This window comes from Arachis ipaensis, chromosome B4 (assembly GCF_059453495.1).
Source record: "Arachis ipaensis isolate K30076 ecotype BB chromosome B4, ASM5945349v1, whole genome shotgun sequence".
Classification (NCBI taxonomy): Eukaryota; Viridiplantae; Streptophyta; class Magnoliopsida; order Fabales; family Fabaceae; genus Arachis; species Arachis ipaensis.
The window spans coordinates 33630304-33702392 of record NC_142439.1 but is presented as its reverse complement, the minus strand read 5'-3'; the positions used below and the strand labels follow the sequence as shown (position 1 = coordinate 33702392).

The 72089-nt window shown below is 38.9% G+C and overlaps 1 protein-coding gene and 2 non-coding genes across 3 annotated transcripts; all 3 read left to right on the top strand.

Moving 5' to 3' along the window:
* Positions 1-23375: 23375 nt before the first annotated feature.
* On the top strand, positions 23376-23483 carry LOC148567130 (small nucleolar RNA R71). The gene has a single exon (XR_015882692.1). It is a non-coding gene; the product is annotated as a small nucleolar RNA R71 (small nucleolar RNA).
* A 4395-nt stretch (positions 23484-27878) lies between these two features.
* Positions 27879-27985, top strand: LOC148567129 (small nucleolar RNA R71). Its single transcript, XR_015882526.1, has one exon. It is a non-coding gene; the product is annotated as a small nucleolar RNA R71 (small nucleolar RNA).
* A 35454-nt stretch (positions 27986-63439) lies between these two features.
* Positions 63440-64155, top strand: LOC107639249 (small ribosomal subunit protein eS17z). The gene has a single exon (XM_016342728.3). The coding sequence runs from the start codon at positions 63535-63537 to the stop codon at positions 63967-63969; it is 435 nt and encodes a 144-aa protein (XP_016198214.1). The 5' UTR covers positions 63440-63534; the 3' UTR covers positions 63970-64155.
* Positions 64156-72089: the final 7934 nt, after the last annotated feature.

Sequence of the window (72089 nt, the reverse complement as noted above, 5' to 3'; positions counted from 1 at the left end):
GTCCGCCCGACCTGATCTGAAGGAAAGAAGAGGTTCAGGCCGTCGCTGCTACTTGCGTTGTGAGCTGCTGCACCAGCCACCGCTGTAGGAGTCGCTGTTGGAGAAGGGAGCTGCACCTCTGTGTTTCTGGCCGCCGAAAAACCTCGCCGCTGTCGACGGAAAATCCTGCCGGTAAGGGTTGAAGTTGGTCTTCGTTTTCTTTGAGTTTTCGGAAGCTTCATTGTCATTGAATGTTAGTTTCAGTTATCGTTGCCGGAGATCTGGTCGCTGCCGCCACTCGAGGTGGTTACCGGGGCTGCCGCTAAGCCGGTTCAATGAACGCTGTTGTTTCGTTTTCTTAGTTCGGTAGGTAGTTGTGTTTTAGAAAACCCTGCATTAGTATCCTGTTATGTTTGGTTATAAACTCTGAGGTCTTGGTAACGTAGGTTCGAGTTCCGTATGTAGCGTGTCGCTTTTAAGTTGCTGTGAGTGCTGCGAAAGTAATCAGGGACCAAGTTGTGATTGCTGTTGATTTCGGGTTGAGCTAAAAGGTTTCGTTAACGAGTTTGGGTTGTGATTTCAACGTATCGAGGTAGGGGCCTTTTTATACAAACTAACTTTATTTAAATTGGAAATTTTTATAAACAGATATGTTGTGCGAAATGTATTTCTGGTGGTTATGTGAGTCTTATGAATTGTCTAATTTTATCTTGAATGAATGTGGTTGCCTGTTCGATTGAAACAACGTCTGATTTTTATGAATTGGAGATTTTTGGATTGGTTGATTTGAAATTATTTTTGATAATCTGAAAGTTGAGTTTTGTTTTATTGGAAACTGATTTGGTCTTGTGCCTATTGGAAAGAGTTGAGGATTGGTTTGGTTGGGACCCGAAAAGGGTGGCAAAGTCCAAGTTTTAGGGGAGATGCTGCCAAAATTTCTATAAAATCTAAGATTTTGATTGGAACGTTATTTTGAAAATAATGAATTATATTTTGAATTAAATGTTTGATAACTAAATTCTGTTTGAACTTGACTTATTAAGAGAATTTTATATTTTGGGTGTAATTATTAAGAAAGGAATTATGCCTTAAAAATCAATTTAAATATGTGAATTTTTATGTTTTGGAATTTGATTTAAGTAAACAGATTTAGAGGGGTTTTAATGGATTTAAAAGGAAACCCGGTTTTCAATTAATCTACTTCACTTTACGACATTTTGGGAAAAGTTTGAAATATTTTAGGAAACTTTGACTTAGTAAAACTGATACAATTCTCGAGCTTTTGGAAACAAAATTAAGAAAGAAACTAAAATTAGTTTTCGGTTTAAATGATTTGGTTTCAGTTTGAGTAAGTTGGTTTTGAAATTGGTTCGAAATATTTGGATACATGATTTGGTTTTGGTTTAAATTCTATTTTATTTATTCACATCAAGAAGTTAAGGTTTCAGAGGTTTTCAATGAGTTTAAGAAATGAGTTAGGTTATTCTCCCCTGAAGTCTTAAGACTCTGCTGAGGAATTTTATGACCAAATCCTGATTTAGAAATGAATAATTTTGAGTCTTTCAAAAGAGATTTTGAGTATGGCATGGTTTTGAGATTTTTGGAAGTGTTGGAAAGATGTGGAAAGTGGCTCCGTTTTGAAAAGTGATTCTTGGCAAGATGTGATTTGACTACGTTTGTTATTTAAAAGTAAATGGGCCAAGAATGAATTTTGAAAATAAGATATTGAGCCTGATTGATTGTGGATATCATCAAGATTGATGAGGTATTATTTGGTAGGCATAAGGGCCGGGTTCGTCCCGCTTATGCTGAGATGAGATTGTTGATGAGACGCTATGCGTCCGGCAGGGGCTGAGGTTGGATTCCGCCTGTGCGAGGTAGCGACGGTGGCGTAAGGGCGGTGGTTCGTCCCGCTTGCGCTTAGATATGAGGTCGGTGACAATAGATCCTGCTCGCATCCCTTCGGATCATCAGAGCGTGCAGGCACAAAATCCTGGACAGTGATCCGAGCACTATATCTCGGGGGTTCCCACACCATGAATCCGAAGGCCAACATCTCCATGGAGATGTGTCGGGTTGGTAGTTGAATCGACAATGTGATATCACAGCCAGTAGGGCAGACATTCATCATGTGCATTTATGTGACATTGTTTGGGTGTGCATATTGTAATTGGTTTGCCTATGTGAATACTTATGCTAATTACTAACTGCTATAATTGTTGTAACTGCTATTGATTGTGTTTGAACTACATTACTTGTGATTGTGTTTGATTGGTTGGTTTGTGATGTTTTGGTTGATGATTGAGTTGTTTGGGCCCGGGGCCGTGTTGGATTGGATGGGCTTGAGGCCGTGATTGGTATATTGAGTTCTAGTTTTGTATAAAGTATTTGACCAGTTCAGCATAGACTTAATGAACCTATGCTTGGAACGGAATGGTCATTTATACCGCGTAGGTAACTGCTTTCATAGTTATGGTCTAGAAAAGTATGAAAGATCAAACTCTTACAGTATAAACTTAATTGGATCTATGCTTGGGGCATGTTGGTTATTCATACTGTCTAGGAAAAACTTTACAAATTTTACAAGAAAGGAAAAAGGTTTTGTTTCAAATTATTTGAGAAATTTACCAAGTCTTCAAAAAGGGATTTTCTGGATTTCTAATGTGTACCCAAGGTTTTTGGAAGGACTCATAAGACGAGCAATGATCACTGTACTCTAAGAATAACTTTTATTTTACGTATCTTGCTATAGCAATTTTCTGTAACCCTATAGTGAGAACAAGCAAGGACGACGTTCTCACTCCCCTACAGGTTATTCCCTTTTAGGATATGCACGACAGAGCTTCAGAAGAGTTATGTTCATTTTTGTTTATTCGGTATTATTGTATTATCTTAGCTAATATTTTCCCTCAACCTTTATCTTTATTGAGTTTGTAAGAGGGATGGGAAATTATGATATGTATGTTTGTAAGCTAGTGTTATATATATATATATATATAAAGGGATTATATCTGATTTGTATGTACATGTATGTTTATGTTTTCACAAAAAAGTGTTATTGAAAGGTTATGGGGTTTTAAGTTTTAAACAAGCTCATATTTTAGTATTAAATATTAGAAGAGTTATCGTAATACTCGAGCTATCAGAGTGGTACAGCCGAAAGCGTGCATTCAGATAGCGAGGGTGTTACAATAATCATGGAGGTAGAGGCCGAATCTGAGAAGATTGGGAAGGCATTGAACACTAGTGAAGAAGGTTTCATTGGGCATTAAATGCCCATAATGGCAGCAAGCCTGGCACATAACGTTAGTGAAGAACCCCTCATTGGGCATTCAACGCCCATCTTGGCAGCAGAGCTGGCGTTGAATGCCAACCAGGGAGCACTGGCTGGGCATTCAACGCCCAAACTCACAGGCTTTCTGGCGCTGAAGGCCATAGAGGAACCCCTCACTGGGTGTTCAACGCCCAACCAGGCAGGCTTTCTGGCACTAAATGCCAGTGAGAAACCCCTCACTGGGCGTCCAATACCCAAATATGCAGCCATTCTGGCATTGAACGCCAGTGAGGAAGTCCTCATTAGGCGTTCAACGCTCATACACCCAGGGAAGCTGGCATTGAACACCAGCAAGGATAACCCTGCTGGGCGTTCAATGCCCAAAATACTAGAGGAACTAGAGTTTAACGCCAGTAAGAGTGGACAGCAAGGGCATTCAACACTCAAAGAGCTATCAGTGCTGGCGTTGAACGCCAGCAAAAGCACACCCTTTGAGTGCTTAAATCCCACTCAAGAACTCTCTATCCCAAAACCAAAGGAAGCCCATGCTCATGTAAAAACCATTGAGGTTCCTTTGAATGCACTTCTGTAGTGTATAAGTTCTGATGACTACTCATCCTCTGATGAGGATGAGGATGAGGACATTTGGGAAGAGCAAGTTGCTCGGTACCTAGGAGCGCTTATGAAGCTGAATGCCAAGTTGTTTGGTACAGGGCCTCTGGAGGAAGAACATCCACTGCTTTCCAAAGAACTCCATGCTTTGGTTCAGCAGAGGCTACCACAGAAGCTTCCAGATCCTGGAAGCTTTCTGATTCCTTGCACCATAGGTACCATGACCTTTGACAAGGCTCAGTGTGACCTAGGTTCAAGCATCAACCTCATGCTACTCTCTGTAATAGAGAAGCTGGGAATCCTTGAGGTACAAGCTGTAAACATCTCATTAGAGATAGAAGATAAGACAATGAAAAAGCCATATGGCTTAGTAGTGGATGCCTTGGTAATTGATGAAAACCACTACATCCCTGCAAACTTCATAATCTTGGACATAGGAGAGGATAAGGATGACTCTGTCGTCCTTGGAAGATCTTTCCTAGCCATTGCCAATGCTATCATTGATGTGGCTAAGGGAGAACTGATCCTACAACTAGGGAAGGACCACATCTTATTCAAGATGCCTCATCTCAATTCTCCCTCAAATAAAAGAGAGAAAATTATGCAACACCTAGTGTTCCAACCCTCTCTTTCTGTGCAGAACTTTACAGAGCCCCCAAATATCAATTCTATGTTTGGTGTTGGGCAGCCATCAACAAGCTCTAAGCACAAAGGTACTCGGAAAAAAGTACCTAAAGGCTAGAAGGACAAGAAAGTCCCAACTGAAGGCCTCTCACCTAGCATGAGAGTTGTCTTTACTAAGAAGCCAGTCCTACTACATACAGTGAATCGTATCCTGTCTTTAGAGCATGTGGAGCTCCTTCATGCGAAGACAGGAAGAAAGTTCACTGTAAGGGGCGAAAATCTGAGCCCATACTCACCTACGTAAGGAGCTAATCGTCAAGCTAGTGACGTTAAAGGAGCGCTTGTTGGGAGGTAACCCAACCTTAATTAATTATATTTATTTTCTTCATTTTATTTTTCTTTCAATTATTTTTAGAGTCATCATCATATGCAACAGTCAGAACAGAGACAGAATTTCACAGTAGTGAAAACTGAACACTTTGAATGAAGTGTTATTAAAAGTTGAATGCCAGCCAGGGAGCAGCCCCTAGGCGTTCAAACGCTAGTGCAGAGAGTAGGGAATCTGGATTTCCTAGCCTCTCAGAACCAGTGGATCCCACAGCATCTTCACCTACCCCACTTACTTTCACACTTCCCCACTTACTTTCACACTTCTCCACACACACTTTCCTATAAACCCTAGCCTAATCACATCCATACCACTTCCCTAAAACCCATCATAACTCTCACCAACCCCCACCCACTTCAAAATCAAATTTTCCACCCAAAACCCCACCCATGGCCAAACCTACACCTCCACCACTCATATAAATACCCATCTTCATAACCCTTCATACACACACCTCTCATACACAACATAAACCCACAAGGCCGAGCCCTCTCTCTCCCTCTATATCCTTCTATTTTCTTCTTCTTCTACTTCATTCTTCTCTTTTCTTTATTTTTGCTCAAGGATGAGCAAAGTTTTAAGTTTGGTGTTGGGAAAGCATAGCTTTTTTCTTTCCATTATCATTCATGGCACCCAAGGTTAGAGAACCCTCTAGAAAGAGGAAAGGAAAGACAGTAGCCACCTCCTCTAAATCTTGGGAGATGGAGAGATTCATCACCAAAGCCCACCAAGTCCACTTCTATAAAGTAGTAGCAGAGAAGAAAGTGATCCCTGAGGTCCTTTTCAAGCTCAAGAAGAATGAGTACCTGAAAATCAAAGAGAGATCCGGAGAAGAGGTTGGGAAGTCCTAACCAATCCCATTCAAGATGTTGGGATTCTAATGGTGCAAGAGTTCTATGCTAATGCATGGGTTACTAAAAACCATGACACTAGTTTGAACCCAAATCTAAGGAATTGGATCACCATGGTCCGAGGAAGAATATTAGATTTCAGCCTGAAAAGTGTTAGATTGGCGTTCAACTTGCCTCTAATGCAAGGAGACCCACATCCTTACACTAGGAGAGTCAACTTTGATCAGAGATTGGATCAAGTGCTCTCAGATATCTGTGTGGAAGGAGCACAGTGGGAAAGGGATTCCCAAGGCAAGCCTATCCAACTAAGAAGGCTTGACCTAAAGCTCATAGCTAGAGGATGGTTGGAATTCATCCAACGTTCCATCATCCCCACTAGCAACCGGTCATAAATGACTGTTGACAGAGCCATCATGATCCATTACATCATTATTGGAAGTGAGGTAGAAGTACATGAGGTGATTCCTCAAGAACTGTAAAAGATAGATGAGAAGCCTTCCACCAATACAAGGTTGGCATTTCCACACCTCATTTGTCATCTATGCAATTTAGCTGGAATTGTCATAGAAGGAGATATCTCCATTGGGGAGGATAAGCCCATCACTAAGAAGAAGATAGAGCAGACTAGAGAGCATGCACAAGAGCCTGTGCAACTGCCTCAACATGAGATCTCTGAGATGCCTCAAGGGATATATTTTCCTTCTCAAAGCTATTGGGATCAATGGCAGACTTCTCTTGGAGAACTGAGCACTAACATAAAGCAATTGAGGGTGGAGTATCAAGAGCACTCCATCACCCTCAATGAAATAAGAGAAGATCAAAGATCCATAAGGGAAGATCAAAGGGCTATGAGGGAAGAGCAACAAATTCAAAGGAATGACATTGAAGAGATCAAGCATCACATTGGATCCTCAAGGAGGAGCACTAGCTGCCACCATTAAAGGTGGACTCGTTCGCTTTTACTTCCTTTCCTTTTATTATTTTTCTATTTTCTGTTGTGTTTTGTTTGTTCTCTTGTTCTAGTTACATGATCATTTGCATTGATGTCTTAAAGTTGTAAAGTATTCTATATATCTCTCACCTCGCTTAAAAAAATTTAATTGAAAAGAATTGAGAGATGCATGAATTTCAAGTTTAAAATAAGAGTAGTTCAATTTTCTTGATGTGGTGGCATTGCTTTTTGTTTTCTAAATGTATGATTAAACAGTGTATATTTAAAGTTAAAATTTTAGAATGTTAGCTCTTGAAAGAATAAGGAAAAAGGAAAATTATTATTGATAATCTGAAAAATAAAAAAAATTGATTCCTGAAGCAAGAAAAAGCAGCAAAAAGAAAAAGGAAAAGCTTGCATTTGAAAAAAAATGGCGAAAAAATAAATTAAAAAAAGAGAGAAAAAGCAAGCAGAAAAAGCCAATAGCTATTTAAACTAAAAAGCAAGAGCAAAAAGCCAATAACCCTTTAAACCAAAAGGCAAGGATAAAAAGGATCCAAGGCTTTGAGCATTAATGGATACGAGGGCCTAAAGGAATAAAATCTTGGCCTAAGCGGCTTAAACAAGCTATCCCTAACCATGTGCTTGTGGCGTGAAGGTGTCAAGTGAAAAGCTTGAGACTGAGCGGTTAAAGACATGGTCCAAAGCAAAAAGAGTGTGCTTAAGAACTCTGGACACCTCTATCTGGGGACTTTAGCAAATCTGAGTCACAATCTGAAAAGGTTCACCCAGTTAAAGTGTCTGTGGCATTATTATATCCGGTGGTAATACTGGAAAACAAGGTGCTTAGGGTCACGGCCAAGACTCTGAAAGTTGTGTTCAGAATAAAAAAGAACTGAACTAGGAGAATCGATAATATCATCTGGATTCTAAGTTCATAAAGATGCCAACCATTCTGAGTTTCAATGGATAGTGAGATGCCAAAACTATTCAGAAGCAAAAAGCTACTAAGTTTCGCTCATCTAATTGTAACTAAGCTTCATTAGAAACGTAAAGATTCATTGTATCTTAATTTTCTTTTTATCCTACTGTATTTTTAGTTGCTTGGGGACAAGCAACAGTTTAAGTTTGGTGTTGTGATGAGAGGATATTTTATACGCTTTTTGGCATCATTTTTATATAGTTTTTAGTATGTTTTGTTTAGTTTTTATTAAGTTTTTATAAATTTTAGTATTAAATTCACATTTCTGGATTCTACTATGATTTTTTGTGTTTTTGGACAATTTCAGGTAATTTCTGGCTGAAATTGAGGAGCTGGAGCAAAAGTCTGATTCAGAGATAGAGAAAGCACTACAGATTCTGTCCGGATCTGACCACCTTACACTCGGAAGAGCTTTTCTGGAGCTAAAGAAGTCCAAATGAAGCGTTCTCAATGGTTATGGAAAGCTGACTTTCAAAGCTTTCCAGCAATGTATAATAGTCCATTCTTTGCTTCAGATTAGAAGGCCCAAAACAGGCATTCAACGCCAGCTTCTTGCCCCCCTTCCAGGCGTCTAGTGCCCAAAGAGCAGAGCCCAGCATTCAACACCCTAGGAACCTCCTAGCACGTGGATCTCATCAAAGCTCAGCCCAAACACTCACTAAGTGGGCCCCAAAAGTGAATTTTAGCACTAGATAGAATGTTTTACCCTTACTAGTCATCTGTTTAGTATTTAAGACTTATTTTACATCTTTCTAAGAGAGACGCCTATCATTTACCATTATTTTCGAGTTTTACATTATATTTTCCTTTGATTATGAGTTTCTAAACCTCCTAGGTTGTAAGGAAGAGCCCTGCTGAGTCCTATGAATTAATAAAAGTATTAATGTTCTTCTTTGATCCGTGTTTGATTAATTCTAAGATGTATATTCGTTCTTCATCAATATGAATACATTGAACTGGCATAAGGTTATCACATTCTACATGGGTTTAGAGTGCGTCTTTCATCGGACAATGATGAACCACCAGCTTGACTATACATCTCTCAGATGGCGAATCTACGACTTCGTTGGGGACTTCTCAAGACATCAGTTCAGTCGATTTACGGGGAGATTGAGGTCTCTGTGGTAGAGGCTACAACCAAAGGCGCAGAATTCCTCCGATCTGGAAGATTTGACCTTGTTTGTAGCGCTTTAAGTAGGATCATTAAGGAGAATGGACTGTACGAGCTTCACCCTTAAGCAGACTAGATCCGCACTAACCCTGGGATTCAAATCCGAAAGAGTATTGGCGGCTGTTCAAACCAGCGTCAATCACATACAGCCTGCCTGTTCATACCATAGGTTGAGCTAGGCGAGCTGGGTTGGATGAAGACAAAAACAACCGACCTCTTATAAAGGTTGGTCGACACCGACCTCTTCCCAAAGAGCTTGGCCAAATTGCTATAAGGGCCCAAGAAGGCCCAAAGCAGAAGATCACAGCCCACCTAAAGGCGGCTGGCCAAAGATAAGGGGACTCACCCACAAAAGATAAGATAAGATAACTAACTTATCTTAAGGGAGGTCACCCCACACTACTATAAATACCCTGGAGCACCCAGGTATAACTCATACTCTGATTCTACACATAAAAACCTGCTCAAATCCCATGCTAACTTAAGCATCGGAGTCTCTTGCAGGCACCACCACCCTCCGATGATCAAGAAACAAGCAGCATCACTGATCCAGTAAGTCAAACACGACAGCTCCGGCCACAGCAGCAAATCTCATCCGAGATCGACCTTCAGTTTTAGGTAACCCTCGGAACATTGGCGCCATTTCCGGGGAACCTGGAAGTCATCCCATCATCATGGAGGACAACCTGGACAACGATCATGATTCTGGCTTGGAGGACAGAACGCCACACAAGAACACGGATACCATACCAAAAGCTATACCTCAAACTAAGGGAGATAAACAACCCCCAAACATCGAAATCTTGGAAGTAATCCATGAGCAATAGCATCGACTTAAACAGCTTGAACAAGAAGCCAACTGGCAGCGGGAGGCTGAGCGAGACCTTCAGAGAGAAACCAGACGGTGTCGAGAGCTGGAGGACAAGCTCCTAAAGCTCGAAGCTGATCTCAAAATCAAGACCACTCGAACCAGCCATGAAGATAGCCCCCACAAGGACCAAGACCCGTTCACAAAGGAGATCATGAAAGCTAAAGTTCCAAAGCACTTCAAAGCCCCTGACATGACTCCCTACGATGGTACGTCCGATCCAAGTCATCATCTCAGCAATTTCAGAAGTCGGATGTATCTTACGGATGCCTCAGACACAATCCGTTGTAAAGCCTTTCGGACTACCATGACCAAAACAGCAATAAAGTGGTTCGACAGTTTAGCGCCAAGGTAAATAGAAAGCTTTGATGATCTTGCCAAAAAGTTTCTAGCTAGATTATCTATCCAGAAAGACAAAGCCAAGCATGCCCCAAGCCTGTTAGGGATTAAGCAAGGAGATCGGGAAAGCCTGATGCACGAAAAACTTGTCTCATAACAAATTTCCTTCGGCAAGTGTACCGAATTTGTTGTCAAGTAAAAACTCACAATAGAGTGAGGTCGAATCCCACAGGGATTGATTGATCAAGAAACTTTAATTAGAGGAATGTTCTAGTTGAGCGAATCAGAATTTGGGTTGAGAATTGCAGAAAATTAATGGCGGGAAAGTAAATAACAGAAAAGTAAATGCTAGAAATAAAGAGCTGAATGTAGATGACGGAAAGTAAATTGCAGAATCTTAAATGGGAATGGGGTAATTGCTCATAAAAGTAAATGACAGAAATTAAAGAGAATGGGTAAGATCAGAAATGGGGAGTTCATTGGGATCAGGAGATGTTGCATTCTCCGGATCAATTTCATTTTCATCTCTTCCTCAATCAATGCACTCATTGATCTCCTTGGCAATCTTAAGTGATCGAATTACAATTTCTTGTAATTCAATCTCTCAAATCTTGATCAATAGCCAATTCCTTGGTCAATTGCTCATGAGAAGATATGAAGTATGGTCATTGATTATACCACATGCATTTTCCAAATCAAGTGTTGAGAAGATTATAGTCATATATCCATCCAAACCCAATTTGGTCCAGCATGAGAAAGCATTTCTAGCATGATCTCTTCATTCCTCTTTCAAGGTTCAGAAGAGATCCAAGTTTGAATAGCTTCTTTTCCAAGATAACTACCCAATTAGATGAAGATCGAAAGCTTTCAAGTAAAATCAAGAGAAAAGATAGAAGAAGAATAATGAAAACTAGTATTGATCCATCAAATTACAACAGAGCTCCCTAACCCAATGAAAGGGGTTTAGTTGTTTATAGCTCTGGAAAATGAAAACAAAGATGGAGAATACATGATGAAACTAGAAGTGCAGAGAAAGTAAAATACAGAGAGTAGTTCTATGCCAAGAGGCTCCCTATATTTTCCAACTCCCAAAATAATTCAAAGCTACTCCTATATATACTACTCTTCTGATCTTCTAGTTGCATCTTCAAGTCTTAGGTATGGGCCTTTGGATCTTGAGTTTGAAGTAGTTATCTTCTTCATTGGGCTTGGCTTTACTTGCAGAGAGAAAGTGTGAAGTGGGCAGAGACTTTAGCTCAGGACGTTAGTGGTGTTAACGTTCAGTGAAAATATGGGTTCGAGAACATTAGTGACAATCACCTTTTTCACTAACGTTCCTCACCCAAGTAAGAGCCACGTTAACCTCAACGTTAGTGGCACAAACGTTGCTACTAACGTTGCCTCTTTGTCCTTCGCACACGTTATTGGGACTTACCTTTCCCAATAACGTTGAGAAGCCTCCTCCTTCCCTACGTTAGAGTCCACGTTAACTTAGTTAACGTGGCTCCTTAACGTAGGCTTGCCAACCTTCGAGAATGTTAGTGACACTTACCTTTGTCACTAACGTTCCAATGTGCCCCTAGCTCCCACGTTAGAGTCTACGTTAACTAGGTTAACGTGGCCTTTAACGTGGCTGTGCTAGCCATCTCCAACGTTAGTGACAAAGGTGAATGTCACTAACGTTGGCTCATCATCTCTCCTCCTCACGTTAGCTTCCACGTTAACTAAGTTAACGTGGGAGTTAACGTGGCTCATTGTGGCTTGTGTGGGCTCCTTCCAACATTAGTGACAATGTTAGGTGTCACTAATGTTGGCGATCACCTTCCTTCTTCACGTTGGCTTCCACGTTAACTAGGTTAACGTGGGAGTTAACGTGGCTTATTGGGGCTTGTGTGGGTTAATCCCAACGTTAGTGGCAATGTTTGGTGTCACTAACATTGTCGATCACCTACTTTCTTCACGTTAGCTTCCACGTTAACTAGGTTAACGTGGAAGTTAACGTGGCTTATTGTGACTTGGCCAACGTTAGTGACAATGTTGAATGTCACTAACATTGGCTTCCCCTTTACTTCTTAACGTTAGAGGCCACGTTAACTAAGTTAACATGGCTCTTAACGTTTCCACTTATGAGCTTGGTCCAACGTTAGTGACAAAGGTAAGTGTCACTAACGTTGGCTCCATTTCCTTTCCTCCACGTTAGAGTTCACGTTAACTTAGTTAACGTGACTCTTAATGTGGGCAATGATGGCTTCGAGAGCGTTATTGGCGATTACTTCTCTCATTAACTTTGCAAGTTACTCCCATTCCACGTTAGGAGTTGCGTTAATTAGATTAACGTGGCTGCTAACGTGATTCTTCCTTGCTTCCTTTGTCCTGAAATCAAGCAATAGAGTGCATCAAAGTTCTAGTCCAAGTCATGGGAAATACAACATTCAATTTGTCATTAAATTCATGCAAAATCCTCATGAAATCATGTCAAGTGCACAATGTATGCTTGAATCAAGATGTAAGTGAATATCTACCCAAAACTAGCTTATTTTCTAAGGAAATGCATGAAACTACCCTAAAAACAGTAAAGAAAAGGTTAGTGAAACTGGCCAAAATGCCATGAGACTTTTATTCATTGATCCTTTTATTGTTATTTCAGAGCTTATTTGTGTTCTTAGGCTAAGTGCTCTGTAAGGGGGCGACTCTTTAAGATAAGCTTTCAGCCAACACTCCCGAACCAGTTGGTTCAAGGTGCTAGGTGTTAAGACACCCCTACAGACTTACTCCCTCAAGTCTCTTTCCCCCATACATACACACCACAGGCATATAGTTTATTTATTTTCTTTTCTTGAGACCTTGGTGTCCAGCACCTCTTTGGGTTACTAAATGCTCTGTAGTGAAGGTTACTTTTGATAGTGGACTTTCAGCTGATAATCCCGAGTTAGTTAACCCAAGTTACCAAGTGATAAAGCACCCCTAAGAGCTTATTCATCCAAGTAGATCCCTCACACAGGAGCACCACAGACACATGCCTCAAGATTAAAACCATTGGTGCCTAGCCTTATTGCTTACTCTTTTTTCTTTTATTTTTCAACCTTTATTTATTCTTTCCCTTTTTCTTATTAGGATCTTCTTATTTAGCTAGTCTCATGGGGTGTGTCTCAAGCATAGTATTCATGACAGATAGTTGTCCTCCCACCTGGTGGTTGAACCAACTTAGCTAACTTATGACTATACCATAAACTCATGAACTTACTCCATAGTATGAACTCCTCTCTGGTCTTTTGAAACACTCATTCTTTTTTTCATTTGATTCAAAGGGACAAGCATACAAGTTAGTAAGAAGATGATGCAGTAACATAAAGACTAGCAAACATAGACCTAAAAAAAAACTTAAAAGACAGAATTTAAAAAGGTTCAAACTACTATGGAAGCATGTTCTATTTCATACAAGATATTCCTTATTTAAAGCATAGAGAAAGATGGACCAAAGAAGGAACTCCACCACCTTTTACTCGTGTGGTTGCCCATGCTCTCTTCCTTGTTTGTCCTCTTTGTGTCCTCTTGTATTTCCTCGCATCCGTGCCAATCTTGCTTGCTTCCAATTCTCAAGTGCCTTCCTTACTGATTCATGACTCTCTTCCACCTTTTGTCTTTCTTCTCGTGCTAATTCAACCCTTATTTCTTCGTACCTTATAATTCCTGGATGCAATATAGGCAGCTGTCCTACTAAGTAACCGAGCCTGGCTTGAGTGTTTATATGATGCCCAGTCTCGCTCAGGTAAACTCCTTCTGCGAATGCCCTTTGCTCGTCCAGTAGTTCTGCCTGTTCTATTTGTCTTCGATGCATCTCATGTATGTGTGCACCTTGATGTTCTTGGATGTTGATTAGCCTCTGGATGGATTCTTGTTGTTCATTTTTCCTCTGTTCCATCCTGTGGAATGTTTCACCCCATTGTTGTCCTTGACTCAGTTGTTGCTCCATCATTTGCTTTTGCCACTCCCCTTGTTGAGTCATCCATCTTGAGAGTGATTCCTCTTGCTGCCCCATCATCTGTAGTTGAAGCTATTTCTGTGCTCCTTGGCTTTCCAAATATTGTCGATATAGGCCATCAATAGCTTCCTGCAGTTGGTGCATATCCAAGGTGACTGGTGCTTGCCCTTCTAAGACTTGTCCTTCTACTACTTGAGGGGCTGTCCTCTTCCTTTGCTTCCGTTGAGGCAGGGGGGATGCGGTAGCATGCATTCGTCAAACGGTTATTGGAATGCCCTCTTTGATCCACACGGGGTCCTCATCTTCAAACACCACCCCAGCTTTCTTGCACTGTCGGTAAATAGTGCTGGGGTAACCTAACGTTCCTCTTGAGTCGTTTTTCTCTGCCATTTTTCTAATGCCTTCTGCTATGAGTTCATGAACCTTGATCTCTCCTCCTTTGAGTATACAGTGCACCATTGTGGCTCTCTTGAGATTCACCTCTGAGTTGTTCCCTGCTGGGAGGATGGACCTCCTTACAATTTCGAACCACCCTTTTGCTTCCGGGGTGAGATCTGCTCTCTTGATGAACCTTGGTCTCCTATCCGCATATCTTTCCCAGTCAGCTCCTGGTACACAAATGTCTTGCACAATCTGGTCATGATTGGGGTTGTTGTCCATTATTGAATGATAACTCTCTTCTTCAAACGATATGGACCGTAGCTTTAATGCCCTCATGACACTCATGGGACCGAAATCCACAATCTTTCCTCTCACAAAGCTTGTATACGACTCGTCAGCCTTATCATATCGGACCGCATTTGCATAAAATTCTCTTACAAGATTTGCATTCACCTTAATGACCGGATCAGTGAGGAGCTCCCATCTTCTCTTTTCTACCTTCTTTGTGATTTCGGGGCACTCAGTTTTCTTAACTTGAAATCCCAGCTCATAAATGATCTCCTTATCCACCATCCACCCGTGTTGCAATGCATGATGCAAGCTTCTAAATCTCTTTTCATCATACGGGTGTTGCTCCATAGGTTCCTTTCCCTTCCTTCTTTTAGAGCTCGAAGATGACATGAATGAGGGTTAATGTGTGAAGTTAGCAAGGGTGTGGAGACTTTCGGTTGTTTAGGGTTGAGTGCAATGAAGGGAGTGAGGGAGAATGTTTTTAATGGGTTAGGAAATGCTTTGCTCCGAAATGGATAAGTGTGAAGAGTGGGTGTGGAGTGTGAAGCTAGGGTACGGAGGAACAAGGATCACTTATATAGAGAGGTTGTGAGTGAATGGAGGGAGTGGATTGATGGAGTGGTTACTTGATGGAAGGTTGGGGTTGTGCATGTAGAAAGGACAAGGATCATCACTTTATGATGGGGATTGCTTGGTCTTCAAGGGTCCCATTCTTTTCCATGTTGCATGGCAACATTTTCCAATGCGTTTCCTTTTGGGAACAAGTGGGTAGTCCCTCTTCATGAAGTGGCCGAACCTTCCTCATTTCATTGTCCAATCAATCTCCTTCAATGCTCCTCTCCTTTTTCCTATAAAGATAAAATAAGAAAAGTAAGAATTAATATCATAAAAAAACAATTTAAACTTCACGGCTAGAATAATAAAAAGAAGAAAAGATTTTGTTTATTCATGAACTCCAACTAACTAACTAACTGTGTATCCTTATATGCACATTGGTGGCACCATGGGGTGACACCAAACTTAGTTTGGAGCACTGTGATGAAAAGTTCTGTTCAAAGCTCCAAGACTAGCATGCTCTCAGTTGCATTCATGCTTTCTTGGCCTGCTTTGAACACCAAACTTGTTCTTCACTATATACTGCCTATTAAGGATTTCACCAAGTGTTTGTCAAGTCTGGGTTGAAATTCATGAATATTGACTTATTCACTATTTTCTAAAAGCATATAAAACATGGGTTGCCTCCCATGAAGCGCTTCTTTAGCATCACTAGCTTGACGTTTCTCCCTCATCAGGGTGGTTGGTAATGCTTAAAGTCCTCCCCTCTTGCTGTGGACTTATATCCATTGGTTGTATCAATGATCTCTACATGTTCCAAGGAGAGAACTCTGTTGATAGTGAAAACCTTAGGTAACTGAGATGGTACAGTGGGGAGATTAGGGGGGATATCTGGGAAGTAAGCTGAGATCACTTTATCCCCTGGAGAGAAGTCCTCTGTAGGGATCTTCTTGTTCCTCCACCCCCTTGGTACCTTCTTTTTTGTCCCTTTTGATGTTGCCTTGCTCTTTGTGACTTCTTCTTCTAAGGGAATTTTGTTGTTTTCTTCACATGTCTCTGGTGGTTTAGGTTCCTCCAGCTTTTCCTTGAGCTGTGACAACTGCTTATTTCCTTGTTCATCAACCAAGGGCTTTCCCAGATGGGCTGGTTATGCTTCAGTGCTTGCTTCCTCTGTCAGCATCTCATTATGATCTTTGCTTGGTTCTTTGTTCTCTTGGTCTGATTCTTGTGAGAGTTTGAAGACATTAAAGCTGAGTCGTTCATCATGGATCCTCAATATTAGCTCCCCTCGCTCCACATCTATGAGTGCTCTGGCTGTAGCTAGGAATGGTCTTCCCAATATGATTGGGTGAGTGTGACTCTCTTCCATGTCCAGAATGACAAAGTCTGTGGGAAGAAAGTATTTCCCAACCTTTACCAACACATTTTCCACCACTCCTATTGCTTGTTTTTGAGTTTTGTTTGCCAGCCTGATGACTACATCTGTGGGCATTATCTCATTGATCTTCAGCCTCTTCACCAGGGATAAGGGCATTAAGTTGATGCTTGCTCCCAAATCGCAGAGTGCTTTATCAAACATTATTTCTCCTATGGCACAGGGGACATGAAAACTCCCTGGATCTTTTCTTTTTGTAGGCAAATGTGGTTGAATGAGGGCACTGCACTCCTTGTTCATCACTATAGTTTAGCCTCCCTTGAGTGAGCTTTTCCTAGGAAGCAGCTCCTTCATATACTTGATGTATGCAGGCATTTGTTGAATAGTCTTGATGAATGGTATGTTGACATGCAGAGATGCAAACAAATCTAGAAACCTTGAGTATATTCTCTTCTCCACAGCACCATTGAGCAGTTGGGGAAAAGGTGCATAGAGTCTCAGCAGCTCCTGTTTTGAGATTTCTGGTTCTTGGTAATCTTTTTCCTCCTTCTCTGCTGAGGTGTCTCCAGGTTGTTCTGCTGACTTGTTTGGCTTGTCCTCAGTCTCCTTATCACTTATAGTGACCATCTTGCAATCTTCCCATCTTACTTTCTTTGTTTCACCTCTCGTATTCTTCTCTGTGTCACTTGGGAATCCATCTGTGGGTTTGGGAATCTGCTCAGAGAGATACCCCACTTGAGATTCCAACCTCTTGATTGTATCTCCTTGGTTCTTAAAATTTGCTCGCACTTCCTCCTTGAATGCCTTGTTGTCTTGAATCTCCTTGCCTATGCCTTCAAGTAGATTCTCAATCCTTGAGAGTCTGTCATCAAATGATGGTAAATTGGGATTAGAGGTGGAAGGATGAGGTAAGTTATTTTGGTTTTGATATGAATGTGGAGAGGTGTTGTTATGGGGGTGTTGATATGGTCTAGATGTGAAATGTTGGTGGGCTGCATTGTTGTTGGGATTTAAACATCTTTGATCTAGGCCTTGGTCTTATTGATTTCCCCACCCAAAATTTGGGTGATTCCTCCATCCAGGGTTATAGGTCTTAGAGTATGGATCATGGTTTTGCCTAGGTGAATTCCCAATGTAGTGGGCTTGCTCCTGACTACTGGTGGACGAAATTGTGATTACACTTTGATTATGTAAAATTCATTGCTCTTTCTTTCCCTGGCAATGGCGCCAAAAACATGATGCCAATACCATGTTTCACAACTTCGCACAACTAACCAGCAAGTGCACTGGGTCGTCCAAGTAATACCTTACGTGAGTAAGGGTCGAATCCCACGGAGATTGTTGGTATGAAGCAAGCTATGGTCACCTTGTAAATCTCAGTCAGGCGGATATAAAATAATTATGGAGTTTTCGAAAATAAGTAATAAAAGAGGGATAGAAATACTTATGTAAATCATTGGTGAGAATTTCAGATAAGCGCATAGAGATGTTTTCGTTCCTCTGAACCTCTGCTTTCCTGCTGTCTTCATCCAATCAGTCTTACTCCTTTCCATGGCTGGCTTTATGCAAGGGCATCACCGTTGTCAGTGGCTACATCCCCTCCTCTTGTGAAAATGGTCCAAGATGCCCTGTCACGGCACGGCTAATCATCTGAGGTTCCCGATCATGCTGGAATAGGATTTACCCTCCTTTTGCATCTGTCACTACGCCCAGCACTCGCGAGTTTGAAGCTCGTCACAGTCATTCAATCATTGAATCTTACTCGGAATACCACAGACAAGGTTTAGACTTTCCGGATTCTCTTGAATGCCGCCATCATTCTAGCTTACACCACGAAGATTCTGATTAAGAGATCTAAGAGATACTCATTCAATCTAATGTATAATGGAAGTGGTTGTCAGGCACGCGTTCATAGGGAATGATGATGATTGTCACGTTCATCACATTCAGGTTGAAGTGCGAATGAATATCTTAGAAGCGAAATAAGATGAATTGAATAGAAAAACAGTAGTACTTTGCATTAATCTTTGAGGAACAGCAGAGCTCCACACCTTAATCTATGGAGTGTAGAAACTCTACCGTTAAAAATACATAAGTGAAAGGTCCAGGCATGGCCGAATGGCCAGCCCCTCTGATCTAAGAACCAGGCGTCCAAAGATGATTCCAAAGATTCAAAGATGTCTAATACAATAGTAAAAAGTCCTATTTATAATAAACTAGCCACTAGGGTTTACAGAAGTAAGTAATTGATGCATAAATCCACTTCCGGGGTCCACTTGGTGTGTGTTTGGGCTGAGCTTGAATGTTACACGTGCAGAGGCTCTTTCTGGAGTTGAACACCAGCTTTTGTGCCATTTTGGGCGTTGAACTCCACTTTGCAACTTGTTTCTGGCGCTGGACGCCAGAATTGGGTAGAGAGCTGGCGTTAAACGCCAGTTTGCATCATCTAAACTTGGGCAAAGTATGGACTATTATACATTTCTGGAAAGCCCTGGATGTCTACTTTCCAACGCAATTAGAAGCGCGCCATTTTGAGTTCTGTAGCTCCAGAAATTCTACTTTGAGTGCAGGGAGGTCAGAATCCAACAGCATCAGCAGTCCTTCTTCAACCTCTGAATCTAATTTTTGCTCAAGTCCCTTAATTTCAGCCAGAAAATACCTGAAATCACAAAAAAACACACAAACTCATAGTAAAGTCCAGAAATGTGAATTTAACATAAAAACTAATGAAAACATCCCTAAAAGTAACTAGATCCTACTAAAAACATACTAAAAACAATGCCAAAAAGCGTATAAATTATCCGCTCATCACAACACCAAACTTAAATTGTTGCTTGTTCCCAAGCAACTGAAAATCAAATAGGATAAAAAGAAGAGCATATACTATAAATTCCAAACTATCAATGAAACATAGCTTCAATCATATGAGCGGGACTTATAGCTTTTTTTGCCTCTTGAATAGTTTTGGCATCTCACTCTATCCATTGAAGTTCAGAATGATTGGCTTCTATAGGAACTCAGAGTTCAGATAGTGTTATTGATTCTCCTAGTTTAGTATGATGATTCTTGAACACAGCTATTTTATGAGTCTTGGTCGTGGCCCTAAGCACTTTGTTTTCCAGTATTACCACCGGATACATAAATGCCACAGACACATAATTGGGTGAACCTTTTCAGATTGTGACTCAGCTTTGCTAAAGTTCCCAATTAGAGGTGTCCAGGGTTCTTAAGCACACTCTTCTTTTGCTTTAGACCTTGACTTTAACCGCTCAGTCTCAAGTTTTCACTTGACACCTTCACGCCACAAGCACGTGGTTAGGGACAGCTTGGTTTAGCCGCTTAGGCCAGGATTTTATTCCTTTAGGCCCTCCTATCTACTGATGCTCAAAGCCTTGGGATCCTTTTTATTTGCCCTTGCCTTTTGGTTTTAAGGGTTATTGGCTTTTTGCTCTTGCCTCTTGGTTTTAAGAGCTTTGGCTTTTTCTGCTTGCTTTTTCTTTTTCTTTCTATTTTTTTTTTGCCTATTTTTTTTTCTGCAAGCTTTGTTCTTTGCTGCTTTTTCTTGCTTCAAGAATCATTTTTATGATTTTTCAAATTATCAAATAACATGTCTCCTTGTCATCATTCTTTCAAGAGCCAACATATTTAACATTCTTAAACAACAACTTCAAAAGACATATGCACTGTTCAAGCATTCATTCAGAAAACAAGAAGCGTTGTCACCACATCAATATAATTAAACTAAGTTCAAGGATAAATTCAAAACTCATGTACTTCTTGTTCTTTTGAATTAAAACATTTTTCATTTAAGAGAGGTGATAGATTCATAGGACATTCATAACTTTAAGACAAAGTTACTAACTACTAATGATCATGTAATGAAGACACAAACATAGATAAGCACTTAACATAGAAAACAAAAAACAGAAGAAATAAGAACAAGGAATGAATCCACCTTAGTGATGGTGGCGTTTCCTTCTTGAGGAACCAATGATGTCCTTGAGCTCTTCTATGTCTCTTCCTTGTCTTTGTTGCTCCTCCCTCATTGCTTTTTGATCTTCTCTTATTTCATGAAGGATGATGGAGTGCTCTTGATGTTCCACCCTTAATTGTCCCATGTTGAAACTTAATTCTCCTAGGGAGGTGTTGATTTGCTCCCAATATTTATGTGGAGGGAAGTGCATCCCCTGAGGTATCTCAGGGATCTCTTGATTTGCAGCCACATGTTCTACCACTGAGCTATAGACCCTTGAGATGAATCTTTCCATCTCCCATGACTCGGAGGTGGAAGCTTTTGTCTTCCCTTTCCTCTTTCTTGAGGTTTCTCTGGCCTTAGGTGCCATTAATGGTAATGGACAAACAAAAAGCTTATGCTTTTACCACACCAAACTTAGAATATTGCTCGCCCTCGAGCAAAAGAAGAAAGAATAGAAGAAGAAGAAGAAGAAGAAGAAGAAGATATGGGGGAGATAGAGGGATGTGTGTATGGGTGTGAGTGGTGAATGGAAAACAGAAAGGATGATCATGAATGGAGAGAGAGGGTGAGGTGGGTGGGGATCCTGTGAGATTCACAGATCCTGAGATGATCCTGTGGTGTCCACAGATCTTGAGGTGTCAAGGATTTACATCCCTGCACCAATTAGGCATGTAAAATGCCCTTGCACACAACTCTGGGCGTTCAGTGCCAGGTTGGTGCCCATTTTGGGCGTTCAACGCCCATTTGTTGCCCATTTCTGGCGTTGAACGCCAGAACCATGCTTGTTCTGGGCGTTCAGCGCCAGCTCTTCTCCAGGGTGCAATTCTGGCATTCAGTGCCCAGATGCTGCCCATTTTGGGCGTTCAGCGCCAGAACCATGCTCTGTTCTGGCGTTGAACGCCAAGCAGGTGCTTCCTCCAGGGTGTGATTTTTCTTCTGCTATTTTTTATTCTGTTTCTAAATTTTTTGTTTATTTTGTGACTCCACATGATCATGAACCTATAAAGACATATAACTAAGAAAAATATAGTTAGATAAATAAAAATTGGGTTGCCTCCCAACAAGCGCTTCTTTAATGTCAATAGCTTGACAGTGGGCTCTCATGGAGCCTCACAGATGTGCAGAGCTTTGTTGAGACCTCCCAACACCAAACTTAGAGTTTGGATATGGGGGTTTGACATCAAACTTAGAGTTTGGTTGTGGCCTCCCAACACCAAACTTAGAGTTTGACTGTGGGGGCTTTGGTTGACTCTGCTTTGAGAGAAGCTTTTTCTGCTTCCTCTCCATGGATGCAGAGAGAGATCCTTGAGTTGTAAACACAAGGTTGTCCTCATTTAATTGAAGGATCAATTCTCCTCTGTCCACATCAATCACAGCTCTTGCTGTGGCTAGGAAAGGTCTTCCTAGGATGATGGATTCATCCTCTTCCTTTCCAGTATCCAGGACTATGAAATCAGCAGGGATGTAAAGGCCTTCAACCTTTACTAACACGTCCTCTACTTGTCCATAAGCCTATTTTCTTGAATTATCTGCCATCTCTAATGAGATTTTAGCAGCTTGCACCCCATAGATTCCCAGTTTTTCTATTACAGAGAGGGGCATGAGGTTTATTCCTGAACCAAGGTCACACAGAGCCTTAAAGATCATGGTGCCTATGGTACAAGGTATTATGAACTTTCCAGGATCCTGTTTCTTCTGAGGCAATGTCAGTTGATCCAGATCACTTAGTTCATTGGTAAACAAGGGAGGTTCATCTTCCCAAGTCTCAATGCTAAATAATTTGGCATTCAGCTTCATGATTGCACCAAGAAACTTGGCAGTTTGCTCTTCAGTAACATCCTCATTCTCTTCAGAAGAGGAATACTCATCAGAGCTCATGAATGGCATAAGGAGGTTCAATGGAATCTCTATGGTCTCTAGATGAGCCTCAGAGTCCTTTGGTTCCTCAGAGAGAAGCTCCTTATTGATCACTGGCCGTCCCAGGAGGTCTTCCTCCTTGGGATTCACGTCCTCTCCTTCCCTTACAGGTTCGGCCATGGTGCTTATGTCAATGGCCTTGCACTCTCCTTTTGGATTCTCTTCTGTATTGCTTGGGAGAGTACTAGGAGGGATTTCAGTGATCCTTTCACTCAGCTGGCCCACTTGTGCTTCCAAATTTCTAATGGAAGACCTTGTTTCATTCATGAAACTTACAGTGGCCTTGGATAGATCAGAGACTAAGTTTGCTAAGCTAGATGGATTCTGCTCAGAATTTTCTATCTGTTGCTGAGTGGATGATGGAAAAGGCTTACTATTGTTAAACCTGTTTCTTCCACCATTATTAAAGCCTTGTTGAGGCTTTTGATCCTTCCATGAGAAATTTGGATGATTTCTCCATGATGGATTATAGGTGTTTCCATAAGGTTCACCCATGTAATTTACCTCTGCTATTGTAGGGTTCTCAGGATCATAAGCTTCTTCTTCAGGAGAAGCCTCTTGAGTACTGTTGGATGCAGCTTGCATTCCATTCAGACTCTAAGAAATCATATTGACTTGCTGAGTCAATATTTTATTCTGAGCCAATATGGCATTCAGAGTATCAATTTCAAGAACTCCCTTCTTCATAGGCGTCCCATTACTCACAGGATTCCTCTCAGAAGTGTACATAAACTGGTTATTAGCAACCATGTCAATGAGTTCTTGAGCTTCTGCAGGCGTTGTCTTTAGGTGAATGAATCCACCTGCAGAAGTATCCAATGACATCTTTGATAGCTCAGATAAACCATCATAGAATATATCCAGGATGGTCCATTCTGAAAGCATGTCAGAAGGACACTTTTTGGTCAGCTGCTTGTATCTTTCCCAAGCTTCATAGAGGGATTCACCTTCTTTCTGTCTGAAGGTTTGAACGTCCACTCTAAGCTTGCTCAGCTTTTGAGGAGGAAAGAACTTGGCTAAGAAAGCCGTGACCAGCTTATCCCAAGAGTTCAGGCTATCTCTGGGTTGAGAGTCCAACCACACTCTAGCTTTGTCTCTTACAGCAAAAGGGAAAAGTATGAGCCTGTAGACTTCAGGATCTACTCCATTAGTCTTAACAGTATCACAGATCTGCAAGAATTCAGTTAAGAACTGAAAAGGATCTTCAGATGGAAGTCCATGAAACTTGCAGTTCTGCTGCATCAGAGAAACTAGCTGAGGTTTCAGCTCAAAGTTGTTTGCTCCAATGGCAGGAATGGAGATGCTTCTTCCATGTAAATTGGAATTAGGTGCAGTAAAGTCACCAAGCATTCTCCTTGCATTATTATTATTTTCGGCTGCCATCTCCTCTTCCTGTCCAAAAATTTCTGAAAGGTTATCTCTGGATTGTTGTATTTTAGCTTCTCTTAGTTTTCTCTTCAGAGTCCTTTCAGGTTCTGGATTTGCTTCAACAAGAATGTCCTTGTCCTTGCTCCTGCTCATATGACAAAGAAGAAGGCACAGAAAAATAATAATAACAGGGATCCTTTATACCACAGTATAGAGGTCCTTATGTAAATGGGAGAAAAGAAGAAGAAAAAATTCGAACACAGATGGAAGAGGGGGTTTGAATTTGGTGAGTAATATGAGGAAGAGATGTTAGTAGATGAATAAATAATTAGAAGGAGATGAGAGAGAAGGAGAATTTTCGAAAATAATTTTTGAAAAAGAGTTAGTGATTTTCGAAAATAATTTTTTTGAAAAGTGTTAGTAATTTTTTGAAAATTAGAATAAAAAATTAAAATAATTAGTTAATTAAAAAGAATTTTTGAAAAAGAGGGAAGATATTTTCGAAAATTAGAGAGAGAGAGTTAGTTAGGTAGTTTTGAAAAAGATAAGAAACAAACAAAAAGTTAGTTAGTTAGTTGAAACAATTTTGAAAAGATAAGAAGTTAGGAAGTTAGAAAAGATATTTTGAAATCAAATTTTTGAAAAAAGATAAGAAGAGAAGATATTTTTGAAAAGATATGATTGAAATTATTTTTGAAAAAGATTTGATTTTTGAAATCACAATTAATGACTTGATTCACAAGAAATCACAAGATATGATTCTAGAACTCAAAGTTTGAATCTTTCTTAACAACCAAGTAGCAAACTTGAAATTTTTGAATCAAAACATTAATTGTTATTGTTATTTTCGAAAATTTGAAATAGGAAAAAGATTTTTGAAAAATATTTTTAAAATTTTCGAAAATAACTAAGAAAAATGAAAAAGATTTGATTTTTGAAAAAGATAAGATTTTTAAATTGAAAATTTGATTTGACTCATAAAAACAACTAGATTTTAGAAATTTTTGAAAAAGTCAAATCTAATTTTCGAAATTTTAAGAGAGAAAAAGGGAAAGATTTTTTTTTTTGAATTTTTATGATGAGAGAGAAAAACAAGAAAAATGATGCAATGCATGAAAGTTATGGATCAAAACAATGAATGCATGCAAGAATGCTATGAATATCAAGATGAACACCAAGAACACTATGAAGATCATGATGAACATCAAGAACACATTTTTGAAAATTTTTATATGCAAAGAAAACATGCAAGACACCAAACTTAGAAATCTTTAATGCTTAGGCACTAAGAATTCAAGAATGCATATGAGAAACACCATACAACACAAAACAAAAAATCATCAAGATCAAACAAGAAGACTTACCAAGAACAACTTGAAGATCATGAAGAACACTATGAATGCATGAATTTTTTCGAAAAAAAATGCAAGATGAGTATGCAATTGACACCAAACTTATAACATGACACATGACTCAAACAAGAAACACAAAAAATATTTTTGATTTTTATGATTTTATGATTTTTTTGTATTTTTATTTTAAAATTTTCGAAAATCATTTTGAAAAAGAAAAAAAAATAATAAGGATTCAAAATTTTCCATATGAATTCCAGGAATCTTGTACTCTTTAGTCTAAAGCTCCAATCTGAGGGTTAGACATGGCTTAATAGCCGGTCAAGCTTTAGAATGGATTTACATCCATTGAGGTGATTAGTTGAAGACCAATCCCAAAGGAGTTTGGGTATGCCTTTTCAGCCAGATAGGATTCAACATGTTACCATGAAACTCTAGAATTCATTCTTGAAAATTTTGAAGCCATAGAATAATTTATTTTTGAAAACATTATTTTTTTTTATATTTTTTTTTTCGAAAACAAAAGAAAAATTTTTGAAAGATTTTTGAAAAATTTTTGAAAACTTTTTGAAAAGAAAACGAAAAGAAAGTTACCCAATCTGAGCAACAAGATGAACCGTTAGTTGTCCAAACTCGAACAATCCCCGGCAACGGCGCCAAAAACTTGGTGGACGAAATTGTGATTACACTTTGATTATGTAAAATTCATTGCTCTTTCTTTCCCTGGCAATGGTGCCAAAAACATGATGCCAATACCATGGTTCACAACTTCACACAACTAACCAGCAAGTGCACTGGGTCGTCCAAGTAATACCTTACGTGAGTAAGGGTCGAATCCCACGGAGATTGTTGGTATGAAGCAAGCTATGGTCACCTTGTAAATCTCAGTCAGGCGGATATAAAATAATTATGGAGTTTTCGAAAATAAGTAATAAAAGAGGGATAGAAATACTTATGTAAATCATTGGTGAGAATTTCAGATAAGCGCATAGAGATGCTTTCGTTCCTCTGAACCTCTGCTTTCCTGCTGTCTTCATCCAATCAGTCTTACTCCTTTCCATGGCTGGCTTTATGCAAGGGCATCACCGTTGTCAGTGGCTACATCCCCTCCTCTTGTGAAAATGGTCCAAGATGCCCTGTCACGGCACGGCTAATCATCTGAGGTTCCCGATCATGCTGGAATAGGATTCACCCTCCTTTTGTGTCTGTCACTACGCCCAGCACTCGCGAGTTTGAAGCTCGTCACAGTCATTCAATCATTGAATCTTACTCGGAATACCACAGACAAGGTTTAGACTTTCCGGATTCTCTTGAATGCCGCCATCATTCTAGCTTACACCACGAAGATTCTGATTAAGAGATCTAAGAGATACTCATTCAATCTAATGTAGAACGGAAGTGGTTGTCAGGCACGCGTTCATAGGGAATGATGATGATTGTCACGTTCATCACATTCAGGTTGAAGTGCGAATGAATATCTTAGAAGCGAAATAAGATGAATTGAATAGAAAAACAGTAGTACTTTGCATTAATCTTTGAGGAACAGCAGAGCTCCACACCTTAATCTATGGAGTGTAGAAACTCTACCGTTAGAAATACATAAGTGAAAGGTCCAGGCATGGCCGAATGGCCAGCCCCTCTGATCTAAGAACCAGGCGTCCAAAGATGATTCCAAAGATTCAAAGATGTCTAATACAATAGTAAAAAGTCCTATTTATAATAAACTAGCCACTAGGGTTTACAGAAGTAAGTAATTGATGCATAAATCCACTTCCGGGGCCCACTTGATGTGTGTTTGGGCTGAGCTTGAATGTTACACGTGCAGAGGCTCTTTCTGGAGTTGAACGCCAGCTTTTGTGCCATTTTGGGCGTTGAACTCCACTTTGCAACTTGTTTCTGGCGCTGGACGCCAGAATTGGGCAGAGAGCTGGCGTTGAAAGCCAGTTTGCATCATCTAAACTTGGGCAAAGTATGGACTATTATACATTTCTGGAAAGCCCTGGATGTCTACTTTCCAACGCAATTAGAAGCGTGCCATTTTGAGTTTTGTAGCTCCAGAAAATCCACTTTGAGTGCAGGGAAGTCAGAATCCAACAGCATCAGTAGTCCTTTTTCAACCTCTGAATCTGATTTTTGCTCAAGTCCCTTAATTTCAGCCAGAAAATACCTGAAATCACAGAAAAACACACAAACTCATAGTAAAGTCCAGAAATGTGAATTTAACATAAAAACTAATGAAAACATCCCTAAAAGTAACTAAATCCTACTAAAAACATACTAAAAACAATGCCAAAAAGCGTATAAATTATCCGCTCATCAACTACCCTCTGCTTCTTCATTCACTCCTTCTTGGGTTGTTGATGAAGTAGTGATTGCTGCTACTTGGTTCCTCTCCATCTTCTTGGTGAGGTCAACCAGCTGCTGGGTAATGAGCTTGTTTTGGGCCAGCAGAGCATCTACATTGTTTAGCTCCATTACTCGCCTAGTGTTGCCTCTTTCAGAAGCATAGAAATAATCATTCTCTGCTACTGTTTCAATGACATCTATGGCTTCATCAATGGTCTTCTTCTTGTTCAAAGATCCTCCGGATGAATGGTCTACTGCCTTCTTTGATTCATATGACAGGCCTTCATAGAAAATGTGCAGCTGCACCCATTCGTTGAACATATCTGGTGGGCACCTCCTTGTTAGGTCCTTAAACCTCTCCCATGCTTCATAAAGAGTCTCACCATCTTGTTGCCTGAAAGTTTGGACCTCAGCTCTCAGCCTATTGATTTGTTGAGGAGGGTAAAATCTTGCTAAGAATTTGTTCACCACATCTTCCCAGGTTGTCAAGCTCACCTTCGGGAAAGACTCCAGCCACTTGGCTGCCTTATCCTTGAGTGAGAATGGAAATAAGAGCAGTCTATAGGCGTCAGGATGAACACCATTAGACTTCACTGTGTCACATATTCTCAAGAAGGTGGTTAGATGTTAATTGGGGTCTTCTTGGACACTTCCTCCGAACGAACAGTTGTTCTGAACAAGGGTGATGAGCTGTGGTTTTAGTTCAAAATTGTTGGCATGGATGGTTGGCTTTTGAATGCTACTTCCACAGTTTCCTGGGTTTGGATTGATGTAAGAGCCTAAAACTCTTCTATCCTCCCCAGCATGATTTGCTCGACCTCCTCCGCCATGGTTGTGAGCCTCTTCTTCATGTTGGTTTTCCATGTTGTCTTCCATGTTTGGTTCAAAGTATTCCTCCTCTTCCTCGGCACCAACTACTATTTTTCCTCTTGCTTCCCTCCTTAATCTAAAGAAGGTCCTCTCAGGTTCAGAATCAAAGGAAGTTGAAGCCCCGCTTCTTCTCCTTGTCATACAACCAACAAGTACAAGCAAGGAAAATAGATGCAGAAAGTATTTCTGTCAGAATGACTATTAGTGTGAGTGATGCAATATATCAAACAGTTAGTGGGTTAGTGAAATGAATGGTAAATAACTAAAAACGAAAAAGTAGGGGAAAGGGAAGAAATTAACTAAAACTGAAAGTAAATTACTCAAACAGAAAATTAAATCAAACAAAACAAAAATGCTCAATCTAGTTATCTTCCAATTTAATCATTGTTGATGCACAATCAATCCCCAGCAATGGCGCCATAAATTTGATGCACGGAAAACTTGTCTCATAACAAATTTCCTTCGACAAGTGTACCGAATTTGTCGTCAAGTAAAAACTCACAATAGAGTGAGGTCAAATCCCACAGGGATTGATTGATCAAGCAACTTTAATTAGAGGAATGTTCTAGTTGAGCGAATCAGAATTTAGGTTGAGAATTGCAGAAAATTAAATGGCGAGAAAGTAAATAACAGAAAAGTAAATGCTAGAAATAAAGAGCTGAATGTAGATGACGGAAAGTAAATTGCAGAATCTTAAATGGGAATGGGGTAATTGCTCATAAAAGTAAATGACAGAAATTAAAGAGAATGGGTAAGATCAGAAATGGGAAGTTCATTGGGATCAGGAGATGTTGCATTCTCCAGATCAATTTCATTTTCATCTCTTCCTCAATCAATGCACTCATTGATCTCCTTGGCAATCTTAAGTGATCGAATTACAATTTCTTGTAATTCAATCTCTCAAATCTTGATCAATAGCCAATTCCTTGGTCAATTGCTCATGAGAAGAGATGAAGTATGGTCACTGATTATACCACATGCATTTCCCAAATCAAGTGTTGAGAGGATTATAGTCACATATCCATCCAAACCTAATTTGGTCCAACATGAGAAAGCATTTCTAGCATGATCTCTTCATTCCTCTTTCAAGGTTCAGAAGAGATCCAAGTTTGAATAGCTTCTTTTCCAAGATAACTACCCAATTGGATGAAGATCGAAAGCTTTCAAGTAAAATCAAGAGAAAAGATAGAAGAAGAATAATGAAAACTAGTATTGATCCATCAAATTACAACAGAGCTCCCTAACCCAATGAAAGGGGTTTAGTTGTTCATAGCTTTGGAAAATGAAAACAAAGATGGAGAATACATGATGAAACTAGAAGTGCAGAGAAAGTAAAATACAGAGAGTAGTTCTATGCCAAGAGGCTCTCTATATTTTCCAACTCCCAAAATAATTCAAAGCTACTCCTATATATACTACTTTTCTGATCTTCTAGTTGCATCTTCAAGTCTTGGGTATGGGCCTTTGGATCTTGAGTTTGAAGCAGTTATCTTCTTCATTGGGCTTGGCTTTACTTGCAGAGAAAAAGTGTGAAGTGGGTAGAGACTTTAGCTCAGGACGTTAGTGGTGTTAACGTTCAGTGAAAATATGGGTTCGAGAACGTTAGTGACAATCACCTTTTTCACTAACGTTCCTCACCCAAGTAAGAGCCACGTTAACCTCAACGTTAGTGGCACAAACGTTGCTACTAACGTTGCCTCTTTGTCTTTCACACACGTTATTGGGACTTACCTTTCCCAATAACGTTGAGAAGCCTCCTCCTTCCCTACGTTAGAGTCCACGTTAACTTAGTTAACGTGGCTCCTTAACGTAGGCTTGCCAACCTTCGAGAACGTTAATGACACTTACCTTTGTCACTAACGTTCCAATGTGCCCCTAGCTCCCACGTTAGAGTCCACATTAACTAGGTTAACGTGGCCTTTAACGTGGCTGTGCTAGCCATCTCCAACGTTAGTGACAAAGGTGAATGTCACTAACGTTGGCTCATCATCTCTCCTCCTCACGTTAGCTTCCACGTTAACTAAGTTAACGTGGGAGTTAACGTGGCTCATTGTGACTTGTGTGGGCTCCTTCCAACGTTAGTGACAATGTTAGGAGTCACTAACGTTGGCGATCACCTTCCTTCTTCACGTTGGCTTCCACGTTAACTAGGTTAACGTGGGAGTTAACGTGGCTTATTGGGGCTTGTGTGGGTTAATCCCAACGTTAGTGACAATGTTTGGTGTCACTAACGTTGTCGATCACCTACTTTCTTCACGTTAGCTTCCACGTTAACTAGGTTAACGTGGAAGTTAACGTGGCTTATTGTGACTTGGCCAACGTTAGTGACAAAGTTGAATGTCACTAACGTTGGCTTCCCCTTTACTTCTTAACGTTAGAGGCCACGTTAACTAAGTTAACGTGGCTCTTAACGTGGCCACTTATGAGCTTGGTCCAACGTTAGTGACAAAGGTAAGTGTCACTAACGTTGGCTCCATTTCCTTTCCTCCGCGTTAGAGTTCACGTTAACTTAGTTAACGTGACTCTTAACGTGGGTAATGATGGCTTCGAGAGCGTTATTGGCGATTACTTTTCTCATTAACTTTGCAAGTTACTCTCATTCCACGTTAGGAGTTACGTGAATTAGATTAACGTGGCTGCTAACGTGGTTCTTCCTTGCTTCCTTTGTCTTGAAATCAAGCAATAGAGTGCATCAAAGTTCTAGTCCAAGTCATGGGAAATACAACATCCAATTTGTCATTAAATTCATGCAAAATCCTCATGAAAGCATGTAAAGTGCACAATGTATGCTTGAATCAAGATGTAAGTGAATATCTACCCAAAACTAGCTTATTTTCTAAGGAAATGCATGAAACTACCCTAAAAACAGTAAAGAAAAGGTCAGTGAAACTGGCCAAAATGCCCTGGCATCAAAGCCTCTGCAACTACATGGAAAGATTCAACAAAGCATGTCTAGACATATAAAGTCTGCCAACAAAAGCAGCCATCATGGGTCTCATTAACGGCCTACGAGAAGGACTCTTTAGCCACTCCATATCCAAGAAGCACCCTACATCTCTGAACAAAGTACAAGAGTGGACAGAAAAGTACATTAATATGGAGGAAAACTCTCGATTAGGAGAAACCTCCAAATTCGGATTCTCCTACCCATCTCGGGACAAGGATAAAGAGTCTAGGAAAAAAGAAGACCAGTTTACTGAAAAACCTAGAAAATACTATACTACACTCCCCTCAGGGTGTCCCTTGTGGATGTCTACAGAGAGATATACAACACTGAGAAGATCCCGACCCCTCGTCCAATTAAGCATAAAAGAGGAGGAAGTCGGACAAAGTATTGCAAATACCACCGAGTCTACGGGCACCCTACCAACGAGTGCTACAACCTAAAGAACGTCATAGAAAAGCTAGCCCGGGAAGGAAGACTAGACAGGTTCCTGGCCAACAAAACAGATGAACCAAAGAAGAGAAGAAAGGATGAAGAGATCGGACGAGCTGAACGTCCCCTCACACCCCTAAGAGGCATGTTCACATGATGAATGGAGGATTCTCAGGAGGAGGGATCTCTAAATCATCGCGTAAAAGACACCTTAAGGAGGTATACCATGTTGGAGGAGGGGACAGGTCGGCCGACCTCCCCACTATTACCTTCACTCAAGAAGACGTCGCGGGCATCATTCCAGGACATGATGACCCCGTGGTTGTTACCATAATACTTGCCAATGCCAACCTCCACCGAACATTAGTCGACCAAGGAAGGAGATACTCAAGACAAAACAACAAGTATAGGGGCAAATCCGAAAGAAGATCTAAAGGAACTACTAATAAAGCTCCTGAAGGATAATTCCGACCTCTTTGCGTGGAAGGCCGTAGATATGCCTGGTATTGATCCCGGACTAATGTGTCATAAGTTAGCCGTATATCCAGGGTCTCAGTTAGTACAGTAGAAACGTAGGAAACTCGGCCCAGAGAGGTCACAAGCTGTAGAAGAGCATGTACAGGCTTTGCTGGAGGCAGGATTCATAAGGGAGGTAAAATATCCATTGTGGCTAGCCAATGTAGTATTGGTTAAAAATTCAAATGGGAAATGGCGGATGTGCACTGATTACACCGACCTCAACAAAGCCTGCCCAAAAGATCCTTACCCACTCTCGAATATAGACACACTAGTTGACGCTTCATCAGGATACAAGTACCTCTACTTCATGGACACTTACTCCGGATACAACAAAATCCCGATGTATCGACCTGATCAGGAGAAAACCTCCTTCTTAACCCCAAGAGCAAACTACTGCTATACAGTCATGTCCTTCAGACTCAAGAACGTAGGGGCCACCTACCAAAGACTAATGAACAAAGTCTTCACTAATCACATTGGGAAGCTAATGAAAGTATATGTCGATGACATGTTGGTAAAGACACAAAGCGAGGAAACATTGCTATTCGACCTCACTAAAGTGTTCAATACCATAAGAAAGCATGGGATGAGACTTAATCCCGCAAAATGCACTTTTGCAGTAGAAGCTGGAAAATTCTTGGGCTTCATGCTCACCCAAAGAGGAATCAAAGTAAACCCAGATAAGTGTCAGGCCATACTTTGCATGAAAAGTCCGACCTGTGTCAAGGAAGTCTAGCAGCTCAATGGAAGACTAGCAGCTCTGTCTAGATTCCTAGTTGGATCAGCCTTAAGATCTCTCCCCTTCTATGCAACATTAAGGAAGGGAAAGAGGTTTGAGTGGACTTCAAAATACGAAAAAGCCTTCCAAGACTTCTGGGGCAACCACCCATCCTTACTCGACCTCGGGAAGGCAAAGAACTCGTACTATACCTCACCGTAGGAAGTCGGGCAATAGCTTCAGCACTAGTCAGAGAAGATGAAAGTGGGCAACATCCCGTCTACTTCATTAGTAAGGCTCTACAAAGGGCTGAACTAAACTATCAAAAGATTAAAAAGTTTGCCTACGCCCTTATACTCACTTCTCGATGACTCCGCCCATACTTCCAAGCCCACACCATCAGAGTACGGACTAACCAACCCATAAAAGGTATTCTATAGAAAACAGATTTAGCTGGAAAAATCCTACAATGGGTAGTCGAGTTATCAGAATTCGATCTCAAATATGAAGCTCGGACAGGTATTAAGTCATAGTACCTAGCCGACTTCATCGCAGAGTACACTGACACCCCGGGCACTCCCACAGAGTAGAGCCTTTATGTGGATGGCTCCTCGAACAAAACCGTGAGTGGTGCAGGCGTCATTTTAGAAAGTGATCAGGGAACCCAAATCGAGCTATCATTAAAGTTCGAGTTTCCCACTTCAAATAATCAAGCTGAATACGAAGCCCTACTGGCTGGTTTAAAGCTGGCCAGGGAGGTAGGAGCTCAAAAGCTTACAATTTTCAGTGATTCACAGGTAGTCACCTCACAAATAGAAGGGAGCTACCAGGCCAAGGATCCCACCATGAGGAAATACCTAGACAAGACCAGAGAACAGCTCGGATAATTCATGGAATATGAGATACGACATATATCCAGAGAATAAAATGCCCGAGCTGATGTACTTTCGAAGCTAGCCAGCACCAAACCAGGGGGCAATAATAGAAGCCTCATCCAAGAAACACTACAAAATCCGTCAACCACGGAAGAGAAAAAGGTACTAAACATATCAGACCAGGACCAAGGGTGGATGACTCCTATAGCCAGCTACCTCAAGTCGGAAATACTTCTCGCAGACAAAAAGGAGGAAAAAGGCTAGTACAAGAAGCAGAGAACTACACCATAGTACAGGACGTCCTATATAGGAGAGGAATCTATACGCCCCTCCTAAAATGCGTCCCGACCTCCGCTACAAGGGAAGTTCTCGAAGAAGTCCACAGTGGCATGTGCAGTAACCACCTGGGGGCGCGAGCTCTTTCCAAAAAGGTACTCAGAGCTGGATTCTACTGGCCGACCTTGTAAAAGGAAGCAACAGAGTTTGTCAAAACATGCCCCTCATGCCAGAAGCACGCAAACTTTCACATCGCACCACCTGAAGAACTCATTTGTGTCACTTCACCCTGGCCATTCACAAAATGGAGGCTCGACCTCCTCGGACCCTTCTCCTTGGGATTAGGGCAAGTCAAGTTTCTCATTGTTGGAATAGACTATTTCACAAAATGGATTGAAGCAGAACCTTTGGCCACTGCCACCGTCCAAAAAAGTCGGAAGTTCTTGTACAGAAACATTGTCACAAGGTTTGGGGTGCCGTACTCCATTACCATAGATAATGGCACTCAATTCACTGACACGGGCTTCAGAAATCTGGTAGCTGATTTGAAAATCAAGCACCAGTTCACCTCTGTAGAGCACCCACAAGCCAATGGACAGGCGGAAGCTGCCAACAAAGTCATACTGGCTGGGTTAAAACGGATACTACAGGACGCCAAGGGAGCTTTGGCTGAAGAGCTCCTGCAAGTCCTGTGGGCATACCAGACAACACCACATTCAACCACTGGAGAATCACCATTCCGACTTGCTTACGGAATGGAGGCAATGATTCCTGTGGAAGTAGAAGAAGGATCTTCCAGAATGATCCTCTACAATGAAGATACCAACTCCCAAGCTCAAAGGAAAGAGCTCGACCTACTTCCGGAAGTCCAAGAAAGAGTTCGGATTAGAGAGGAAGCCCTAAAGCGTCGAATGGCTCTGAGATATAATCGGAAGGTAATCCAACGAAGCTTCACCACCAATGATCTCATCTTAATCCGAAATGATATCGGAGCAGGTCGGTCAGGAGAAGGAAAGCTAGCAGCTAACTGGAAAGGACCATACCGAGTAGCAGAAGTACTAGGGAAATATTACTACAAGGTGTCCGACCTCGAAGGGCAAGAGCTACCAAGGTCATGGCATGCCTGTAACCTAAGAAGGTACTATAGTTAGAAAATAAGATCTTAGGTCAATGCGCACTCTTTTTCCTAAAAAGGTTTTTTAATGAGGCGCCAGGCCGAGATCTAAGAAACTGTCTGACCTATAAGGGTAAGCACTCGTATGCACATACTTGTATTTATGTGTTTATCTCATTATTATTTGAATAAAAGTCACCAATTTCCTAAAAATTTTCCTACCAAGATGCATTAATCTAAGCTCGTAAAACACAAAATTCATCGTCCAATTACAAAGAAGTTGGCAAAGTGAAGCGATAGGAGCAAGTTAATGCAAGAAGTTATAAAAAGTAACCCATAAAAAGTGACCTAACGAGATCTGACTAAAAATGGATTACTAAAAATAACTTAAGAAGGCCCGACAGAGAAGTCGGACCAATGAAAGGATCACTGAAAAATGAACAAAGACACCTTGTAAAGGCCAAAGAAAGATTAAAGAACCAAAGGCCAAAAGTGCTTCGCTGAAAGGTACAAGTCTTGCGAAAAAGGCATTACTTAAAAAGCGAAACCACAAGTCAAAATAGCGCTAAAAAGTCATCCTAACAAACTATAAAGAAAAGGTTCCTCAGCAGGAACACTACCTAAAAAGTTGTTGGAATATGACTAAAAAGCCCGAGGAAAGAGGTCATACGGGTCGACGTCAGAAGGGGCACAGGTACGATCTCAAAAAGTCGTCCGAAACTAAAAAATGTGCTATATAAAGAACACTAAAGGTTATTAGACAAGTCGCTAAAAGTGCGGACACCAAGCCACAAGGATAAGTTTGCACGAGTTAATAAAGGGTGGACAAGCACCAATTCAAAGTATTTCATAATCCTAAAGGCAAGGCTAGAAAGCCCACTCAAAGGAGGTCAGATTGGGAAAGACCTAATCTCTATCAAATTCGAGAAGGGTTGCAAAAAGTAAACCTCCAGGCATTTAGCAAAATGTATTCTTCAAACATTAAAGACTCAAAGGCTGCCTAAAGGGCAGCCCAGGAGTTTAAAGTGTTTTGTTTTCTAAATAAAAAGTTGCTAGCAAGCAACCAAATGTCAGAGAAAATCAAATTACAAGAAATATAAGCAAAGTTCAAAGTCCACAATTCGGACTGTAACAGTACACAACCATCAAGAGTCATAAGGGATCCAAATTCACCCCAGTAGCAGCATCCTTGTAAGGAGGAGGAGGAGGAATGGTTGAAATCGGGGTAGCATTAACAACCCCATCCGGCCTGTTCAGAATCTGCACTTCGGGCTCGGGCTCTAGAGGGTCGACCTCTTAAGGGATGAAAGAAGCTGAAGCTTAGAGAGAGATCGGCCTCGGGAGCAATAACTCGGACTTGGCCTTCAGGATCTCAAACATATCAGTCATACTATTCACCATGTGCCCCTGAAGCTCAGCATAATCATCTTGGGCAGATTGAAGCCTCTCCTTAGTTTCTATCAACTCGCCGTAGGTCCGAGTATAGCTCTCCTTATACTTTTTTGCAGCCTCATCAGCTAAGTTAGCAGCTGCTTCTGCCCTAGTAGCACACTCCTTCTCTTTCTCCACGTCAATTTCCAACTTGGAAACCCTGGCGTCCAACTCATCCTTCAGAACCTTCATCCTATTAAATTCAGCTTGGGCATCCTCTAGAAAAGCCTTGGTAGCCCAGACAGGGGACTCCCTAACAACCTTAGATAAGGTCGCACCAACATTGGCCATTCGAATGCTATTGGTCGTTATAAAGTCAACGTGACGAAGGATCGAGACGTCGTCCAGAGGGACCTTACAATGGGGAGCAATCAATTCAGTGGCAAAGGCCACACCATCAAACTCTTTGTCATCAAGGTTATATGTCCCAACAGTTTTTTGATGCTTTGGAGGCGGGCTAGCAGCATTGGGAGAGGAGGCAGGACCAGAAGTCGCCTGAGGTGGATCAGAGGGAACTACCCGGACTCTAGGGCTCGGGATGATCTTTCTTGGGCCCTGAGAGTCAGAAGTCGGCTTCTTTGGGGACACCTGAGAAGACCCTTCCCCCGAGGTCTTCGTTGACAACTTTTGGACAGCTGTCGCCATTTTGGCCCTCTGAAAGGCCTTTATGGAGTCCGAAGATTTTAATATTTCTGAAAAGGAAACCAGGAAAACAAGTTATAATAATAAAGAGGAATAAAACTACAAACAATAGAAGAAAACCACTTCTAAAAGTAGTCGGACGCTACCTAGCTCGGCACGAAGGAGGGAGGGATCTTCGAGAAATCTCTTGGTATCCAGATGAGGAGGTTCCCCCCAGTGCTCCTCTAGAACACCCACAAAGGCCTGCTCAACCTCATCTAAACTCTCCCAAGAATACTTGGGAGCTACTATATCCTTTTTCCAACACAAAAGAAAGGTCGGCTCATCATTCTCATCTAAAAAGAAAGGTCGGGTGACGAGAGGATTTTTGCCAGTAAAGAATGTCATAAAAACAGTCGCATTGTAGATATAGTCTCTAAACCGACAAAAATCCCTTCGTACAAACGTTTTGGTTGTCACAAGTAACAAACCCCTTTGAAATTGATAACCGAGTATTCAAACCTCGGGTCGTCTTCTCAAGGAATTGCAGGGAAGTATGTTCTTATTATTGGTTATGAAGATTGTAAATTGGGGGTTTTGAGAAATTTGGAGTTTGGGCAATGTGCATAGGTATATTTTCAAAGCAATAAAAATAAATAAATAACTGTAAAATAAACTCTTGGCAAGGTATGAGAACCGAAAATCATGTCCTTGTTATCCTTATCAGATGTGATGAGAATTGGATTTCAATCCCACTTAGTTAAGTCAAGTGGACTAATTAGCTTGATTCTCAAGTCCTAGTCAACTCCTGTGGAGAGACTAGTGTTTAGAGCAATCCTAGCTAAAGCAAAATCAGCCAATTTCAACCACTCCTGAGTTTGACAACTCAAGTGTTACCAATTATTTAACCAAAGCCAAAAAGGAAGAAAATATCTAAATTAAATTAAAAGCAAAGCAATCTTAAATCTGAAATACCTCAAATAATATTAATTAAGAAAATCATAACATGAATGTAGCATAAGCCAAATAGGCAACATAACTAATATAAGCATTAAAGTATCTGAACGTAAGAGATAAATATAAAGTAAAAGAACGTTGAACCTGGGATTGAGAGTCACTCCTAAAACTAAGAGAAATCCTAAATCCTAATCCTAAGAGAGAGGAGAGAACCTCTCTCTCTAAAAACTACATCTACTCCTAAAATTGTGAATTGTGAGAGCCTCCTCTTGAATGGGTGCATTCCCCCACTTTATAGCCTCTAATCTGTGTTTTCTGGGCCACAAACTGGGTCAGAAACAGCCCAGAATTCGCTGGTCTCGAATTCAATTGCGCTAATTTCCGTCACTGCGATGCGGCCGCATGGATCACGCGGTCGCATCGCCTAGCGTCAGAGGAACAATAGCATATTATATATCAAATCGAAGCCCCGGACGTTAGCTTTCCAACGCAACTAGAACCGCGTCGTTTGGATCTCTGTAGCTAAAGTTATAGCCATTTGAGTGCGAAGAGGTCAGGCTGGACAGCTTAGCAATTTCTCTAACTTCTTGTATTCCTTCCACTTTTGCATGCTTCCTTTTCATCCTCTGAGCCATTCCTGCCCTGTAATCTCTGAAATCACTTAACACACATATCAAGGCATCTAATGGTAATAAGAGAGGATTTAATATTAGCAAATATAAGATCAAAGAAGCATGTTTTCCATCAAAGCACATAATTAGGAAGGAAATGTAAAACCATGCAAATAGTATGCATAAGTGGGTAAAGAGTTAATAAAAACTACTCAATTGAGTACAAGATAAACCATAAAATAGTGGTTTATGATCGAGCATTCTCGACAGCTCAGACTTTAAAGTAATAATTCTTAAAATGTCGAAAGGACTCGTCAAACATTGAAAAAACTTTCTTCCCCTGGGTAGCTCGGAAGAAAATTCAAGAAGCTTTCTTTTTGGCTACTCCAGGCTTAGTCAACACAAAAAGATAAAGAAAAAGGGGTGTGGTAGGTCGAACATCTAATTCCTGGCACAACAGCTGGAAAATCTTAATGAAGGCCCAAGAGTTCGGATGAAGCTGTGAAGGGGCCACATTACAAGTCCATAAGAGGTCAGTCTCAAAAGCATAAAAATGGATGGTGATATTCAGCTGACTAAAGAAGTAGTCATAAGCATAGAAGAAGGGTTGTTCTCCCTGAGTTAAGGGAGGGAAACTAACCCTTTCCTCAGGATCATGTGACACCAGTTCATAATTCTTTTCATCGTCCCTATTGCTACAGATCCTATGGAATCTCCTAAGCTTTACACAGTACTCGGGATCAGCCACGGTCATACACATCAAGACTATTGAATCCAGCCAATCGGCCATACCAGCAGGAACTTTAGTAGACATCTCGACAATATTTTTTCATGAAGACATAGGCCAACTATCCCTATAATAAGAAAAAAAAAGAAGAGGTCACTACCAAACAACTCAGACAGTAAGAGAATGGTAAAAGAAACAATCAACAAGTGTCAGATATGGCAGCAAAAGAGAAACCTCAGGACTCGCAAAGTGCGGAGGACCAACACCAAAGTCCAGGGGCATCCTTTGGAGGCAACAGCAGAGTAAGAACCCAGAAAAAGGAAGATGACACAAAAATATGTGCCCTAACCAGCCCTAACCCTCTCAAACAAAAGAAAATACAAGGAGTTCAACCATTTTGCTAGCATACAAACAGCGATGACAAAAAGACCATAATTATCATGGGAACCAGACCACGCAAAGGATCACCAAGAAAGTTTCAACCTTTTTCTACTAAAAGTTCAACAAAGACCAAAACTTTGTGCAAAGGGAAAGCATGCAAGAGTGAAAGCAATAAGAACAATGACAAACAAAGCAGGTAGAACAAGAAAGGGTATAAGTACCAACCTGCAAAATGAGAAGTGACGACGGAGGCGTAACAAAAAGCGCGAATGGTCGAACGAAAGCTTCGAAGCTTCAAAGAAGAAAAGCTTGGGGCAAAACTTTAGCAAAATGGTGATCTTTCCAAAGAAAAGTAAAAATCGAAGGAACAGAACGAAGGAAAGAGGCTTCTTTCAGAAAGCAAAGGACGAACAAAAAGGAAGTTTTTTCTTCACTGAGCAAATGAGACGAATGAAAGCAAGAAAACTGAAAAGCAAGGTTCAAGGCCTTTTTTAATTTTCAAAATAAAGCGAGGGAACGAAACGGCAAAACAAAATAAAAGCCTAATCAATGGGCATTAAAAGCGCATGCGTATTCCCAAGGAGGTGAAAAACGCTTCGCAAGCAAGCGCCAAGAATCACGCAAGGAAGAGCAACTTGAAATCAAAAACAAATGCTCAAACACGACTCCCCTAAGGGATCGAGGCTGGAAAGCACGACCTCAAGGGAAGATCAAAGCTCGAGCAGGGGCACTATTCATACCATAGGTCAAGCTAGGCGAGCTGGGTTGGATGAAGACAAAAATGACCGACCTTATATAAAGGTTGGTCGACACCGACCTCTTCCCAAAGAGCTCGGCCAAATTGCTATAAGGGCCCAAGAAGGCCCAAAGCAAAAGATCACAGTCCACCTAAAGGCGGCTGGCCAAAGATAAGGGGACTCACCCACAAAAGATAAGATAAGATAACTAACTTATCTTAAGGGACGTCACCCCACACTACTATAAATACCCTGGAGCACCCAAGTATAACTCATACTCTGATTCTACACATAAAAACCTGCTCAAAGCCCGTGCTAGCATCGGAGTCTCTTGCAGGTACCACCACCCTCCGATGATCAAGGAACAAGCAGCATCACTGATCCAGCAAGTCGGACACGACAGCTCCAGCCACAGCAGCAGATCTCATCCGAGATCGACCTTCAGTTTCAGGTAACCCTTGGAACACTTCCATTGAAGAAATCAATCACAAGCAAAGGAAACACTACTACTAGAGTAAATTCGGAAAGACAAAGCAACTCCAATCCTCAACTATATTCCCATTACTAATTCCCTTTTAATATACAAAGTATTTTATTAGTTATATCTTTTCATAGTTTAGATCTCACAAATCCAACAACTTCCAATTCACCTGACTAAGACCTGCAAGATAACTGATGAGTCCATATTTTCTGATATATTTTAGCTTGATTTGAATGGATTTCATCACATAAACTCACACTTAAGCACCAAAATAGCATACTTTTGTATTATCTCCCTAATTTGGACCGAAATGTGAAAACATGCATTTTTGTACTTAAATTAGTGATTTTAATCCCACTTTTATGCCATTCAATGCCATGACATGTTTGTTGAGTAATTTTTGGTCCTAGAGGTAAGTTTGGCAAGGCAAAAGTGAAAGGAAGCATGTATAAATGGAAAAAACATGAAGAAAACAAAGGAGAAGCACACAGCCATGTGTGCGTACGCACAACTCCCTGTGCATATGCACAAAAGGAAATTTCAGCATGTGTGCATACGCACAGGTACTAGTGCATCACTTCATTTAAAAGTCACGTGGCACACGATTTTGTGGCTCTTTTGGCCCATTTCTGAAGGCTTGGATGCTAAAATCAAAGGCTATTTGAAGGGGGCAACATCTCATAAAAAGGCATTAGGTTTTATTAGGTTTAGTTTTAGTTTTCATTAGTATTAGGAAGCTTCCATAGGAGTAGGAGTGGAGTAGAGAATGCTCTCCTAGGGTTTCATTTCCATCTCCATTGTAGCATTTTATAGCAAGCTTTACTTTTGGATTTTGCTCATCTTTTGTAAGTACTCTTAAATTTCCTCTTTAATTCAACTACTTTTGCTTTTATTTTCTTATGGTTCAAGATGCTTTGTTTATACATGCAATTTTGGTTTCTTGGAAATAGATGAATTTAATGTTTTATGCTTCCTTTATGTTTGATTGAATGTTAATTGTTGATATTGTGAATATTTTGGTTATAGCTTTCACTTGTCTTTGCAATTTTCTATGTTTTACTTTTATGCCTACAAGGTATTTGTGAAAATGCCCATTATGAGTTTTGAGTAGATTTTCACACCTTGGCTTGGGATTTGAGTTCCTAGGATACTAGAGTCATAATGTCCGACATTTAATGGCAATTCTTGGGTAGTTAGTTGACTCTTGTTTCCATTGACGCTAGCTTTTTATCAACTAGTTTGGTAAGTTAGCTAGGACTTATGGATTAAGGTCAATTATGCTTGCTTGACTTACTCCTCGATGTTTGGGGTTAACTAGGCGAGATTGACTCATCATAATTGCCACAGTTGTGGTTATGACGATGATAGGATTCCTTGAATTCTCTCATTCCCAAGTCAAGGCTCTTTATTGCATTTATAGCATTTTCACTAGTTTTGATCTTGTTTATTTTTTTTAATTGCATTAATTATCAATTTTGATCATTTCTTAATTCCTTTATTTCTTAGTTCTTTTAATCTTTTGTTCTTTGACTTGAAAACCCCTTTTTGCCTCCACAACCGAAAGGATAACACTTTCAATTGCATCTTAGGGAGAACGACCTGAGGTTGAAAGACTCTCGGTTTATATGTTTTGAATAGGAAAATACTAAAATTTGATGTTGGTCGATTGTCAGGTTGGGACTATACTTACAATGCCAATCTTATTTTGAGATAAAATTCCTAACCCGCTTTAGGCCTTGCATCAAGTTTTTAGCGCCGTTGTCGGGGATGTAATTGGTGTTATATCTTAGGTTGTTGTGAATATGTCCATAGTGTAAATAGTTTACTTTTTGGTTATTTGGTTATTTTTGCTAATATTTAGGTGTTTGTTTTTGTTTATTAATGCCTTTTGTTTTTTTTTTCTACTTTCTCTATGAGCTATCACCCTTGTTGCTTGGAGCTTGGTTGTGAGTGTTTTGTAGGGTATGATGAATTCAAATTGGGATTGCTTCATGGAGTGTGAGAACCAATTTAGGGAGGAACCAATTGCGTATGAGCAACACTCATGGAAAACACCTCCCTCATACTACAACGAGACAAATCCCCCATATGTGAATACTAAATCCAAAGATATAAAAGATACCCCCTACATGACCCCCAACCACCAAACCTTCAAGTACCACCCCATCCACCTCCATGGAATCAAGATGTCTATACACCTTGCTACCAACCTTATGAACCACCATATCCTTATACACCACCTCAATACCCTCACCCACATAACGCACCTTCCAACTATACAACCTTTCCCCCAACCTTTGAACATTTTCTTCCATCAAATTGTGAAGTTCTCCAACCCTTTTCCCAAGAACAACAAGACCTTCAAGCATTCTTCCAAAAGCAAGAAGGATTCCAAAAGAAGCAAGGGGGGTTCATTGCTACCATAGCCGAAGCGGTGAACCGCTTGGCCTCACTACACTCAACCACTCAAGATATCCCCCTTGAAGAAGGTGGAGGATCAACTAAGGAGTGTAGTAAGGAGGGGAACATGGAGTCTCAAATTGAAGAAGTAGAATTGACGCTTGAGTCACAAGAGGAGGAAGGTAGAACTAGTGAACCAGAAGAGGTAAATGGAAAATTGAGGGAGTTTGATCAAGAAGAGGATTCCATCATCAAAAATTTTTTGTCCACCTTGGTCAACCCCCTCAATAATCTTGAGGAGCCTTTCACTCTTGAGTTTGAGAGAGAAAGGAAAGAGCTAGAAAAGAGCGGTGAGCAAGAGGTGATCATCCAAGAAGTGGAGGCATACATGCAAAAGTTTACAAGAGTGACTCCAACCCAAGGACAATTTGAATGGGTGACAATTTCTTCCATAAGCTTTATAGGCCCATACCAATTTGCTATCTTGGAGACGGATCACCAACTTAAGGCGCTTCTTGGAGTGCTAAACGGTGAAAGATCGGGTGTTGGTTGTTGGTGCACGAAGTTTTGATTCACACTTTTCACAACTCCACACAACTAACCAGCAAGTGTACTGGGTCGTCCAAGTAATACCTTACGTGAGTAAGGGTCGATCCCACGGAGATTGTTGGCTTGAAGCAATCTATGGTTACCTTGTAAATCTTAGTCAGGAGATTTATTATGATTATCAGTTTGAATTGCGAAAAATAAAAGAGCATGAAATAAATACTTGTTATGCAGTAATGGAGAATATGTTGAAGTTTTGGAGATGCCTTGTCTTCTGAATCTCTGCTTTCCCCCTGTCTTTTTCTTCACGCACGCAAGTTTCCTCCTATGGCAAGCTGTGTATTGGTGGATCACCATTGTCAATGGCTACCATCCGTCCTCTCAGTGAAAATGGTCCAGGTGCGCTGTCACCGCACGGCTAATCATCTGTTGGTTTTCACTCATGCTGGAATAGGATCCATTGATCCTTTTGCGTCTATCACTATGCCCAACCCTTGTGAGTTTGAAGCTCGTCACAGTCATTCAATCCCTGAATCCTACTCGGAATACCACAGACAAGGTTTAGACTTTCCGGATTCTCAAGAGTGCTGCCAATGGATTCTAGCTTATACCACGAAGATTCTGATTAAGGAATCCAAGAGATACTCATTCAATCAAAGGTAGAACGGAAGTGGTTGTCAGGTACGCGTTCATAGATTGAGAATGGTGATGAGTGTCACGGATCATCATATTCATCATATTGAAGTGCGAATGAACATCTTAGATAGAAACAAGCGTGTTTGAATAGAAAACAGAAATAATTGCATTAATTCATCGAGACACAGCAGAGCTCCTTACCCCCAACAATGGAGTTTAGAGACTCATGCCGTCAAAGAGTACAAAGTTCAGATCTAAAATGTCATGAGATACAAAATGAATCTCTAAAAGTTGTTTAAATACTAAACTAGTAACCTAGGTTTATAGAAAATGAGTAAACTAAGATAGATAGTGCAGAAATCTACTTCTGGGGCCCACTTGGTGTGTGCTGGGGCTGAGACTTAAGCTTTACATGTGCCTAGGCTGTTTCCAGAGTTAAACGCCAGGTTGTAACCTGTTTCTGGCGTTTAACTCCAACTTGTAACCTGTTTCTAGCGTTTAACGCCAGAATGCAACATGGAACTGGTGTTGAACGCCAGTTTAAGTCATTTATCCTTGAGCAAAGTATGAACTATTATATATTGCTGGAAAGCCCTGGATGTCTACTTTCCAACGCAATTGAGAGCGCACCATTTGGACTTCTGTAGCTCCAGAAAATTCGTTTCGAGTGCAGGGAGGTCAGAATCCAACAGCATCTGTAGTCCTTTTTCAGCCTGAATCAAATTTTTGCTCAGCTCCCTCAATTTCAGCCAGAAAATATCTGAAATCATAGAAAAATATACAAGCCCATAGTAAAGTCTAGAAATATGAATTTTGCCTAGAAACTAATAAAAATATACTAAAAACTAACTAAAATATACCAAAAACTACATGAAATTACCCTCAAAAAGCATATAAAATATTCGCTCATCACAACACCAAACTTAAACTGTTGCTTGTCCCCAAGCAACTAGACAAATGAAATAGGATGAAAATAAATTAAGAAGCAATAATATCTCAGAGTTTTAAGTGAGGCTCAGATTCTAATCAAATGAGCGGGACTGGTAGCTTTTTGCTTCCAAACAGTTTTGGCATTTCACTTTATCTTTTGAAATTTAGAATGATTGGCGTCCATAGGAACTTAGAATTTAGATAGTATTATTGATTCTCCTAGTTTAGTATGTTGATTCTTGAACACAGCTATTTTATGAGTCTTGGCCGTGGCCCTAAGCACTTTGTTTTCCAGTATTACCACCGGATACATAAATGCCACAGACACATAACTGTGTGAACCTTTTTAGATTATGACTTAGCTTTGCTAAAGTCCCCAATTAGAGGTGTCCAAAGTTCTTAAGCACACTCTATTTTTGCTTTGGACCTCGACTTTAACCACTCAGTCTCAAGTTTTCACTTGACACCTTCACGCCACAAGCACATGGTTAGGGACAGCTTAGTTTAGCCGCTTAGGCCAGGATTTTATTCCTTTTAGACCCTCCTATCCATTAATGCTCAAAGCCTTGGATCTTTTTTACCCTTGCCTTTTGGTTTTAAGGGCTACTGACTTTTTCTACTGCTCCTTCTTCTTTTTCTTTTTCTCTCTCTTTTTTTTTTTTTTTTTGCTGCTTTTTTTTTCTTCAAGATTCAATTTCATGATTTTTCAGATCATCAATAACATTTCTCTTGTTCATCATTCTTTCAGGAGCCAACAATTTTAACATTCATAAAATTCAATATAAAAAACATGCACTGTTCAGGCATTCATTCAGAAGACAAAAAGCATTGCCACCACATATAGATAATTAGAATTTTCCTATTAAGAACTCAAAAAAAAATATTGCCTCCTTATTCTAAAAATCTGCTATTTTATTCATGTTTGATGATGATGAGAAAAATAAATTATAGCTTAATTGGAGATAAAATCAAAATAGAGATACTAATTACTACTACTCATATATAACTTCTAAGGTAAATTTCTAATAAGAACAATTATCACAGAGTTAAGGCTAATATTAGAACTCAACAACCTTGAATTTGGGAGGTGGATGCCTCTTTAGTCTGTGGAGTGCTTAGCCCTTCAAGAGATAGCTTATGGCGCTTCAGTTCCTTCAGTTCACACCCTTGCTCTTCTTGTTCTCTAAGCGGTTTGCAGAGCATGCTGTTTTGATTTTGCTGTTCTTCCTTCAGTTGATCCACAGCTTCTTGCAACTTGGTGACAGATGCTTCTAGGCGCTCCCAGTATTCAATTTGAGGGATTTCCGGGAGGAACTCCTATGCTCTCCTCTTGATGGGTTTGTCCTACACTTGTTGTCCTTCTATAGACTTTTTGGTGATTGGTAGCTCAACTGGGATGTACTCATCTACTCCCATTTTTATCCCAGCATCTTTACATAACAGAGAGACCAAGCTTGGATAAGCCAATCTGGCATCTTTGGAGTTCTTGTTTGCAATTTTGTAAAGCTCACAAGCAATCAGCTGATGAACTTCCACTTCTTTTTCCAGCATAATGCAATGAATCATTACTGCTCTTCTGATGGTGACTTCAGAGCAGTTGCTAGTGGGCAGTATAGAGCGCCCAATGAAGTCTAGCCAGCCTCTGGCGACTGGTTTGAGATCTCCTCTTTTGAGTTGGTTCGGGGCACCCTTTGTGTTGGTTGTCCATTTAGCTCCAGGGAGACATATGTCCTCTAGGATTTTGTCTAAGTTCAGGTTTGATCTCATCATTCTCCTATTAAAGGAGTCTAGGTCATCTTGCAGTTGAGGCAGCTTGAAGATCTCCCTTATTTTATCAGGGTGGGTGTGAACAATCTTCCCTCTGACCAGAGTTCTATAGTCATAGCATGCGGTTCCCGCTATTCTCTGCCTGTCCGTCTGCCACAGATTTGCGTAGAATTCATGAACCATGTTTCTTCCCACCTTTGTTTCAGGATAAAAAAAGGGTTTATGAATTAAGATACATTTGATATCTTTTGAAAAAGGATTTGAAAAATTAGGATTTGTAACATGTTTGTGCAAAAAATCATGAATTGAAACATAAAAAATGGAAAAAATTGAATTGAAAACAAAATTGCCTAATCCCCACAATCCTGGCGTTAAACGCCCAACTGCTGCATGTTTTGGGCGTTTAACGCCCAATTGGTGCTTGGTCTGGGCGTTTAACGCCCAGCTGTTGCTTCCAGCTGGCGTTAAACGCTAGAAACTCCTTTGTCACTGGGCGTTTTTCTGAACACCCAGGATGCTATAAATCTGGTATTAAATGCCCAGAAGCTGCTTCTTTCTGGCATTTAACGCCCAGATGGCTATCTCTACTGGCGTTTTCTTGCCAGTGAGCTCCTTTTTCCTGTTTTGTGCTCTGAATCCTTCTGTAGCCCTATGAACTTATGCAATTGATTCTTTACCTTGTTAATATTGACCTTATATGCTTTAAAAATAAATAAAATGAAGAATAGAATAAAATAAAATAATAGAAAGAGTTTTGCTAATGGCTGGGTTGCCTCCCAGCAAGCGCTTCTTTATTGTCTTTAGCTGGACCTTGCTGAGCTTTTTAATCTAGCCTCAGCTTTGAGTAGGGGTGTTCATGGTTTGGTTAATCCAAAAACCAAACCAGTTTTTTGGTTAACCAAAAATATAGTATTGGTTAATTAACCAAATTGGTTTTACATGATGAAACCGGTTATTAACCGGTTAGTGAAATTCAAAACCGGTTTTTAACCGGTTATTAAAATAAAAACCGTTTTTTAAAAAATAACCGGTTTTTGTATAAAAACTGGTTTTTGTACAAAAAATCAGTTTTTGTACCAAAAAACCGGTTTTTGTATAAAAAAACCAGTTTTTATACTAAAAATTGGTTTGTATACCATAAAATTGATTTTTACATGTAAAAATAGATTTTTGCACAAAAATTAATATTTTTATATATAAAAACCCAAATTTTTACACAAAAAACCGATTTTATACTAAAAAATTGGTTTTTACATGTAAAAATAGATTCTTACACAAAAATTAATATTTTTACATTCAAAAACCCAAATTTTTAAACCTTTTTTTAATTGAATTTTTTTAATCTAATTTTTTTTCCTTTCTAAATGATACGAGTAACATTTGTAAATAATGAAGTTCCTTCCATTGCTTTCGTTCCTTTTTCTTTCTTATCTCTTTTCAGTATTTTCTATAAATAATATTTTCTAATATAAATAATTTTCTTTCTAAATGATACGAGTAACTTTTTCTTATCTTCTTTCCATCTCTCTTCTTTTCTCTCCCCCTTCTCTTTTCTCTTCCTTCTCTCTCTCTCTCTATCTCTCTCTCTCTCTTTCTCCCCCTCCCCTCTCTTTCTCTTCCTCTCTCTCTCTCCTCTTCTCTTTCTTTTCTCTCTCTCTTTCTCTCTCTTCCATTTTTCTCTCTCCTCCTCTCTTTCTTTTCTCTCTCTCCCACTCCTCTCTATCTATCTCTCTCTCCCCTTCCCCTTTTTCTCCCCCTCCCCTTTCTTTCTCTCTATCCTTCTCTCCCTCTCTCCCCTCCCCTCCCTCTCTCTTTCTCTCTCCTCTTCTCTCTTTTCTCTCTCTCCTTTTTTTCTGTCTCTCTCTCCTTCTCTCTCCCCATCCTCTCTCTCTCCCCTCTCTCTTTCTCCCTCTTTGTCTTCTTTCTCTCTCTTCTTCTCTCTCTCTCTTATCCTTCTTCTCTCTTCTTATCTCTCTCTTTTTTTCTTTCTCCTCCTCTATCTTTGCCTCCTCTCTTTCTTCTCTCTCGCTTTAGAGAGAAGAGGAAAAAAGAGATAGAAGAGGGATAGAGATTGAGAGAAGGTTGAGAGAGAAAAAGAAAAGAGAGAGTAAGAAAAGAAAGAGGAGAAGGAGAGAAAAGGAAGAGAGGAAGATGAGGAGAGAGAGAAAGAAGAAAAGGAAAGAGAGATGAGCCAGAGAGAGAAAGAGAGAAAAGAAAAAAGAGAGAGAGAGAGAAAGAGAGGGGAGGTAAAGAAGAGAGAGAGAGAGAGAGAGAGAGAGAGAGAGAGAGAGGAAAAGAGAGAGAAGAGAAAATAGAGGAGAAAGGAGAGATATATGGGAGAGAGAGAGAGAAGGAGAGGAGAGGAGAGAGAGATAGGAGGGGAGAGATGATTGGAGAGATGATTAGAGAAAGGAAGGGGAGGAGAGAGAGAAAGAGAGAGAAGGGAGGGAAAGAAAGAGGGCAAGGAGAGAGAGGAAGTGAGAGAGCAAAGAGAAGGAGAGAGAGAAGGAGAGAAAGAGGGAATGAGAGAGAGAGAGAGAGGGAAGGGAGAGAGAGGAGGAAGAGAGGAGAGAGAGAGAGAGAGGAAGAAAGGGAAAGAGAGAGATATGGGAGAGAGAGGAGGAGAGAGAGAGAGAGAGAGAGAAGGCAGAGAAAGAGGGAGAGAGAGAGAGAGAAGCGGAGAGAGAGGGAAAGGAAAGAGGAGATAAAGAGAAAAATGAGTGAGAGAGAGAAGGGAGAGAGAGAGAGGGGGAAGGAAAAGGGAGAGAGAGGGAGAAGGGAGAGAAATAGGGGAGAAAATAAGAGAGAGAAGGGGACAGAGAATAGAGAGAGAGAGAGAGAGAGAGAGAGAGAGAGAGGATGGGGAGAGAGAAAAGGAGAGGACAAAGAGGAGGAGGAGAAAGAGGAAAATGAGAGAGAGAGAGAGAGAGAGAGAGAGAGAGAGAGAAGGGAGGGAGAGAGAAAGAGAAAGGAAGGGGGAGAGGGAGGGAGAGAGAAAGGGAGAGGAAGGGGGGGAGAGAAAGAGAGAGAGAGAGAGAGAGAGAGAGAGAGAGAGAGAAAGAGTATGTAATTAGGTTTTGATTTTAATTTGGTTTTGGTTTTGGTTAACCGGTTAAAAACCGGTTTTTTCTAATTTGGTTTTGGTTAACCAATTCTAAAAAATATGGATATGGATTTTAAAATTGTTTTATTAAATTGGTTAACCAAAATGTGGTTATGGTTTTTTAACCGGTTAACCACATTTTGGTTTTTTTATAAACACCCCTAGCTTTGAGCATTCTTGCTCAACATTGCCTTCAAGATAATGTTTGATTCTCTGTCCATTAACAATGAACTTCTTATTAGAATCAATGTCTTGAAGCTCCATATAGCCATATGGTGACACACTTGTAATCACATATGGTCCCTTCCACTGGAATTTCAGTTTTCCAGGGAATAGCCTGAGCCTAGAGTTAAACAGCAGAACCTTTTGTCCTGGTTCAAAGACTCTAGATGACAGCTTTCTGTCATGCCACCTTTTTGCTTTCTCTTTGTAAAGCTTGGCATTTTCGAAAGCAGTGATTCTGAATTCCTCTAGCTCATTCAGCTGGAGCAATCTTTTTTCTCCAGCTAATTTGGCATCAAAGTTTAGGAATCTGGTTGCCCAGTAGGCTTTGTATTCCAGTTCCACGGACAGATGACAGGCCTTACCATACACAAGCTGGTATGGAGAGGTCCCTATAGGAGTCTTGAATGCTGTTCTGTAAGCCCAGAGAGCATCATCCAAGCTTCTTGCCCAACCCTTTCTACGGGTACTTACAGTCCATTCCAGGATTCTTTTTAGTTCTCTGTTAGAGACTTCAGCTTGCCCATTTGTCTGTGGATGATATGGAGTTGCCACTTTGTGGCTAATTCCATACCGGACCATGGCAGAATAAAGCTATTTGTTGCAGAAGTGAGTACCCCATCACTGATTAGTACTCTAGGGACACCAAACCTGCTGAAGATATGTTTCTAGAGGAACTTCAGCACTGTCTTAGTATCATTAGTGGGTGTGGCAATGGCCTCTACCCATTTAGATACATAGTCGACTGCAACCAGAATATAAGTGTTTGAGTATAATGGTGGGAAAGGCCCCATGAAGTCTATACCCCATACATCAAACAACTCAATCTCCAAGATCCTTTGTTGAGGCATGGCGTAACCATGAGGCAAATTACCAGCTCTCTGGCAACTGTCACAGTTAGGTACAAACTCCCGGGAATCTTTATAAAGGGTGGGCCAATAGAAACCACATTGGAGGATCTTGGTGGCTGTTCGCTCACCTCCGAAATGACCTCCATATTGTGACCCATGGCAATGCCATAAGATCTTCTGTGCTTCTTCTCTAGGCACACACCTACGGATTATTTCGTCTGCACATCTCTTAAAGAGATAGGGTTCATTCCACAAGTAGTACTTTGCATCAGTAATTAATTTTTTCTTTTGTTGCCTGCTGTACTCCTTGGGTATGAACCTTGCAGCTTTATAGTTTGCTATGTCTGCAAACCATGGTGTTTTCTGAATGGCGAACAAATGCTCATCCAGAAAGGTTTCAGAGATCTCAATAGGGGGGAAGAACGCCCCTTCTACTGGTTCTATTCGGGACAAGTGATCAGCCACTTGGTTTTCTGTCCCTTTTCTGTCTCTTATTTCTATATCAAACTCTTGCAGAAGTAACACCCATCTTATGAGCCTGGGTTTTGAATCCTGCTTTGTAAGTAGATATTTAAGAGCAGCATGGTCAGTGTACACAATCACTTTTGATCCTACTAAGTATGATCTAAACTTGTCAATGGCATAAACCACTGCAAGCAATTCTTTTTCTGTGGTTGTGTAATTTTTCTGGGCGTCATTTAAAACACGGCTAGCATAATAAATGACATGCAGAAGCTTGTCATGCCTCTACCCCAATACTGCACCAATGGCATGATCACTGGCATCACACATCAATTCAAATGGTAATGTCCAGTCTGGTGCAGAAATAACTGGTGTTGTGACTAGCTTAGCTTTCAGAGTTTCAAACGCCTGCAGACACTCTGTGTCAAACACAAATGGCGTGTCAGCAGCTAGCAGATTGCTCAGAGGTTTTGCGATTTTTGAAAAATCCTTTATAAACCTCCTATAGAATCATGCATGCCCCAGAAAGCTTCTGATTGCCTTAACATTGGCAGGTGGTGGTAATTTTTCAATTACTTCCACTTTAGCTTGATCCACCTCTATCCCCTTGTTTGAAATTTTATGCCCAAGGACAATCCCTTCAGTCACCATAAAGTGACATTTTTCCCAGTTCAAAACCAGGTTAGTCTCTTGGCATCGTTTCAGGACTAGTGTCAGGTGATCAAGACAGGAGCTGAATGAGTCTCCATATACTGAGAAGTCATCCATGAAGACTTCCAAAAATTTTTCCACCATATCAGAGAAAATAGAGAGCATACATCTCTGAAAGGTTGCAGGTGCATTACACAGCCCAAATGCCATCCTTCTGTAGGCAAATACTCCAGATGGACATGTAAATGCAGTTTTCTCTTGATACTGGGGATCTACTGCAATTTAGTTGTAACCTGAATAGCCATCCAAAAAGCAGTAAAAATCACGACCTACTAGTCTCTCTAGCATCTGGTCTATGAATGGTAAAGGAAAATGATCCTTTCTGGTGGCTGTATTGAGCCTTCTGTAGTCAATACACATGCGCCACCCTTGTAACTGTTCTTGTAGGAACTAGTTCATTTTTTTCATTATGAACCACTGTCATGCCTCCCTTTTTAGGGACAACTTGAACAGGGCTCACCCAGGGGCTATCAGAGATAGGATAAATAATCCCAGCCTCCAGTAACTTGGTAACCTCTTTCTGCACTACTTCCTTCATGGCTGGATTTAACCGCCTCTGTGGTTGAACCACTGGCTTAGCATCATCCTCCAATAGGATCTTGTGCATGCATCTAGCTGGGCTTATGCCCTTAAGGTCACTTATGGACCACCCAAGAGATGTCTTGTGTGTCCTTAGCACTTGAAATAGTGCTTCCTCTTCCTGTGAATTCAAAGCAAAGCTTATGATCACTGGAAAAGTGTCACCTTCTCCCAGAAATGCATATTTCAGGGATGGTGGTAATGGTTTGAGCTCGGGTTTAGGAGGTTTTTCCTCTTCCTGAGGAATTTCCAGAGGCTCTTTCAATTCCTCTGAATCCCCCAGATCAGGCTGAACATCTTTAAAGATGTCTTCCAGCTCTGATTCGAGACTCACAGCCATGTTGATCTCCTCTACTAATGAATCAATAAGATCAACTTTCATGCAGTCTTTTGGTGTGTCTGGATGCTGCATGACTTTGACAGCATTCAACTTAAACTCATCCTCATTGACTCTTAGGGTTACTTTCCCCTTTTGGACATCAATGAGAGTTCGTCCAGTTGCTAGGAAGGGTCTTCCTAGAATGAGAGTAGCACTCTTGTGCTCCTCCATTTCCAGCACTACAAAGTCAGTGGGGAAGGTGAATGGCCCCACCCTGACAATCATGTCTTCAATCACACCTGATGGGTATTTAATGGAGCCATCAGCAAGTTGGAGACATATCCGGGTTGGTTTGACTTCTTCAGTTAAACCAAGCTTTCTGATAGTGGATGCAGGTATTAGATTGATACTTGTCCCAAGATCACATAGAGCTGTCTTAGTGCAATTACCCTCTAATGTGCATGGTATCATGAAGCTCCCAGGATCTTTAAGCTTTTCTGGGAAGCTTTTCAGAATGACTGCACTGCATTCTTCAGTGAGGAGAACTCTTTCAGTTTCTCTCCAATCCTTCTTATGACTCAAGATCTCTTTCATGAACTTGGCATAAGAAGGTATTTGCTCAAGTGCCTCTGCAAATGGAATCTTTATTTCAAGAGTCTTGAGATAGTCTGCAAAGCGAGCAAATTGCTTATCCTGCTCCTCTTGGCGGAGTTTTTGAGGATAAGGCATCTTGACTTTGTAGTCCTCAACCTTGGTTGCTGCAGGTTTATTTCCTACAGAGGTGGTTGGGAAAGCCTTTTTAGAGGGGTTGTTATTAGCACTTGTGTGTGTCTGATCCCTCACTGGCGTTTGAATGCCAGGGGTGGAAGCTAGATTGGCGTTGGACACCAACTCCTTACCTGTTCCTGGCGTTTGAATGCCAGAACTGAGCTTCCTTTGGGTGTTTAACGCCAACTCCTTGCTTGTTTGTGGCGTTTGAACGCCAGAACTGAGCATGGATTGGGCGTTTAATGCCAGCTCTCCATCTTTTTCTGGCGTTTGAGCGCCAGAATCATTCCTCTCTGGGCTTTTACTGTCCTCAGAGGGATTTTGGATGATATTCTGCTCATCCTCTGTCAGTTGTTCTTTCCTTGGCTTTTTGCTGTTCTGAAGCGAGGTATTTAATATTTTCCCACTTCTTAATTGAACTGCCTGGCACTCTTCTATTATTTGCCTTGATAACTGCTGTTTTGTCTGATTCAATTGTACCTCCATATTTTTATTAGCATTTTTAGTGTCTTGTAGCATCTCCTTGAATTCTTCTAGCTGTTTTATTAGAAAGCACAATTGTTGATTGAGTTCAGCAACTTGTTCTGGAGGACCAAGTTCAGTAGACACTGCTTTGGCTTCTTCTTTTATGGAGGACTCACTGCTTATGTACAGATGCTGATTTCTGGAAACTATATCAATAAGCTCTTGAGCCTCTTCAATAGTTTTCCTCATGTGTATAGATCCACCAGCTGAGTGATCTAGGGACATCTGAGCTCCTTCTGTAAGCCCATAGTAGAAGATGTCTAACTGCACCCACTCTGAAAACATTTCAGAGGGGCATTTCCTTAGCATCCCTCTGTACCTCTCCCAGGCATTATAAAGGGATTCATCATCCTCTTATTTAAAGTCTTGGATGTCCAGCCTTAGCTGTGTCATCCTTTTTGGAGGGAAATATTGATTCAGAAATTTGTCTGATAACTGTTTCCATGTCCTTATGCTTGCTGTGGGTTGGTTGTTTAACCACCTTTTAGCTTGATCTTTTACAGCAAACGGGAACAGTAACAGTCTGTATACATCCTGATCTACCTCCTTGTCACATACTGTGTCAGCAATTTGCAAGAATTGTGCCAGAAACTCAGTAAGTTCTTCCTGTGGAAGACCGAAATACTGGCAGTTTTGCTGCACCATGACAATGAGCTGAGGATTTAGCTCAAAACTGCCTGCTTTGATGGAGGGTATACAGATACTACTCCCATATGCAGCAGCAGTAGTGGGGTTAGCATATGACCCCAGAGTCCTTCTGGACTGTTCATTTCCACTTAGATCCATGACGGAGAAAGGGAGATGATGTGAGTTACAAGTAAAATATATATTTTTTATTTAATTAAAAATAACCAAAAAAATGAAATAAAATAAAGTAAAATAATTAGAAAATAAAATATAGATTTCGAAAATTAAAAGAAAAATAAAATAAAAAGAAATTTGAATGTTGAATTGACTAATTAATTGAAAATATTTGAAAATTTTTTAATATGATTTTTTAATAAGATTTTGAATTTTGAAAAGATTTGATTTTTTAAAATAAAAATCTGAATTTTTAAAGGAAATTTTCGAAAAATCAGTTAAAATAAAGGAAAAAGATATTTTTGAATTCAATGAGGAAAGAGAAAAACAATAAAAAGATACAAAACTTAAAATTTTGTTAGATCCAATGCTCCTTATTTTCGAAAATTTTGGAGGGAAAACACCAAGGAATACCAAACTTAAAAATTTTAAGATCAAAACACAAGGAAGACTCAATAACACCTTGAAGACTCACAAGAACAACAAGAACATGAAGATAGAACACCAAACTTAAAATTTTTAGAAAACCAAAATAAAATTTTCGAAAACTAAAGAAAAATCAACAAGAAAACACCAAACTTAAAGTTTGGCACAAGATTTATTCAAAGAAAAATTATTTTTGAAAAAAAATTTAAAAAGATAGCAAATTACCAAGAATATAAGCACAACGCTCTAGCCAATTGAGCTATAAATTTAACGTGTTTTAATAAGGTATTTAATAAATAAAGATTTTTTTGAAAACTGATATTTTGAAAAAGCACAAGAAAAACAAGAAAAGACACAGAACAAGAAAAACTAAAGATCAAACAAGGAAAATAAACAAGAATAACTTGAAGATTAAGAAAGAACAATGAACACAAATTCGAAAATTTAAAAAAAAATAAAAACATGCAATTGACACCAAACTTAAAATATGAAACTAAACTCAAACAGAAAAACTCAGTTTTTAGCTTATAAAAATTTTCGAAAACAATTAAAAAGAGAAAATAAGGATAAAAAAAATTCAACCAAAAACAATAATAGAAGACTCTAAACCAAAAAGAAAAATTTTTCCTAAACTAAGCAACAAAATAAACCGTCAGTTGTCCAATACTCGAAAAATTCCCGGCAACGGCGCCAAAAACTTGGTGCACGAAGTTTTGATTCACACTTTTCACAACTCCGCACAACTAACCAGCAGGTGCATTGGGTCGTCCAAGTAATACCTTACGTGAGTAAGGGTCGATCCCACGGAGATTGTTGGCTTGAAGCAATCTATGGTTACCTTGTAAATCTTAGGCAGGAGATTTATTATGATTATCAGTTTGAATTGCGAAAAATAAAAGAGCATGAAATAAATACTTGTTATGCAGTAATGGAGAATATGTTGGAGTTTTGGAGATGCCTTGTCTTCTGAATCTCTGCTTTCCCCCTGTCTTCTTCTTCACGCACGCAAGTTTCCTCCTATGGCAAGCTGTGTGTTGGTGGATCACCATTGTCAATGGCTACCATCCGTCCTCTCAGTGAAAATGGTCCAGGTGCGCTGTCACCGCACGGCTAATCATCTGTTGGTTCTCACTCATGCTGGAATAGGATCCATTGATCCTTTTGCGTCTGTCACTATGCCCAACCCTTGTGAGTTTGAAGCTCGTCACAGTCATTCAATCCCTGAATCCTACTCGGAATACCACAGACAAGGTTTAGACTTTACGGATTCTCAAGAGTGCTGCCAATGGATTCTAGCTTATACCACGAAGATTCTGATTAAGGAATCCAAGAGATACTCATTCAATCAAAGGTAGAACGGAAGTGGTTGTCAGGTACGCGTTCATAGATTGAGAATGGTGATGAGTGTCACGGATCATCACATTCATCATATTGAAGTGCGAATGAACATCTTAGATAGAAACAAGCGTGTTTGAATAGAAAACAGAAATAATTGCATTAATTCATCGAGACACAGCAGAGCTCCTTACTCCCAACAATAGAGTTTAGAGACTCATGCCGTCAAAGAGTACAAAGTTCAGATCTAAAATGTCATGAGATACAAAATGAATCTCTAAAAGTTGTTTAAATACTAAACTAGTAACCTAGGTTTACAAAAAATGAGTAAACTAAGATAGATAGTGCAGAAATCCACTTTTGAGGCCCACTTGGTGTGTGCTGGGGCTGAGACTTGAGCTTTACACATGCCTAGGCTGTTTCCAGAGTTAAACGCCAGGTTGTAACCTGTTTCTGGCGTTTAACTCCAACTTGTAACCTGTTTCTAGCGTTTAACGCCAGAATGCAACATGGAACTGGTGTTGAACGCCAGTTTACGTCATTTATCCTTGAGCAAAGTATGGACTATTATATATTGCTGGAAAGCCCTGGATGTCTACTTTCTAACGCAATTGAGAGCGCGCCATTTGGACTTCTGTGGCTCCAGAAAATCCATTTCGAGTGCAGGGAGGTCAGAATCTAACAACATCTGCAGTCCTTTTTCAGCCTGAATCAAATTTTTGCTCAACTCCCTCAATTTCAGCCAGAAAATACCTGAAATCACAGAAAAACACACAAGCTCATAGTAAAGTCCAGAAATATGAATTTTGCCTAGAAACTAATAAAAATATGCTAAAAACTAACTAAAACATACTAAAAACTACATGAAATTACCTTCAAAAAGCGTATAAAATATCCGCTCATCATTTGTCAAAGGAATTCAAGCCATGAATGGTGCAAGGTTCAATTGAGAGGATCACAAGATTTAAGTGGGTGCATCAAAGGTGATTTAGCAGATTGTTCATCCAAGTGCAAGAGCAAGAATCAACAAGAGGATGATAGAGAAACCAAAGTGTGGGATCCGGGCATACATGTCTACAACCAACAATTTTGGATCCTAATTTTTTTCTTGGGGTTGCTTGAGAGCTTAATGTACTTCGTTTGGAATTCTGGAGGATTTTTGAAGAGCAAGCATGGTTGGCAACTCAAGGATGGATGGAAGCACAAGCCTCCTTGATGTGAGCTCCAACCAAAAGTCCAACTTGAGAACTTAAAACCAAAGTGCTAGGTGGGACATCAGTTGTTAGTTAGCTCACTTATACCAAATAGCCTACCCTTTCAATTACCTTTGTTAGCCACCTTGAGCCTTTTAATCCCCATTTGTTCTATATTTTATCACATCACTAGCCTTAAGCGGAAAAATAAATTAATTACCCCAAATTGAATCTTTGGTTAGCTTAAGATAGAGATTGTGTATCAATTAAGTGTGGGAAACCGTAGAAACTTGGGTTGATAGGAAAGTGTTGAATTGACAAAATATTTGGAATTTAGGTACCTACTCATGTGAGACCAAAAAAATTAAAAATCCATGTGCATTGATATGTTATGTTTACTTTTATATTTTTAATCAAAAATAAAAAAATAAAAAAATAAAAAAATAAAAAGAAAAAAAGAAAAAGAGAAAAAAATATATATGTATAATATAAATAAATAAATAAGGGGACAAAATTACGTCAATATTAAGTTTAATAAAAGATCAATGCATATGTGATAAAATTAAAAAAAAATTGGTACATGAGTACGTGATACAAAAGTGGGAATTATAGGTAGTTGGACATGAATTTAGAGTTACATAGAGAGTGTGTGTGTATTAGGTGAGAGCTTAGGTTAGTCAAAGATTCATATTATAGCTCACTTGGCCATACATATATCCTCACATTCACCTTAGCCCCATTACAACCCTGAAAATACCTCATGATGTTTGCATTGGTATACTAATTTTTTGTTGATTGGTTAGATGAAGAACAAAGTTTAGAAAGCACGACTAGAGAAGAGTGGAGTGATTAACCCTAGACACTTGAGCAATTAGAGTGCATATACACTTCCTGTGAGGGTTCAATGCTTGATTCTATGTTCCCGGCTTTCATGAGTTATCTTTTTACAAGTTTACTTGCCTTTTATTGTGTGATTTAAATTAGTGGAGTCTGATTTATGTTTGTCTTGAAGAATTTATTTACTTTTAACTAAGTAAGTAGAAGTATTTTTGCATTTAGTTACATTCATATAGATAGATTGCATTTCATAAGTTTTACCATTCCTCTTCACTCTCTTATAACTTCTCTTGAGCTTAGCATGAGGACATGCTAATGTTTAAGTGTGGGGAGATTGATAAACCACTATTTTATGATTTATCTTGTGCTCAATTGAGTGGTTTTTATCAAGTCTTTGCACACTTATTCATACTAATTGCATGGTTTTACATTTTCCTTCTTAATTCCGTGCTATGATTGAAAACATGCTTCTTTGGCCTTAAATTTTCTATGTTTAATCCCTCTTATTACCATTCGATGCCTTGATATGTGTGTTAAGTATTTTCAGGGTTTATAGGGCAGGAATGGCTTAAAGGATGGAAAGGAAGCATGCAAAAGTGGAAGGAATACAAGAAACTAAAGGAACTGCTAAAGTTATCCAGTCTGATCTCTTCGTACTAAATCGACCATAACTTGAGCTATAGAGGTCTAAATGAGGCGGTTCTAGTTGCGTTGGAAATCTAACATCCGGGGCTTCGAAATGATATATAATTTGTCATAGTTGCCATGCTGTTAGGCGACGCGCACGCGTGGATCACGCGCACGTTTGACCTGGAGAAAATTCAATCCATGCGTATGCGTGGACGACGCGTACGCGTGACTTTGCCGCGTGCTGGACGTATCAAAAATCGCTGGGGGCGATTTCTGGGCTATTTCTGACCCAGTTTTCGGCCCAGAAAACATAGATTAGAGGGCTATAAAGTGGGAGAATCCATTCATTCATGGACATAACTTACATTCTCATAAATTTAGGTTTTAAATGTAGTTTCTAGAGAGAGAAACTCTCTCCTCTCTCTAGGTTTTAGGATTTAGGATTTTCCTTAGTTTTAGGTTCATTCCTTCTCAATTTCAGGTTCAATGTTCCTTTAATTTAGTTTCTCTTCTACTTTATTTATTCTAGCATTCTAGTTTATCTATTTTCCCTTATTGATTACTTTATGTTGCTATTTGGTTTATGAATTCTCATGTTTAATTTGATTTTCTATTTAATGCAATTTGAGGTATTTCAGATCTATGATTGTTTTCTTCAATTTATGCTATTGATGCTTTTAATTTAATTTAGATTTCTCCCCTTTTGGCTTTGGTTGAGTAATTGGTGACACTTGAGTTATCAAACATTGATATGTTTTGAAAGACTCTCGGTTTATATGTTTTGAATAGGAAAATACTAAACTTTGATGTTGGTCGATTGTCTGAGTTGGGACTATACTTACAACACCAATCTTATTTTGAGATAAAATTCCTAACCTGCTTTAGGCCTTGCATCCATAGCTTGCTTCAAACCACAATCCTCGTGGGATCGACCCTGACTCGCTCAAGTATTATTTGGACGACCCAGTGTATTTGCTAATACAGCTATACGAAAGTGTGGGGATTCGTACACCACTTTCTCTAGAACATTTTGTGTAAATTTGATTTTGTTGCAGGGCTATGTCAGTTTAAGAATAGGATATATTCTGGTGGCAAAGCTTGACCACATATTCTTAAATCCTTTGCCCAATTTGACTAATGGGAATCAGTCTACAATCAATTTCACATTCCCTTTAAATACATGGTGTTTAGGTATAAGTGTCATAGAATTTTAAAGTTTCTTAATGGTTAACCAAGACTAGAATTAAATTATGCATTTATTGAGTTCTAACTTTCTATAATGTTATGACATTTTAAATAGTTCCAATATCTGTATGTTTTTATCTGAACATTCAAAGTATTAAAGTTCTGCAAATTTAAATTTTTCTAATTTGTTATATAGAAACAACCTTAACTTTTCAGCCTTAGAGAATATATAAGCTTCATAAATCCAGACAAGCAATGTGGTATTGTGCTTGCAAAACTTGCAAAAAAAAATGGGCGATAAGAACATTTGTGTTGGATATTGGTGTGAAGGTTGCTAGAAAAATGACAAGTAATATACAACAACAACAAAGGGCGAAAGGCAGAGGAAGACTTAAGAAGACTATCCATGAGGTGGTCAAACGAGACCTACATGTAAACGGTCTCTTTGTAGACATGATACATGACAAAACACAATAACGTCGTTTGATTCATGTAGCCGACCCCACTTAGTGGGACAAGACTTTGTTGTTGTTGTAAAAATGACAAGTAATATAGTTTAAGAAAATTCAAATTTTGAATTTTTTAGTTTGAAAAGTTTATATTTTTACAATATAAACTTTAGTTTGTCTTCTTTTAGATACAAAAGTTGCTAATGATAGTGGGGGGCTTATGGCTCAGTCATCAATGAAAAAGTTGAGAAAATTGTTGGTTGCCTTGCTGATGAAATAAATACCTTGAAAATTCAGATAAATGTGTATGTTTAGTACTTTAGTTGTCATTGTACCATTCATTTTAGATAGAATTTATTTAACTATTAATTTCTTTTTATTATTTTCAAAAGACTAATGTATGCTTAAATTTTAAAGAAGTGACCCTTTATTACTTTAGCAGTTGCTAGAGGATGATCAGAAATACTTTCTTTTTCCCCTCATATTTGCTTATTATAATTTTGCTTTCTTTCTAAACCTTATATGTACAAACTATGCATGTGTTATGTTTTTACTGATCATATATAATTTTACTATTCTATATTTTTAAATATATCATATCCTGTCACTTAGCACTTTCTTTTCTTGTTATTTTCGACACCATTTAACTAGAGAAGACTATCATTTTTCTAATCTTTTTGCTGATTATACTATCGATCAATATGTTGTTTTTGTTATATTGAATGATGAAAATATATATCTTTTACCATCTAATTTATATAATGATTACATCCTTAGTTCAGCTTTTCAATAATCATAATATATTATTACATATCACATATTTTTATTTTTTATATCTTAATTGTTTTTTTTTCCTGCTTATAACATGTTTTATTCCATATTTTGTTTTTTATTCTAAAACTTATTACGTTGCAAAGATAATATTAAGATGTTCATGTAAATGTTGAACTAAATCATATGATTCAATTTTTATTATATTTATAGTTGACTTATTCATAGAGATATCAATTTATTTACTCTAATTTTCAATTTTCAAAAAAAAAAAGATTATACTATTTTTGAGATATAAACATCCAATTTTCTCTTTCTTTTTCTAGAGTTAAGAGTGAAATTCGAACTCGAATCCTTTTTTTTTTATTTTTGTGACTAAATCCGATACGTCTAAGTAAGAATGGAGAGACGATGTCATTTGAACTATAACTTGTTGCTATTACATATTTCCAATTTCTTCATAATTTTTTTCCAGTTTCCTCATTCCTATTACATATTACATCATGTTTATTTTTCATATCAAAATTTTAGTTAATTCTTTGTTTTCACATTTTATAATTTATGTTTTAAATTTTGATAATTAATATTTTATAACATGTATTCATTTAATATGACATCATTTCTTTATCATGAAATTAATTTTTTTAATTTTATTTCTATTGGTCGATCGTGTTTTCCATTAGGACCGTGTCAAAAAAGAAAGCAAACCCGGCCCAGCATCACAGAGCACAAAACCCTAATAGCTCATGTATACCCTGCCACCCCCACTCTTCCCTCTCGTGTTGTTCTCAGAGTCTGCCTCTCCGAAGAAGAAAGAAAAAACAGAGAAAGAATGGGGCGCGTGAGAACCAAGACGGTGAAAAAATCTTCTCGCCAGGTTATCGAGAGGTACTACTCTCGCATGACCCTTGACTTCCACACCAACAAGAAGGTTCTAGAAGAAGTCGCACTCATTCCTTCCAAGAGGCTCCGCAACAAGATCGCAGGCTTCTCCACTCACCTCATGAAGCGGATCCAGAAGGGACCGGTCAGAGGCATCTCCCTCAAGCTTCAAGAAGAGGAGAGGGAGCGTCGCATGGACTTCGTTCCTGATGTGTCCGCCATTGACATTCAACACATCGAGGTCGATAAGGAGACAATCGACATGCTTCAGTCTCTAGGTATGTCTGACGTCCCTGGAATCACTCAGGTCGATCCCGTTCCTGTTCAGCAGATCCCGTTTGGCCGCCCTGGCGCTGGATTCGGCGGTGCTCAGAGGAGGTACTGAGAAAAAGAAATTTTCAATATGTTGGAATCCTGTTATCGATATTAGGGTTTTTAATTTGGGGGAAAAAGGATTATGTTTTGCTTGAACAGTTTTGTTTTTTTTTTTTGTTTTTAATTATTGTCTTTTGAAATTGATACTCTGGTGACTTGTTAGTTAAATTCTGCTATTTATTTTTATATTGGATTATTATGATTTTGTTATGTGGTCTTTGATTCGAGAGGCCGAATATATTTACGCGTGGCGATGAATCTCTGCCTAATTAGGTTTTTGAGGATAAACTTGTGCGCCTTGGTTTTAACTTTTAATTAAGATTTGTTATGAACTTATAATTAGAGGCCATATATGTTGATGAATTGGTGAAGAAACTGAAATATGTACTATTAGATTTTGCAACTAAACTCTTTAGAATTACCTAAATTTGTGTAAGCTCTACGAGTTTAGTTGAACTCTTGATTATTACCTTGAAACTATGAAATTGGTGAAAGGGGCATGTGGGGTGTGTTATGATTAAAACTTTTAATTGAATGATGTTGAGATGCTAAGGTGTTTTCTTCAAAGTATCATTTTGTTCAAACCGCGAGAGGGTTATTCTTTGTGATGTTTTGCTGGAAACTTTTAAGAGTGGGATCGTAGTAGGGTGAGTTATACCATTTATTGTGATTTAGTATTTAATTCTTTCATAAATGATATTCAACTGGTCAAGTAGCTGCATGGTTCCAACTAATCCTCCATAGTTGCGTTACTTAAAAAAGTCTATATCTGGAACACGATTTCGAAGAAAAAGTAATCATGTTTTGTCAATCAAACGAGATGACTTACACCCAATAATTCATCATTATAAATAGTGGTGGCAATATGTACCTTGCGGGTACCCAAATCGGGTTGGGTTGCCAACCCCGATCCGCAGCGGGTAGGGGTAGGGTTGGGTGCGTGTAGGGTTCTCGTGCGGGTCGGGTAGGGTGCAGGTTGGGCCTCAACTCTACCCGATCAACCCGCACTTTTATATATATGTATATATTATATATTTGTATAAAAATATGTTTTAAATGGATGTTGAATCAAATACCTCACTAAACATAAAATATCTTTAGTCACTAAAAGAAAATCATTAATTGATAATTTATTTTTTTTTTACATAAAAAGTTAGTTATATTTTAAATTATCATCTAATTATATAATAAAATTATATCGTTTTTTATAACCTGCAAGTAGAGTCGGGTACATGCGGATTAAGAGTGGTGCGGATTAAGAGTGGGTAAGGTTAGATTGAAAAATTATCAATCTGGGGGTAGGTTTAGGGTTGGATCTAAACCCTACCCTACTTAACCAATTACCACCCCTAATTATAAACAAGGTGAGTTCTTTGGTTTAGAAGGGGGGAAAGCTTCTACACCTATATTGTTGGATGAGTAGAGAGTTTCACAAGTGACTATGTTTTGCCTTCTTTGCAGGAGAGGTAAAGGGGGCCTTGTTTTTCTGTGCCTGATGGATTAAATCTAGTAAGATGATAATGGACTTTACCATAAGGGTTATTTTTTTCCATCGATCTTTATACAGCTACAAAAAAAAAGAGGCTTCTGTTTATAAGTATACATTAGTTTGACCCATTTCATTGTACATGCCACCCACCAATAGGATTTTTTTTTTAATAAATAATTTAATTATTTTAATTACCAAAATAAATAATTTGTAATATATTTACCAATTTACACTACATTTATTTATTTGGTTTACACCGTAAATGAGATAATTTTTGCACCGTAAAACCGTCCACTGTTAACACGGTTATCTTTCTTTTCTAACTATCCACTATTAAATATACGTGACTTATTTGATGACTCAGTTAATAGATGTCACGACTCTATTAGTATAGAGACTCTATTAGTATAGAATATAGAATCTTTTGTATTTAAGTTAGTTGTACAAAGTTTGTTATAATGTAATTCGGGTATATAAGTGTGCTCCGCAAGATAGCTAGAATCATTCTTTCGATCGAATAGGAATTGACTCTTATTTATTAATGTAAATCATCTAACCAATCAATTCATTTTCATCGAGTCTTATTCATTAATAAAAATCAATCAATCAAATTTTGATGTACTGCATGCAACAAACGAAATTTCATATTTTTATGTAAATCCTAATAAAAAACCGGTTTCACTTATTTATATGGTTAGAAAAAATAAAGGTGTTAATGTGCTTATTTTAAATGCACGCTCTATCTTTTCTATTGTTTAAAATTGACTGCTTATCTTTTCTACTATTTCAAATCGTCCATCTTTTCTATTATTTGAAACGTTCTATTTTTAAGAGTTTGATCCAATTTAAATTATTAATATTTGTTATTATTTTCAAAAATTATATTTAATTATTTATAAATACATATATTTTGTTTACAATGTAAACGAGATATATGAAAATTGAAAAAATACACATATCTCATTTACACTATAAATGAGATAAATAAATATGGTGTAAATTGGTAAATATGCTACAAATTATTTGTTTTGGTAATTAAAATAATTAAATTATTTATTTAAAAAATAATTTAATATTCTAGTCTTTAATCTTGCTATAAATCCTCCTTTGGTTTGCTATATTTTTTTTAAATAAATAATTTGATATTCTAGTCTTTAATCTTGCTATGTAAAGATTATATATTTTTTTAAAATAAATATTTAAATATTTTATTTATTGATATAAGTAATTTGAATTGTATTTACTGTCAACGAAATAAATAATAAAAATAAAATGAGTATTAAATTACGGTTCGGTTTGATTTAGTTTTTTTATCAAAATTATCCAAATTAAACTAAACCAATTAAAATCGGTTTGGTTTAGTTCGATTTGTTCAGTTTTCAAACAAATGTAGGTTATATCCTTTCGGTTGAGCATAAGTTGACCGTCCTCAAAATAGCAGACAGACTTCATCTACAGAAATCATGACTTAGTATAGTTAACACTTTAACTAAATGGAATAACAAATTTAAGGACACATTTTGTGTTAATAACTTTTTCAAGGGGAAAATAAATCCCACACATCAACATTAAAGCTCACTAGAATGATCACTTGAGTGTACTGATGTAACAATTCATTCAAGGAGGAGCTCAAAGAAATCACTACAACATAAAAGCTTGGTGCTTAGCTTTCATGGGAAAAGCTTGATTATATATTTTATATCAATTACTGGGAAAAATTCTTTCATTTCAGCACAACAAAAATTTTAGAATAGTCTCATTCCTTTGTTATTTGTCATGGCAAGAAAAAAAGAACACAACGATAAACAAATATGTAGACAAAAGATATTTTATTGAAAGAGAACAAGGTATCATAAAATAAAAGAAGGAAAATACATTGAACAACAAAATAAATTAAACAATTTATAAAATCAAAAGCAGAAACACAACAATAAATAAATTAAACAATGATAAGTAAATCAGTAATTAGAAGCAATTTTGTTAAAGAATGAACAACAAATAAAACAATGAACACTGAACTAGTAATAAAACAACAACCAACAACAATGAAATCAATAAATCCATAACAAGTAAAACAATAAAACAAATAAAACAATAAATTTCGCTAAACAATGAAAAACAAATAAAACAATAACAAGTTAACAACAACCAGCAACAATAAATCAGTGATTATTGAACAAAAATTAGTCAAATTACTTAATTACATATCTGACTCGGAGGCTCGGACTTTATGTCTGACTTAAATCGGTGGCTCGGTGACTGGTGTTGTGCTGTGCTATGTTGTGGGTGGCTAGAAACGCTGCTGGGTGTGGGTGGTGCTGTGCTGGGTGGCTCGGTGCTGCTGGTGGCCAGAAACAGTGCTGGGGTGGCGCCGTGTGCGTCGACGACCACGACTCCGCGAGGGTAGTGCTGGCTGGGAAAAAGGCTTCCGCGGCGCTGCCAGGTGGTGGGGTGGGGTGGGGTGGGGAGTGGGGGTTGGTTTTTAGGATTTTTTAATATATCGGTTCAATTCGGTTAAAGTTTTCATTGTCAGAACCGAAAATCAAATCGAACCACAATAAAAATAGCAAAACATATTTTTTTCGATTTTTTTTATTTTTGATTTGTTTGGTTTTCAATTTTTTGGTTCGGTTAATCGGTTTAGGTTGATCCAAATCGATTTTGAATTCCTCTGCTTACTAAATAAAGAGTATGAGATTTTTTAAAATAAATATTCAAATATTTTATTTATTAATATAGGTAATTTGGACACAATTTATATATTTATTATAAATGAAATAAGTAATAGAATAAATACGTAAATTGTGTTTAAATTATTTATATATCAATAAATAAAATATTTAAAATATTTGTTTATAAAAAAATCCAAAGATTATGTGATCCGAAAAAGTATAGCTCGTTTTTCTATTTACCTATAATAAAAACAAAATAATACCGCTTTTAAAATTAATTTTAATTGCCAAAAACGTAATTAACATGTTTCTCTTATGGTTTTTTGCTTATATACTAAATTTCTTCTATTTATTACCTAAACATCATGTTCTTCAACCCGGGAGGCTGGGAAAATTCTGTTCCGGGCTATGCAACTGGTGGAGGAGTACCGGCAACACCATCTTCTTAATCTTTCTCTTTGAGTTATACATCTAAATTTTTTTATAAATTAAATTTAATCAAGTTAAATAATAAAATTTAAAATAATAATAACTATAATTAATTTTTGTTATGTTAGGTAAATTTAATTATTTTTTATTAAAAAAAAGTTTAGATATATAATATTATTCTTCTTGATAAAAAGCAGCAACTAACGTTATGTAAACTTCTTTGTTTAGATGTCTTTTTCTTTCTTTTATCCATCGGATAATATTTTCTTTTAACATCCTATTTGAAAATTTTCCTTTCTTTTTATGTAATGTGTTCCACGTGTAACTTTTTTTTAGGGAATAAAAAAGTATAATTGTCCTAGTCACCGAGAGTCACTACATCTGCATCGCACAACGCCCATCTGCGACACAATCAGAGAAAAATAGTGATAGAATGGTGCTTTAATAAAAGTATGAGAGTAAGTACTCCTTAAATTCTATAATCTATCTATGTCTAATGTAAGGTGGGATAAAATTAGACAGTCCCATGTTGAGAAAGATCCACAAATTTGGAACTGGGAAGCGAATCTCCGATTGGAGAATGAATCATTCACAATTTTTGTGGATAATTTACCTGGCAATGTTTCGAAGAATGAATTGTTTCATATGTTCAAGTGGACAGGAAGGATAAATGACATCTATTTGGCACGTAAGGAGAAGTATGGCCGGATCCATCTGTTTGCTTTCATCAGATATACTACAAAAGGAGGGGCATTAAAGGCCATCAAGGAGATGAATGGAATGCGATTACAGAGCAAAGAGATCTTTGTGGGTGAGGCTAAGTACAGGAGGAGGATTGATGTCCGAAAAAAAACCACTACGCACGATGAAGATGTCAGGCATCTCTTGATGGAAAACAAGAAAAAATTAAAGAAAAGGATATTGAGGTGAACAAGAAAAAGAGAGTTGTCTTGGAACACCATAGAAGTGAAGAACTAGAAATTCAGAGGGAACCGTGGGAGTTGGGATGGGATGCGGTGGTAATGATGCCACAGGGGCTACGGGAGGCAGAGCATGACAAGGATAGAAAGATATTTGCTGTTGAGAATTTGGATGAGTGGCATGAGGATTTTCTGAAAATGCGAACGGATAATCCTTTGGTGTATCCGGCAGTTACGCTGAGTGCGGAAACTATGGGATCTCACACAATCAGTAACGAAGCAATCTCTGAAAGAACGGAGACTTGGGAATATAGGGATAAACGGAAAGAAGGGGTTAATTTGGTGTTGAACAAAAGTTCATTTGAGGCTGTGTTGAAGCATATAAGGCCCAATATGTTAGTGGGGTGTGGCGGCGAAGTGGCTGTGTGGTGCGACGGAGATTACGTTATTGTGCGTTTTAAAAGGGTCTCCTTGCTGGCTGCTACGGGCGACGGTGAAGAGAGGGGCGTGGCTGGTCATGGAGTTCGCAAAGGGATTGATGCCACGGTGAACAGCGTCGACGAGGCAGATCTGGGAGCATTGCGGAAGTCAGCTGCTAGTGGCGGAGGTAATAATGTCTGCGCTGAACTTGATGGTGTGGAGGGCAGGGAGGAGCGTGAAGCCCCTTATGCACCCGACGAGCAGAATCAAGCCAGAAAAGAGATTGGCGGAGGTGCGGAGAATTGTTCGAACAGCACAGCGGAGAAAAATACTCCACCAAGTGTAGTCAATGAGATCCACGCTAGTTTGGACGAGAGTGGTAAGCAGCATGTTGGCATATGTCTGATGAGGGGTGATGCAGTGCAACATTCAGATTTAGAGGATAAGAATACAGTGGTGCAAGAAACTGGGTTGGATGATGAAGTGGCTGTAAGAAACTTGGAAGATCCAGAGGACTCAGAGCAGGATGCAGATGGTGAAACTAATCAAGATGAACACGAAGGAAGTTGGGATAAAGATATGGATGAAAATAGGGCTGCTTGGGATCTGGCTGTCGAATCATGAGCTATTTTATATGACGAGGATGAGGACATTATGGCTATTCTCCAAGCTCAGAATGAAGTATTGGCACAAAAAAGAAGGCAAGCAAAACAAAAAGAGAAAACAAGAAGGTGCCGCCCCAAAAACCGAAATAAGGTGTGTAATAGAGTTTTTAAATGATTTTAGTTCGTGGAATATGAGGGGTTTAGGGGCTGTTGTAAAGTGAAAAATGGTAAAAAAGTTAAGCGTAAAAATAATGTGAATATATTAGGATTGATAGAGACAAAGAAGGAGGTGATTTCTAAGTTTGATGTAGTGCAATTTTGGGATAATGATGCGATGAGTTTGGAATTTGTGGGATCGGAAGGTTCTTCTGGAGGTTTATTAATAATGTGGGGTGTTATAATGTTTAGGTTGAGTAATTGTTACAAAGGAGAGAGATGGTTGTGTATAGAAGGAGAATTGACAAACAATAATTTTTATTTGTGCTGGTTGCTCGGTATATGGTGGGCATACAAGGGAAGAGAAGCTTGCTATGTGGGAAGAGTTGAGTTTTTTATCGGAAATATATCAGGTTCCTCTTTGCTACATAGGTGTCTTCGATGAAGTTGTGCAATTGGAAGAAAGAAAAGGCGCTAGTGTGTTAACAGCATTATCGAACTGGTGGATATAGAGCTGAATGACCGTAAGTTTACGTGGTTTAAGGGGTCAATTGTACGGTCAAATTAATAAAATATTAGTGTGTTTGGTTTCATTGTTATCATTTGGAGTACTTGGTTGATAAGGAATGACAGAATTTTCAAAAATCAAGAATCAGGTGTTGCAAGAGTAGTTAACAGGTCGATTAAGAGTTACAAAGAGTAGAATGATATTTGATCTTTTGGGTTGTTGATGACTTTTGTCGAAAATGATTAGGAATTAGTTTATTTTATCTATTTAGTACTTTTTGTTGAGACGTTGATACTCCACTTTGTTGTGTTGAGCATTTTATTTCAAAAAAAAAAGTATAATTTTGACAAAATAAAATAAAATAAAAACATCGTATTCTTAAAACATGTCTATTGCATAAAATTTTATAATAATTTTAATTAGCTAAAGTATAAATTTTGGTTTTAATTGATAATGAATTATAACTCAAATGACATAGTCTTCCTATATTCATCTAAAAGATTACAGATTTGAATCTCCCTATCTTTAGTTAAAAAAAAAAATTGGTTTTAACTGATATAATTAATTTTAAACATTAAAAATTCATCCATATGCGCATTTTAATTGACTGAAACAATTAGTAATTAGTTCCAAAAGAATTGTTTTTTCTTCTTGTCATATTCAAAAATAAAGAAAGAATTATATGGATTCTTCTAATCCACCCCTAAACTAATAATCTGAAAATTCAAGTATATAATCTCTATATTCGTCCACGTCCCTTTTTAATTACATAGATATTTATTTATTCATATATATGGTAGCAAAAATATTATTTATACATTAAAATAAATTATTAAAATTAATAATTATATATTTATGTATAAATATATATATAATTTAATTCAATTTTAATGTGTATTTTTTATATTTTATGTATATTTTATATTTATGA

Excerpts from the sequence above, each read along its gene's own strand:
- LOC107639249 (XM_016342728.3), top strand. The coding sequence starts at position 63,535 with ATGGGGCGCGTGAGAACCAAGACGGTGAAAAAATCTTCTCGCCAGGTT.